The 71,388-nt window shown below is 53.1% G+C and overlaps 1 pseudogene; it reads right to left on the bottom strand.

Annotated features, from left to right (window-relative positions):
* Positions 1 to 27,077: 27,077 nt before the first annotated feature.
* On the bottom strand, positions 27,078 to 36,336 carry LOC122115093 (annotated as a pseudogene).
* Positions 36,337 to 71,388: the final 35,052 nt, after the last annotated feature.

The raw sequence follows: 71,388 nt of genomic DNA, 5'->3' as shown, positions 1-71,388 counted from the left end.
TCATCTAATTGTTACAATAGGTCAAGGATACAGTATTTTGTTATTTCCCTTCCCTTCCCCACATTAGAAAAATGTATGTACAAGATGCAGGACTCCAACATCAAATCCAGAGAAAACCGGGGTTATATCGTTGGGAAAGAGCATAGAAGAGAAACAAAAAAAATCACATAGTACATTTTAGATACATTTAAAACAATAGCAAGAAAGAAAAAAGTTGTGTAACTATATTGGGGTTCATTTCACTTAACTTCATCTTATATGGCCATATGTACCTGAATAGTATTTTTGTAAGCCATTTAAATTCCATATTTTGTCTTTACTAAGTTGTCTCTGAAACACATGTTACCTCATGTCCAAAGATGTTTTTGTGCTATTTCAATGAAGCCAGAAAACATTCATTGTACCTCGAGCAGCACCATAGATTGTTACTGGAAGTAAGTGGAAGGAACTGTGATTGCAAGTGGAAACTGAACCCAAGAGAGGAATTGAACATAGAGAAATGGCAAAGTTCAAGTTAATTTGTGCTGTCCTTTTTTACTCTACAAGAAAAAAAAAAACCGAGGCTTGAAGGAAACTCTGTCCCTGACTTGTTCTAGTGGTTTAATTACTTATATAATACTATACCATGAAGCCACATTCCTAGAGCCCTAAATGACTTTCTTAAGATGGCATTACTTTTTCATTCTGTTACTATGTATTATAATTTTGGCCAGGTGGTAGAAAAGGAAGTGGAAAACAATACTAAGTCCAGTAAGGCTGACATTCCTATCACATCACTAAGGAAATACAGTGTTAAGACCTGCAGGACTCGTAGGGCTGTTATATGTGAAATTTTTATGTAAAACACCATTAACAGTTATCTCTGACATCCATAACATTCTGCTTCAACTTTCAAGGTCAAGAGCCAAATATCTAAGCCTTTTTATTATTTGGGTATGTTTCCTAGGAAGTAAGAAGGAGGATGTGGAAGGTGATGGTGGAAATATATATATATATATATATATATATATATATATATATATATATATAGGCTCACGGTCCACATTTTCTGCATTTTTAAAATTGCTGCTGATGAATTTCCATTTTCATCTAATTGACTAAGCTATCTGCACAAGATACCGATAAATGAATATTTATTCTGGTGGATAGTCACATATATTAACAAATTCCATTTCCGAAAAAAAATACTAGGTAAGAAAGTATAAAGTATTGTCTATAAAATGGTTTCTTCTCCGAGCAGAACAAAATGTAGTATTGAAATAATTACTCCAAGTTTTGTTGAGACTTTATGCTGTATCAGTACCAAAATGTTCTCTAATTCCTTGGATTTGCCTAATTTTTTAAAAAAGGTTTTAAAATAAATAGTAATTTTTAATTTTTTAAAAAATAATTTAAAATAAATAGGTGTTCTTTGCTTATGGCAGGCATGAAACAAGACTGCATTAGCATTGTGTGTAAGTTGAGGGGCTACATTTTATCAGAATCCAAACAGAATGAAAAATAGATGATTTTAAGACAAATAGCTTATGTGTTGTTCAAATTTAATGAAAGAATTATACAGGGTATAGTAGAAAGAATGCTATACACTCAATGTGGTATGAAGCAAAATACCTTCCCAAAATATCTATCATTCCCAAATATCGAATTCCTAAAATGTAGATTTAGATTATATATATGTAAAATAATAACCTTTCAACACCTAAGGAATGCAAGTTTGAATAATTATCAGATGGAGGAACTATACTCAAATGGGTACTTAAAAAGGCTGGTTTGGTGGAGATGTATTGTTTCAATTTTTCTTTGCTATGGAAGGTTTTTATTTGGCCTTCAGTTATGAAGGAGAGTTTAGCTGGGTACAGTATTCTTGGTTGATAGTTGTTTGTTTTTAGGGCATGGCATACATCATTCCAGGCTCTTCTTGCTTTGATTGTCTCTGCTGAGAAATCTGAGGTGATTCTAATTGGTTTCCCTTTATAAGTGATTACCCTTTTCTCTCTGACAGCTTTAAGGATCTTTTCCTTGTTCTGAGTTGATCCTGTGTGGATTATAATGTGGCAATGGGATGTCCTATTCTGGTCTGGTCTATTTGGGGTTCTAAAGGCTTCTTGTATCTGGACAGGCCTATCTTTTTGCATGTTTGGGAAGTTCTCTGCTAGGATCCTGTTAAACAAATTTCCTAGACCATTAACTTCTGTTTCTAGGTGCTCCTCTACGCCCATTATCCTTAGATTAGGCCTTCTGATGGTGTCTTCCAGGTGTTGGATAGATCTATCATATTTCTTGGACTTGTCTTGGATGGTTGTATGTTCTTTCTCTATAATATCTAGGCTGTCTTCAATCCCTGAGATTCGATCTTCTGCATGGTCTAACCTGCTGTCAAGACTCTCTACTTTGTTTTTTATCTCTTTTCCTTCTAATTGGTCGGTTTTGATGGCTTCAAGATCTTTGTTGAAGCTCTGTTTTAGGTCTTGTATGAATTTCTTTACTTCCTTAATTTGGTGTTCAGTGTTTGTCCTCAAATCACTTAGTTGATTGGTTATGGTTTCTTTAGGCTCCCATTCCTTCTGTTGGGTTCCATTCAGCATTCCCTTTGTGGTCTCCCTGACTTCCTTCAGCTCTTTGTTAATGGATTCCATGAATGCCTTTAGTGATCTTTGTGTGTTCTCTACCTGGTCTCTCAATTCCTGTATTACTCTTTGGTTAGCTTCCTCCCGTTCGTGGGATTCCTGCAGATCTCTTTGAGTGTTCACAGCCTGCTCACGCCATTCCTCCCTTTCTCTTTGAGTATTCTCAAGTTATTCATGCAAATCCTGTATCAGTTTTTGAGTAGCTTCCTCACGCTTATGATATTCCTGTATAAACTTCTGGGATGCCTCCTCTCTCTCCCTAACACGCTCATACAGGGTCCTTTGTACGTTGTCAAACTTCTCATTTATCATGTTTGCCAGCAGTGTTTGTAGAGCTGTTTGGGAACTCTCCTCTGGATTATTCATTATCTGTTCTAACCCCTGATTATCAAGATTGGGAATTGAGATACCCGAATTTGCCATTTTTCTTGTGTTTTTCCGGCTTACTCTGCCCATTTGAGATGAAGATAGCAGCAGTTTTGTGCTAGAACACTATCTTAAGGCAACCATCAACCAAAGTTTGCATTTGTACAGTCAATAGTCTACAGATACAATCTAGTTCAACAGATACATGTATTCGACATCAAACAACTATATGTTAAAGGGCTTGGAACCGCAGAGAAGAATTTGGAAAATTAGAAATTATTAGGGTTAGGGAGAGATGTGGGTAAAAAATAGTAATAGATTGGTGTGGGGAGGCACAGGGAGAGTTAACTATGTCCTAATCACAATGCAGGAAATATTTTGGGTAGGTTGCAAGTAGAGAGAGAGAGAAAAATAAGAAAGGGAAAGGGGAATGAAAAGAGACCAGAAAAAAAATAGAAACGTAAAAATTAATGTCATTTTAGAGATTAAAAGACCGTCTATTTATAGAGGAATATGAATATGTTGAGAGAAAGGGAGGGACATAGAGGAGATGTGAAAAACTTTAAAAAAATGCTTAAAATATTATATAGGTATAAAGAGGTAGTACTGCTATTAATGAATTTAAGTCTCAGAGGTTTTGAATTGAGTAATAAGTTTGTGGATTAAGTGTGTACACGATGGGGGATAGGGTCTACTGGTTAACTACGGGTTTATCTGAGGATGTGCAGGACAAGAGTTAAGTCACATAAAGAAGAACAAAGAGGAAAAGATGGAAAGTATAGGAAAGTGAGAAGAAAAGATCAGAAGTTCAGTAGAGCTAGACAAAAAACAAAAAGATAATTAAGAATGAAAGAAAAGGAGAAAGAAGACAAGAAAAGAAGGGAAAACACACATTCACGCATTCCTAAAATAAAAATTATAAGAGGAGAAAAAAAAATAGTTAATGGAAAACAATTATTTTTTCAGAAGAGACAAAAATTAAAGATTAATAAAAGTTTTAGAAAAGCAAAAAATTTTTTTATATATATAAGGTAACAAAAAACGAAAAAAAAAACAAAACAAAAAAAAGAAAAAAAGAAAAGAAGAGGAAGAAAAAAAAAAGTTCTTTGATTTTTTTTTTTTGGGAGGGGTGGAAAGAGTCCTGTATCTCCCTTTTGTCTGTAACCAGAGTCTGGTTGGAGTCTCTGGTCAGCTTGAGGTCCTGTGGCTTGATTGGTTTCTTAAGTCAGTTTGTTGGAACAGGCAGAAAAATGCTCTGCTTTACCCAAGATTTTGAGATCCCCCTCCTAGGTTAGTTTACTGGGAGGGTGGTCTGCTTTGAGAATCACAAAAGAGGGGGATGCAGTGATGAGGCTAGGTTCTGGGTAGAGTTGAGGCCTTTCAACAAACAGTAGCTTTTCCCTGGAGCTATTTTGTGAAAAAAAACTCACAGCACCCAGCCTGGAGCCATTCTCAGGGTTTCTGTTTTCCAATTGATTGTGGTGGCTGCTAGAGGGAGGGGCAGCCTCTGGCTCTGGTTACCCGGTGAGGAGAGCCACTCCAATGGCCGGCGCCTGAGCTGGGTGACTTTTCCCTGGATGGAACTGAGTCTGTGAGGTCACTTCGCCGTTAAGTTCTTGTGACCTGCTAAATGACTAGTTTTATTCCAAGGCCTGAGCTGGAGCTAGCCGCTCCTCTGAGCTTTGTCGGCATCCAAGATGGAGATCACCGGTGCTGGGGGGGGGAGGGGTGGCCTTCCCTCCTCTGCTCCCTGAGAAGGAGTGAGGAAGTCGGGCTTCTACTCACGCCGAGTCTTGGATCCCGGGTCGTCTCTGGTCTGCAAAGTGCAGGATGAAGTTGTCCGCTCCTTGTCGGTTCTTGCTGGTGTTGAGTAGAATCCGCTCGTCCGCTGCGTCTGGCTCCTTCGTCCCAGACTCTGTCTCAGGTGTGCCCCCGCGGCTGTGGTGGTCGCTGCCGCGACCCTGCCGCCGCAGCAGCAGCTGCTGGCAGGCGCTCAGATGTGTCTGCTTGGCTTCCCCTCTCTTGACTAACTCTCTGTCCTGTGATGGCACACTTGGTGTGATTCTCTGGTTTGGGACTGTTCACTGGAACTCTGAAACTGTTTTCTATGCAAGAGCTTGTTCAGATTCCAGCTTCTCCTCCGCCATCTTCCCGGAGCTGCTAGATTTTCATGGAGTGCTTTCATAACACTTTGTGAAGCACCAATCAGAACCTCACTGAAGTGTAGATGGATTTCCCTCTCCTTCCTGTCATGGTTAGTCATTATCAATCAACATATAGCTAATCTTGAATAATCCTCTAATAACAAAATGTTGATGGAGTGTTTATATGCAGAAAACCTGGGAAGGCTAACTTTTTCCAATTAGGACATTCTGTATTCTATGACCCAGCAGAGAGTAAACTAAGTAAACATCCATTTACAGCCTTCTGAATAATTCTGATTATGCCCACATCAGTTATCTATCCATACCTGTGCCCGAGCGAGAGGATTTTAAAAGAATTTAGTGATTTACAATTTAAACTTAAATATGGAATGAAATTAGTTCCAATGCATTACATTAAGATATTTAGAAACAACTGGGAAACCTAAAGGTCTATTGTTGGGTCTTCGTCCGTCTTTGGACGGACGGGGTCCGAGGAGAGGTAAATGCGAAGTGAAGTGCGGCTGCTCGCCTGTTCCCCAGCCTCCCTTAGCCCAGTAGCCCAGGAGACAATCAGACTCAGCTGGGAGTCAAACCAAGCAGGAACTCGTTTATTAACAGGGAGCACCCCCTTTTTAAAGCAAAAGACTGCGTGGGAGGAGAGGAAATGGAACCAACCAATCACTGAAAGGCCACACCTTATCATGCACCTAAGCTTCCATGAGATGTTTACACACTGAACCTAAACAAATCCAGCTCTGCCCACTCAACTTCCTCTCAGGGCCATCTTTGCTATCCCCCACAGTCTATAAGATTTATTTTTATTTAAAGTGAAGGAATATTGGAATTTGGTTCTCTACAGTTTAAGAAATTTGCAGCAGACTTGATACTTATTTAATTTTGTATATTGAAAGGAACAAAAGCCTCAACAATATGTCAATACTATCCTCTTATTTATCTATAAAGGTTTATGCTTCTGGTCTCTTAATATTAAAACTTCAAAAAAATTATCTTTAGCAAATTGTGCAAAGGGGTTTCAGTTCATCATGTCAGTGTTGAATAGAGTGTATGTGCATTTCAATGTTCAGTGCATCTGGATCATTGTCAAACTTTCCATTTTTCTTCCTTCCCTTACCCCAACCCCACCTATCCCTTCAAGTTTCCTACTTATATTCTCACATATGTACATTGAGTGTTATAACTGTATTAGTCCACCATTTCCCTCTCCATCCTTCTGCCCTACTTCCTGTAAGCCTAGATCCCCTTTTAAGACTTGTTTCAACTTCATGGTATTTTATTAAATATCTCTACCTTTGGCATTTGGCTATGGGCTTGCCACATCCTCTCTTCCATGTTTGACCACATAAATGAGTATATTTCTCCACATTTCTAATCTCTGAATGGCTGACATACGTCTATTTTACTATTCACCTTCTGTCCTAAATTTAGAATTGCACCTTCAGGGCCATCCTAGAGACCTTTATTCTTCTCTACACACTGAAGATGGAAAGGAAATAATTTCCATGCTCTCAGCGTTATGCTATCCATCATGAATTTCTATCACTTATCACTTCAGCAGTCGATGTTTAGGGACAATCTTTATTTCTGATGATAGGAGCATGAGTCAGTTTTAATGATGCAGATTCCACTATGTAGTGAGCCCTGTAGTCTTCTAAATTTTCAATAAATTTCGAGTAACTTTTTATTAATAATTTAAAAAGTTTTATTTCAGTATTTGAAATGCTGCCCCAATTATTTAAAAAGTTTCACAATAAGCTAGACTGAACTTTCCCCCCATTTTACCCACTAGTTCAAGTTAAGTCTCCTTTGGCTTTATTGTTTGAGAGGCCAAAGGAAGAGGGTAAACAGAGAGATGATATTACTCAGATATCTTCTTCCTCTTCTGTTTCTGCTATTCTTGTTGAGAGGAAGACTGTAGCAGGGAACAAGAGTGATGCTTGACTTCACCATAAAAGGGACCATTCCTGGCATGTCAATTATTGTTTCTCAGAATAACTTAAACTTCTTACTCTTGCCTTCTCTGTAACAGTAACCTAACTATGGCTTCCTTGGTGCGGGAGGAAGCACACTAACAGGTTAATACCTGTAAACTGGTATTTTATATCTCAGCTTACTACCAAAAATATAAAGCTTTGGCTACATAAATGCAAAGGTACTGATTGTCCAACAATACCTTAGTGAGCAGTAGACAATTCTACCCAGCTACCCTCTCCTCTCATATCCTCCCTTTCACTCCCCTCCACTCATTTACCCATCCCTTCTTTCTTTGTCTCTCTCCTCCATATTAATCTCTATCTTCTCTCTTTTTCTTTTCCAGTAGCAAGTGATTTGGTTTATCAGACAACACATACACAATTGAACAAATATTTATTTCTCCTCTTTTTGTGATTATTTATTCTTAAGAAGTGAGTTCTAGCACAGCACCAGTGGCTTACACCTAGATACTCAGGAGGTTCAAATTTGACAATTGCAATTCCAAGCTATTTTAAGTAGGTAAACCTAAGAGATTCTTTTCTGCACTTCTGGTAAAAGGAAGACGTGAAGTTATAGCTCAGGTGGTATAGAGCAAACATTGAGAATTTAAGCCCAGATAGAGCTCAAGGCCAGGAGTTCAAACCTCAGTGCCAGCACAATATTTAAAAAAAAAAAAACTGAGTCCTTTGTCTTAGAAGGGATATTTCTCCAAAAATTCATACCCAGGGCAATTTTCAAGGTCCAAGACTATTTGTAAGGCTCTTTCACATCTTAAACCAATTCTTCTACTTGATTCACATTATGGAAAATAGGAGTCACACTTCACATTTAAAGTATGTGCATTGCTGAACAGCTCTTCGCATTTTTAATGTAAAGGAAGCATCACAGTAATTCACCTCACTTGGGTGAGTTAGGTTTGACTCACTGACAGACTTTTGCAAGTAAATGAGGGTCTGTTTACATGTAAAGAAGTCTATACAGATGGTTTTCTAGGAGAGAGAACAAGGTAGCTGTTGTCCAAGTTTGATTCAGAGTAAGTTTATTCCTATGATATGGTAAAGAGAAGCTCATCTCATAGAACACTATGCAGACAGTAATTTCAAAAGGATTAAAAACCCATGTCTATGTTGTGAACAGCCAAGTTTTCACAAACAAAAAACAGTTTCCTTAGCCATGAAAATATAAGTTAGAGCAAAGGGAACTATGTTAAATATAGTTAATGGCTAAGTGACATGTGTAAAAGAGTTTTGTAATCACAACTAAACTATAAATTTTTCATCATGTCCCTAACAAGAATCGCTAAGATAGGCCTGCCTAAATCTGTCATAGAGGACTGGGTTCATGCAATTATCAGTTTTGTTTAGGGTCCAATATCTTCTACAGTTGCTTGGGCTGCAAACCGCTCACACCACATGCAGTGTCTGGAAAAACGTGCTGTCTTGCTAGGCACCTAAGGGATTTTTGTGCCACTGTGAATATTTATCGTTTTTTAATTATACCTGTCAGTGTGAAGTCGTTTCATGATAAGAATAATAGTTTCTGTACCCTTTGTTCCACTAACAAATCTCAGATATAAATATAGCCGGGAGCCTGTAGCTCATGCCTATAATCCTAGCTACTCAGGAGGCTGACATCTGAGGGTCACAGTTCAATGCCAGCCCAGGCAGGAAATTCCAAAGATTCTTATCTCCAATAAACCACCAGAAAACTGTAAATGGCACTATGTCTCAAGTGGTAGAGCTCTTGCCTTGAGCAGAAGAGCACAGGGACAACACTCAAGCCCAGAGTTCAAGCCCCAAGACTGACCAAAAAAAAAAAGTATGCATATATATATGTATAAATGATGAGATGAATTACATTTAAATATAAGTCAATATTTATGGTATACATTTAAAATATAACTATATATGATATATTTATAATATATACATATATTTATGTATAAGATCATATTGGCTTAGGGGTGTTTGTGTGTTCGTATGTGTGTTTGTGTGTGTGTGTATGTGTGTATAAGTGTCCAGGATACCTACCCTCATCTCTGTGTTGCCTCATCCTCCCAGCAGGGAGTGCATCCAGGATCTTGACCCCAAGGAAGGTGGATGGGGGAAGGTACCTAAGGTCACATCCAGGGGGATGATCCAAATTCTGTCCTGCAACCTAAGCCTGGACAGATAAAAGAGAGGAGAGGTTTAGGGGAACATCAAGGGAAGCCCCTTACCTTTGGCTACAAGTACAGCAGAAAACTGTATCCATCTTTCTTAGTAGTCAGATAAAAGGTGTACACTGTTCATTTATTTTGATTGTGTTAGTCTTAGGACTTGGATTCAGGGTCTGGGTGTTATCTCTGAGCTTCTTTTGTTCAAGGCTGAGACTCTACCACTTGAGCCACAGCACATCTGGCTTGTGTGTGGATTTGGAGAGGGAGGTGATTTATGGGAGATAAGAATCTCCTGAACTTTCCTGCCCAGGCTGGCTCTGAGTCATGACCATCAGACCTCAGCCTCCCAAAGAGCCAGGATGATGGATGGGAGCCATGAGCCTCTGCCCGCACCATCCATTTATAATGCCTTAGGCCCAGGGCCAGGCCACCCACACTACACCTCCTTGTTGGGAGTAGGAAGCAGACATGAGTGGGTTTGATACTTCAACAGCCTACTTATCTTTGAGCATTGTTCTGGGTCACTCTGATGTGGCTTCCTCCTTATCCACAGCAATGACTTGGCTCTGTCACAAGAACAAATGTCCTCCGGGAGGTGTCAGGTCTTGGGTCTTTCCTCTGCACCCCACCCCCCCTAACCAAAACTACACTCCCCAGCAAAAGGTATTAGACATGGAGTGTTTTCATTGTCTTATAGCCAGGCCCTGACCAGATAGGTGGGGGTATGGGTCAGAGTCCCGGGATTGTGCTGGGCAGAGGGACAAGGCAACATCTCCTCATCCACTTTCCTTCAACGGTGTAGCAGAGGGATGTGAGGAAGGACTCAAGGGATGGACAAGGAATAACCATCACAGTCTAGCCGGGGCACAGAGGGGCTTACCTCATGAAGCTGGTTCAACAGCCTGAGCGAAACAGCTCCTGACCCTCAGCCCACCTCCAGAATGAGAGGGACACCTTCGGTTCCAGCCACATGGGGATGCTGGGCCACCTCCTCCAGCACCTATTCAACGAGTTCCTGAGAGAGAAAGAGAGATAGATAGAGAGAGAGGGAAAGAGTGGGGAGAGAGGGAGAGAGGAGAGGGAGAGGGGGGTGAGAGAGAGAGAGAGAAAGAGGAAGAGAGGGCCAGAATTACACTTAAGCCAGGTGCTGGTGGCTCAGGCCTATAATCCTAACTACACAGGAGGCTGAGATGTGAAGATCATGATTCACAGCTAGCCCAGGCAGGAATGTCTGTGAAACTCTTATACTCAAAGAACCAACAGAAAACCGGAAGTGATGCTGTGGCTCATGTGGTAGATCGCTAGCCTTGATCTAAGGAGCTCAGGCACAGCATCCAGGCCTCAAATTCAAGCCTTACACATGACAAAAGTGGACCTCCCACCACAAGAAGTGGGCTGAATAACATTCACTGTCCTAGGAAGTATGGCAGAGAAGTCAGGCCTAGCTTCCTGTCAGCTGGAGGTCATGAGTAGGTCACCTGGCTTCTCAATGCCTTATTTTCCCCAGCTGCAAGACTGAATACAGTGAAGGATCCCCTTCCTCATGGGGATAGGTTAATGATGAAAGACAGCCATGTTTTGTTTCATAATCCTATACCTGTTGCAGGATTAATAACAGACCCCATCTGAGCCCTTTCTAGGAAATTTCCTGTCATATGCTCACATAATTTTTGAGAACCATATCTGACAGCTGCTCGCTCTGTGCCTGGCCTAGCTCGAGAGAGCCCTCTGTATTAGTCCCTTGTTTCCTCACAACTGTCCCGTGAGGAGACTGAGGTCCAATGGTCGACATCCAACCCAGAGCTTCACCTGTGGTCAAGAATCGGCTGCCGTGGACTAAGAGATTTGGACAATCCATCTGAAATGATAACTGAGTGGGGCGCTAAATGTCTAACACCCCCACCCCACACACACACAAACACACCTCCACCGTCCTTTGCAGGCAAAGATGTTTTACTTTCTTTCTTTTCGTTGGTTGTGGGGCTTGAACTCTGGGCCTGGGTGCTATCCCTGAGCTCTTCAGCTCAAGTCCAGCACTCTACTACTTGTGCCACAGCACCACTTCCAGTTTTCTGGTGCTTTATTGGAGAGAAGAGTCTGAGGGTCTTTCCTGCCGAAGCTGGCTTTGAACCGTGATCCTAAGATTCAGCTCCTGAGTACTTAGGATGACAGCCATGAGCCATTGGCACCCAGCCAAAGATACTTTTCCATGCCTGTCATCCTATCTCCTCAGGAGACTGAGATCTGAGGACTGCAGTTGGATGCACCCTTGGCAGCAAAGTCATTGAGAACTCTTACCTCCAATTAAACACCCAAAAACGTTGCAAGTGGAGCTGTGGCTCAAATGGTAGCGTGCTAGCTTTGAGCATAAAAAAAGGGATGGGACACAGGCCCTAGTTTTAAGCTTTTTCTAGCATAGATGCACCTAAGAAAAGGAAGCAGGTGAGCACATGGGAGCTCAAAGCTCACACATAATACTCAAGACTCACAGAATAGACCCCATCCTACTCTGATTCTCTAGATTCTATGTCCTAGATCATGGCAGTCTTAGATGAGACTGACCATGCACCAAGTCAGGACATTCAAGTACAATCTCATACTGAGGATCCCATGACCTCATCAAGGACTCAAGATCTCTCACTGTCCTGCCTCGACACTGGGCAGTCAGGTGAGATCTAGTTTTACAACTACAGGATATGGGAATGAAAGGATTTCTCAGCCAAGGAATGCAGACTGGAGGGACCTAGGTCCCTCTCTCTCAGGGAGGAGAAAAGGGCCCATCCATCCCAGGAATGTTCCTGGGTTGTGAGTATTCTCAAAGAAACAACCCTGCTCCGAGCCCACTGCCTCTGGTTTTCCCACTAGCCTCGACCTTCAGTCGGCCCTCTCTGAATCCCAATCTGCCATTTAGATTAATGGCTGAGCAAGCAAAGAGACCCACCTCTACCTCTGAGGATGGCAGTCACGGGGACCTAGCGTCCCCTAAAGGAAGTCTGAGGGCAACACGGGTCTGACTCTCGCCCTCATTCCCTGGGTGTCCTGTTCCAGTGGCCCGCTTACCTCTGTCTCTGGTCGAGGAATGAACACTGGGGGTGTCATCTTCAGATTTAGCCAGCAAAAGTCCCAGTCCCCAAGGATGTACTGCACAGGCATCCTGCATCGGATGACAGCCAAATCGTCAACAGTGAACCCAGAGTGCCAGGACTTTTCATAGGCATGTGGCTGGGTCGAAGGCTCTATCACTGATCGTCTAGGTTGTCAGGTGAGGTCATGGCTCCCATGGCCTGACACACTTGATCTGGGATTGTCCTCCCTCTTCATCTTCCTGCTGATCCCTTGCCACCCCCCTCTTGACACTCCCTCACCCTATACCTCCCTAGCCATTGGACAGTTTCTTCTTATCTGACCAGAAAATAAACTTGGTGAGCCAGGGGAGATTGAAACTCTGTGACCCACCCTGAGCCCTAGGGTCTACCCGAGGCTGATTCCCTCTGCAGTCAGCGACCACTCAGATCTTGGATGTCATGAAGTTGCTGATGTCATGAACGGGGCAGTAGCTTGGTCCTACAAACTAGCTTTAGGCTCAGAAACTGTCCCCACAGATATTGTGAATGGTTGGCTCCCTTGATCCAGGAACTCCAAACCAAGGCTTACATGCTCCCTTCTTCCTTCCTTCCCTCCTTTTCTCCCTCCATCCTTCCCTCCTCTCTTTCTTTTTCCTTTCTTTGTGTCACTCCTGGGCTTGAACTCAGAGCCTTGGTGCTGTCCCTGAGCCTTTGTATTCAAGGCCAACAGTCTACAGCTTGAGCCTACTTCTGGCATTTTCTTTTTGGTAGTTAGTTGGAGATAAGAGTCTTACAGGCTTTTCTGCCTGGGCCTTAAGCTTCAATCCTACTATTTCAGCGTCCTAAGTAGCTAGGATGACAGGTGTGAGGCACCAGCATCCAGCTCAAACCAAGATTTCTTCATGTGCTGTGGAACCAGAACTGGAACCTTTCATCGTGTATGACCCCCTCCCCTTCCCCCCCTCCGCCAGGACCTGGCAAACACTGTAACGGTTTGTTGGTGAATGAGCATCTGTCTATGACAATACTACAGAAAAGTCCCATCCAATTCAGGTAAGCATCCTGGGTGGGGGTAAAGCCTGATGTAGCTCTCCAACAGTTCTTCCTCCTCCCTCTTCCCACCCTCTTGGTGCCACCGCACTTAACTGTTTTGGTTCTAAGGACATGAACCATGATGTACTCACTGGATCCCAGGGCCTCTGGGATGCCTATCTTCTCAAGGATCTCTGTCCAGCGGCTGACCAGCTCTGTGGCACTCAATTCCCCACTCAGCTGTGAACAAGGTTGCCCTTAGGTGAAAGCCTGGCTCAAAAGGCCTCCTCTCCACTCCCTGGGGCCAGACAGGATGGTCCACCATATCCGGCCCCCAAGTTTCATGTTCCAGAGATAGGACCCCTGAGGCATCCCAGGTCTCTGAATTTCCCAGAGTCGAGGACAGGTCCTGGGAATTGTCTCTACACACAGCTAGTAGGCTGCAGATGGCGAAGTCACAATCTCTGCTCCCCACAACATCCTCAACTGTGGTGGTCACCCTAGAGAGCTGGAGAAAAATCGGCAGCTGCCGGAGAAAGGCAGTCAAGGCATAACGTTCATAGCAGGAGACCATCTGGCTAGGGAACTCTGCTTGTGCTGCTTTGAACGTCATTGTTTGGTAGCTGAAATGGTCCATCTAATTTGACCCAGAATCCCAAGCATTAGTTAGAAATTGCCAGCTTCAAGGAAAAACCCTGGAAAAGCTGGCATTTCCCATGTCCCAATCAAACTTAAAGGGTTCCATAGTTAGTGGTCCCCTTTTCCTTTCAGACAGCCTACAGCAGGTTATAGAAAATGGCATTCAGAGAGCCCTAGCTAACTGTCATGTCCTGATCCCAAGTAGTCTCCTGCAGAGGGAACATACTTGCCTACCATTGCGCAGCTGGAAACAGCCCAAGAGGGACACAGCTTGGAGTCCGCAGGACTCCAGGGAGGACTGCCCACCAGTGCACTGCCCCTGGAGGGAATCCATGCCACCATTGGGGGCCTGGAGCCCCATGCCAACATGCCCATGTACACCGTCAATACCCTGGGTAAGATTCCCCTCTCATCCTCAGTCATGGTGAACCATCTGCCACGTCACACTGATCATAACTTCCCAGACCCTCTTAGCTTCACAGCCCCTGCCCTACTACCTCTCATCTCGTTCCCTATTTATGTTTGGCAGACTCCTTCCCAACCTTGAATTAGCTCCAACTATACACACCAGAGCAGACTGTCTGGCTGGAAGAGTGCGGCTGTGGTCACAGTAGCCTCATGAGCCTTCTGGCTGAAGACAGAAGAGCAGGTGTCCACACTGGTCTGTGGTTCACACAAGCCTCCTAGGGGAGACCCACGCAGGCCCAGCAGTTACTGTGGGCTGCAGGAAAGGGTGGAAAGGAACATCTACTGAAATCTTCCCTAAAGGAGCCATGAAACGGTGAAAGAGAAAACAAAAATTGTGGCTGGTCTCCTAGTGGGCATTAATGAAAAAAGAACAACAAATAAAATGCTTTTGCTCTTTTTAGACATGGTGACTTAAATATATTTTCATTGTTCTCATCCTCCTTGCTCTCCCAACACACACACACACACACACACACACACACACACAGACTCAGAGCAGTGCCTCTCCGGAGTTTGTTTCTCATCTGGGCAATGTACCAGCTTGAGTACAGGGGTTCCCTTGTCAGAACCAGGGGCAACCACCCAAGGGGAACAATGCTCTAATAATGTAGAACCACCCTGCCTCCCCGTTTCTCCAGGGCCAGACTCTTCCCCTTGGGAACAACCAGCCTTGACTTCCCATTCACCAAATCCCTAGGCCAGGACGCTGGGTGAAGGAGTCCTGAGACATGTGGCTCCTCAGAGCCTGGACAGAAAACAAAGCAGGGGGTCATGGTGCCTCCAGAGAGGTGTCTGACCTGGGGTGGGGGCATTGTTGGGGACTTTGATGGGGTTCTAAAGGCTATATACATGGATAGACTCCCTACTTTCAGCCTATATACTTCGGGGCGACTTGGCAGATCTTGGGGAGGACGAGAAGACCAGATGGACTGGGAGCACTAGCAGAAGCTGGCAGAGCTGGGAAATGTGATCACCCAGTCAGAACTGTTGACAGCTGGGGTTGGGGGTACAGGCTGGGTGTATGTCTGTCAGAAGGGTTGTGTATTTCTCCCAAATATCCACCTTCTATCTGACCCAGTGCCCTCACCTCTCTAGTGGGCTCTTCTGGGAATGTCCTCAGGTGAAAGGGTGACTGAGCACAGAAGACAAGGGCTCACACAGCAAAGGAGGGGCCTATCTTCTTTATCCAACACCTCCCTCCCCAGCAAAAATGAAAAGACCTAAAAATGCAGGTGTGGAGGTGCTGCTCCCACCTCTGACTAAAGCCACAGGTTCCCACCAGGGAGAGGAAGGGTGCAGATGCATGGCTGTGTGGCTCCCACTGCTCCAGCCAGGGGCTCTGTGGTGTCCCTGGATGGGTGCTCCTCACCCATCCTTGCAGCTCCCATTTTCATGGGACACTGGACGCTAGAGATGGGGGTGGGATCCTCAGGTCGACACCCAGCTCCAACCCCCACCCCTGGGGTGCATTTGTGGCAGAGCCAGGGCGGACTGTGGGGTGCTGGGGAGGTGCAGGCAGGACAGGAGAGGGGAGGCGAGAGGCTGAGTTCCGGGTCTGCGGGGATTGGGGGGAAGGGGTAGAGTGGTGGAGTCACAGGGTGCAGGAGTCACGTGAGGTGCTGTCCCGCAGGGCGGCCACTCACGTGTGCTGCTGGAAGAAGCTGTAAGCTGTGACTCTGGGTGCGCACCCTGAGTCTGAGGGCCCCGGGGCGGGAACCAAGTCAGGGCCACAAGCCAGACAGGGGTGCGCCATCTCCACCAGGTGACTGCAAGAGGCTCCACCAGTCCGAGCCTGCAGCACGTTTGAAATGCAGCACTGCTGGGAAGGGGCGGGGGCGTCTGCTGGCGCGTGGTGGGGCAGCTCTCAGCCTCTGCTCCTTCTCCTCAGCTGCTGCAGGCCCCTCAGTGGCCTTGTCCCCTGTGGCTGCCGCCTCTGCCTCAGCAGCTGCTGACTCTGCCTTGCTCCCTGAACCGGGACATCAGACTCAGGGGCGCCATGGCTGCTGCAGGGGCCACGCGTGGCCATGGCCTGCCATGCAGGCTCCACATGCTCTATACAACCAGCCAGGACCCACGCTGTGACCTGAGCAGCCGCCAGCCACTGAAGCCATTTCCACTGGTGCTTGTGCTCATGCTCACTCTTCTCCCAGCTCTCTTTCTGCCCCATACTCCTCTCCTGGGCCACCCCGCCCCTGCTGTGCACATGCCCCAGCCCCCTTGGGCCCCTGGAAATTGCTGCCACCAAAGTGCGCTCCTGGGCCACACCCCCTCCTCCCCTGGGCCCCGGCCCCCAGCCCTGGCCACAATTGCAGCCCTGACTGGGCCCTGAGGTTTCTAGACCATGGCAATTGCAGCCTTACCTCAGCTCAGCACTACCCCCCACCCCCAGTACTTGCCCGGGGGATTGAATCTCCCCTCAGCCCCACCGCTGGAGGAGACTCTCCTCCATCCCCCTCCACTCCACACACCAAGCAGGTGCATGGTGAAATTTGTGTGTGTATGTGTGTTTGTGCTTGTGTGTGTGTGAGTGTTGGGGATAACTATCTCTCAAGGACTCAGAACATAGCACCCTTTGGGGTGACTCAGCACACAGCACACTTCCAAAAACAGCACAAAGCACCCTGTGTAAAGGACTCAGCACACAGCACTCAAAAAACTCACCTCATCCCTCTCTTCGCAAGGGCTCAGCACATAGCAGGACCCTTTGGGATGCAGTAGCTCACCACACTTTTTGAAGGACTCAGCATACAGTACGTTGTGTAATGGACTCAGCACACAGCACCCTTTGAAAAACCCAGGACAGCCCACTCTTCTCAGGGACTCAGCATATAGAACCCTTTGGGATGACTCACCAAATCTTTTTGAGAACTCAGCACAAAACCCCCATGTGGGAAAGACCCAGCAAATAGTACCCTGTGAAGGACTCAGCACATAGCTGTATGTCACAAGTTCAGCTGTCATTAGAATTAGGGTGCTTTCTTCAGTATCACCATTCTTCAGAAACACTTCACAAATCCTACTAGTTCACAGTTAGACAACCTGTGTTTTATGGGGGAAGGTCAGCTGGGGGTCTTGAAGTCAAAGCTTGGGGGCCCTGTCCCTGAGCTCTTTGGTTCAATGCTAGAGCTCTACCACTTGGAGGCACAGCTCCAATTTTGTTTTGGGGGGTTGTTCTTTGACAGGTCTTATAGTGATAAGTAAGGCCAAGTTGGGGTATCTGTAGGCAAAGGCTCTTAGCTCAGCCTGGAGCTGACCTCTCCCTTTTTGTGTCCCTGGTAAGCCGGGCCTCCTGGAGCTCTCTTGGCCTAGGGTGGAACAGACCTGCTCTGGCATGAGCAATCAGGGTGAGCAAAAGTCAGCTTGGCCCTGGTCACTTCCTCAAATTGAACTCTAGAGAATGATGGCACGGGGCCACATGTTTCACATCTGGCCCCCAGGGTGCAGGAGTAGCCCACCATAGGGATAGTATTTGAGAGTTGTGTTTACTCTTGCTTCCTTGGGGGCCCCCATCATGATTCAAAGCCACCCTGGAAAGGAAAGTCCTTGAGACTCTTACCTACAATTAACCATCAAAAAGCAAGTGAGGCTGTGGCTCAAGTGGCAGAGCACTAGCCTTGAGCAAGAAAACTCAGGGATAGAGCCTAGGCCCTGAGTTCACACACACACACACACACACACACACACACACACACACACACACACACACACACCACGTGCATGCAAAATCAGAGATTTCTACACTACAATATTTTCCCCACTAAGCCTGGTGGCTGCTGGCCTAGGTGTTTGATGCATACACCACCCCTACTTCCTATTTATCTGAGGAATGGTCATATGGGTTTGGGAGCGGGGAGAATCATCCTAGCTGAGAATGTGGCTCAGTGGTAGAGTGGTCATCTAGCATGCCTGAAGCCCTGGGATCTATTCCACACAGAAAAAGCTGGGAAGGGAGGTGGGGCTCAACTGGTAGAGTGCCAGTCTTGATCAAAAAGAGCTCAGGACAATGGCCAGGCCCTGAGTTCAAGCCCCAGGGCTGCAAGAACAAATCTTTGTTGAAGGCTTTTTATTTTGCTTTGAAAACAATTTATTCTTTGTGATAAGCATAACATGGGCCTCTTTCCTGGCCACCAATGGGCCATTAGATATCTCTTGAGTTTGGCTCACCTCCCGGCAGCCTCTGCCTTACCCGACCCCCAGTTTAACCTTCCCATCACCCGGCTGATGGAGGCCTGAGAGAAACCCACCTGGCCACCTACTTCTGGTGGCTGCCAAGGCTTTTGAGAGTCAGTATGTCACATAGAGAGTCATCATCCGCATCAGTCTACAAGAGAAAGTGAGGGAGCACGCCTCCCCTGAGCCTGGGAGCTGTGGGCGGATCTGGATGTGCAGCATCTGGCACAGGACATGCTCCTTGAGGGAGTCCACTACGGGGTCAGGAAGCTGACCTCTCCTCTGGCAGTTTCCATGCTGTCTTCAAGTTGCAATTCTTCAAAACCTTTCTGCTCCTCCCTCATTTCACCCACCACAGGCCCTGAGGCATCTGAAGCAGTGCTGGTGTTGGGGAGTTCAGCCTGTGCTGGCATCTGGAGACTGCTGTCTGTGCCTTCCCTTGTGAGGAGTGACAGCAGCTCCTGCAGCACTCTCCTCCTCTCCATCATCTCCTGGGACAGCAAGTGCATGCACTGGGCTTTCTCCCAACACAGCTCATTCAAGACCAACATCTGCTCTTTACACACCATGAGGGACTCCTCAATGATTTGGATGTGTGCCAACAGCTGGCTGCATCAATGGGGGAGCTCACCTGCTGGACTCTGGAAGTCTACCTCATCAGGCAGGTCATGGACAAAGCAGATTTTCTTCTCAGATGCCCATGTGTCCTGCTTCCCATCCCCATGCATGCTGTGGTGGCAGCTCATGGGGCAGAGGGCCTGTGGCTCCAGCTCAGTCTGGCACTGAGCTGCTGGGTTGGCCAGGGGGTGCCTGCAGCTGGCACACACTCCTGTGGCAGGATTTTCCCCCTGTGGATCTCAGCCTCCGAGTGTTCTAACAGAGCCTAGTCCATCTACCAGGCAACATGGAATGTGGGCATGGCCACCATTCTTGTATCCCTTTGGTCAGAAAGAACCATGAACTAATGGTGTGGCCAGAATCCTGTGATGCAGGCAGAATGGGCAGAGTCAAGATGACAGTGGCACCCCCAGCCCCTTTCCCAGGGAACTCTGTCCAATTCAGCTGGGGACAAGAGGGTGACATGCTTTAGCTGGATGGCTGCATAGATTGTTGTGTATGTCTGTTTGTTGCCAGTCCCGGACCTTGAACTCAGGATCTGGGCACAGTCCATGAGCTGCTTTTGCTCAAGGCTAGCCCTCTACCACTGGAGCCACACGGCTCTACTTCTGGCTTTGTTGGCACTGAAGTTGGACAGGGGTTTCAAGGACTTTCTTGCTTAGGGTGACTTTGACTATAGCCTTGTAGGTTTCAAGGAGGACCTGCGCTGCTGCTGCTGCTGCTGGCCGCCCTGCTCTGCGGCCTGGGCCCAGGAGGCTGAGGTGAGGCCTTGGTGGTTTCTAGTCCCCCCACCCTCTTTGGTGGTTTGTAGTTCTCCCCCCTTGGTGATTTCTAGTTCTCCCCTTGGTGGTTTCTAGTTCTCTCCTCTTTGGTGGCTTCTAGTTCTCCCACCTTGGTGGTTTCTAGTTCCCCCCAGTTTGGTGGTTTCTAGTTGTCCCTCTTTGGTGGTTTCTAGTCCCCTACCTTGGTAGTTTCTAGTTCCCCCTCTTTGGTGGTTTCTAGTTGTTCCTCCTTGGTGGTTTCTAGTTCTCTCCCCCTGGTTGGTGGTTTCTAGTTCTCTCCCCCAGTTTAGTGGTTTCTAGTTCTCTCCCCGTGGTTGGTGGTTTCTAGTTCCCCCCGTTTGGTGGTTTCTAGTTCTCTCCCCCTGGTTGGTGGTTTCTAGTTCCCCCTCCTTGGTGGTTTCAAGTTCTCCTCCAGTTTGGTGGTTTCTAGTTCTCTACCCCTGGGTGGTTTCTAGTTTTCTCACCTTGGTGGTTTCTAGTTCCCCCCCAGTTTGGTCGTTACTAGTTCTCTCCCCCTGTTTGGTGGTTTCTAGTTCTCCCCCAGTTTGGTGGTTTCTAGTTCCCCCCTCCTTGGTGGTTTCTCTCCCCCTTGGTGGTTTCTAGTTCCCCCACCTTGGTGGTTCTACTTCCTCCCCAGTTTGGTGGTTTCTAGTTCTCCCCCCCTTTTTGGTGGTTTCTAGTTCTCCCCTGTTTGGTGGTTTCTAGTTCTCTCCTCAGTTTGGTGGTTTGTAGTTCTCCCCTCTTTGGTGGTTTCTAGTGTCCCCCCCCCTCCTCTCCTGGTGGTTTCGGGTTCCCCCCCATCAGGGCCCAGGGCTGGGCTGGGGTTGTGGGGTGGGGAGGTGGCAGTGGATTTTCAGATTGGGCCAGGTTGTTGGAGGCCGGGGCCTTGTCCTGTTGGCCTGTGTGTCTCTGTGTCTGTCTGTCTGTCTGTCTGTCTGTCCGTCTCCTCTCGGTCTGTCCGTCTGTCTGTCTGTTCATCTGTCCATCTGTCAGTCTGTCTGTGACCCTGTCTGTCTGTCTGTTTCTGGGTCTGTCTGTCCATCTGTCCATCTGTCCGTCAGTCAGTCTGTCTGTGTCGGTCTGTCTCTTTCTGGGTCTGTCTGTCTGTCCATCTCCTCTTGGTCTGTCTATGTCTGTCTGCCTGCCTCTCGGTCTGTCTGTCTCCTCTCTGTCCATCTGTCTTCCTTTTTGTCTGTCTGTCCGTCTGCATCTCAGTCTGTCTGTCTGTGTCTCTGTCCATCTGTTTCTGTCGGTCTGTCGATCTCCTCTCAGTCTGTCTGTCTGTCTGTCTCCTCACAGTCTGTCTGTCTTCCTCTTGGTCTGTCTGTCCACCAAATGTCCATCTGCTTCTCCTGTCTGTCTGTCCATCCGGTCTTGGTCATCCGTCCATCCCTTGTCTGTCTGTCTGTCCCTCAGTCTCTGCATCTGTCTGTCTCTATCTGTCTGCAGGTCAGTCTGTGTCTGGGCCCCTGCCTGTCCGTGTGTCTGTCCGTGTGTGTGTGTCCATGTTTCTGTCTGTCCATCTCCTCTCTGTCTGTCTCATTGTCTGTCTGTCTGTCCATCTGTCTCTGGCTCTGTCTGTCTGTCTATCTGTCCATGTGTCATCCTCTTGGTCTGTCTGTCTGTCTGTCCGTCTGCCTCTCAGTCTCTCTGTCTGGGTCTGTCTGTCCTGTGTCTGTCTGTCTGTCTCCTCTCTGTCCATCTGTCTTCCTCTCTGTCTGTCTGCCTCTTGGTCTGTCTGTCCACCTGGCTGTCCATCTGCTTCTTCTGTCTGTCCAACTGTCTGTCCTGTCTTGATCATCTGTCCATCCCTTGTCTGTCTTACTGTCCGTGTGTCATCCTCTCGGTCTGTCTGTTCGTTTCTGTGTCTATCTGTCTCCCCATCCATACTTCTGTCCCCAACAACTGTCCTCTTCCCCCCTCAGGCCAGGCTGACTTTGACCTCGCCGATGCCCTGGGTGACACCGGTGAGTCCTGACCTCTCACCTTTCCCCCCCCATGGCTTCATCCTGGCCGCTAGGCCTCACGTGGGGCCTTGATCCAGCTGTGGGCCTGAATCCCATGTGACCCTTTGCCACCCCCTGAGGCCTTGGGATCAGGGGTTGAGGGTGTCAGGGGAGGTTAGGGGTCACCACCCTCTCTCTCTTCGCCCGCAGATCCCACCCCGAAGCCCATCTCGGATGAGTGGGGTCCTCCCACACACACACCAGGCCCACCCAGGGTGGGGAAACTGAGGCACGGCCCACTCCTGACACACAGGGCTGTGCCCACAGCTGCCTGACCCGCCCAGGCCGTGACCCCCGGGTCGGGATGGAGGTGAGCGGGGTCAGGGGGTTCAGGGGGAGTCAGGAGCCAGGGGAAGGATTGGGGTAAGGGGAGGGGGGAGGCCGGCCTCCATCCTCCCTTGCTCTCTCTCTTCCTGCAGACATCTACCTACCGACGCCGGCCTCCACCCCAGCCCCAACCCCCGCCAGGCACAGGAGGTGAGGACATGGAAGGGGGAGGCCCGGATGTGGAGGCTGGGGATGGACAGGCCTGGATGTAGAAGCCTGGATGTAGGGAACCCAGTGTGGAGGCCCGGATTTACGGACCCGGATGTAGGGACCCAGACATGGGAATCTGGATGTAGGGACCCGGATGTGGAAGCCTGGATGTAGAGACCCAGATGTGGAGACCCCAGTGTGGAGACCCGGATGTAGAGACCCGGATGTGGAGACCCCAGTGTGGATTCCTGGATGTAGAGACCCGGATGTAGGGACCCAGACATGGGATCACGGATGTAGGGACATGCATGTGGGTACCCCGATATAGGGACCCGGATGTAAGGACCCGGATGTGGAGGCCGAGCTCCCAGGGCTGCGTCTCTCCTCCCCATCCACCCCAGGTGCTGGCGATGAACACGTGATCCACGGAGACCCTCCAGGGTAAGTCCCGCCCCCTCGGCCGCCCCACTTCCGGTCCCCTCCTGATCTGGGCCCAGGCGTGTATTGGGACTTCCGGTCTGCATGAGAACTTCCGCTCCTGACAGTATGTGAACTTCTGGTCCAGAGTATCGGAACTTCCGGTCCTGATTGGGAACTTCCGATCCCTAGTATATAACAACTTCCGGTCCCGACTGAGGACTTCCGGTCCCTAGTGTATATGAACTTCTGGTCCTGACTATGGGGACTTCCGGTCCCTAGTGTGTAAGAACTTCCAGTCTTCACTGTGGAGACTTCCGGTCCCTAGTATATAACAACTTCTGGTCTTGACTATGGGGACTTCCGGTCCAAGTGTACAGGAACTTCTGGTCCTGATTGGAAGGGCACTTCCGGTCCCTAGTGTATAGGAACTTCCGATCCTGATTGGAAGGGCACTTCCAGTCCCTAGTGTAGAGGAATTTCCCGTATCTAGTGTATAAGAACTTCTGGTATTGACTATGGGGACTTCCGGTTTTGACTGTGGAGATTTCTGGTCCCTAGTATATAGGAACTTCTGGTTCTGACTGGGGACTTCCGGGCCCTAGTATATAGAAACTTCTGATCCTGATGGGAAGGGCACTTCCCGTCCTGATTGGAAGGGCATTTCCGGTCCCTAGTGTGTAGGAACTTCTGGTCTTGACTGTGGAGACTTCCAGTCCCTAGTATATAACAACTTCTGGTCTTGACTATGGGGATTTCTGGTCCCTAGTATACAAGAACTTCTGGTCTTGACTATGGAGACTTCCAGTCCCTAGTACACAAGAACTTCCGGTCTTGACTAGGGGCACTTCCTGTCCCTGTTCATGGACAGTTCCTGTCATGGCTGTGATAGCACTTCCGGTCAGGCACCATTGTCCCGCCCCCTTCACCTTGGCTCGCTTCCTGTTTCCGGACACTTCCCGACCGGAAGCTGCAGGGGGACGCCCCACCCCCTTCCTGGGTGTGTTCTCCCCTCATTTCTGGTTCCGCCCCCTCCAGGCAGCGTGCTGGCCCGAGTCGTGTCCCCTGTTGTGTCCGTGGTGGTCGTGGCCCTGTTGGGCACCGCCATCACCTACTTCTAATCTGGAGGTCGCAGACGCTGCTTCCGGGCTGCGGGCCGGGATGCAGGTGGGAACTGCCCCCTCCCAGGATGAGGGGGGGCGCGGGGCAAAGCCTCCTATGATCCCCCGCGGGCGCTGTAGCCTGTGCCTCCCTTCCCCCCCAGGCCCCACCCCGGTGTAAGGCTGGATTTGAACCCAGGGCCTCCAGCAGCAGGCGGAAGCGGAAGCGTAAGAAGGAGCCTGGGGGGGGAGGGACGAATAAAATCAACGTAAAGTACACATGCGCACTGTCAGGCCTGTCTGCCCCGCCCATCTTTCCATGGCGCATGCGCAGGCTCCGCCTCTTTGGAACCACTTCCCGCACATGCGCGTTGTGTGCGCCCAGGCAGCGTTTCCCTTCCCCTCTGGTGCCTACTCAGTGTGGAGATAGGCGCAGGGTGGGACAGGATGGTGATGGACAGCTAGAGTGTCCAGTCAGTCACTTGTGGGCGGGGCTTTGGCTTGACAGGACCTAAGACGGAGTAGGAGGAGGGGCCTGGAGGTAAATGACACCCTGTGTGGCCATCTAATTGCAAGGGGGGTGGCCTGAAGTCGACAGGACACTTGATAATACAAGGGGGCGTGGCCTGAAGGTGACAGACAGGACACATGATTATACAACAAGGGGGCGTGGTCTGAAGGTGACAGACAGGACAAATGTCCACACAACAGCCAGGGGGCGGGACCTGGAGGAGACAGACAGCCCCTGTGGCCTTTCAACAGCCATTGGGCGGGGCCTGGAGGTGACAGAGAGCCTCTATGGCCTTCCAACAGCCAGAGGGTGGGACCTGGAAGAGACAGACAGCCCCTGTGGCCTTCCAACAGCCAGGAGGCGGGACCTGGAAGTGAAGGACAGCCCCTGAGCCCATACATTCACTAGTGGGCGGGACCTCTGGGTGATGGGCACCCACAGCGTTCATAGAGCTAGCCACGAAGAGGCGTGGCTTCACACATATCGACTCTCCAGCTATTGGCTTGGCAGGGGGCAGGACCCAGGGATGATGGACAGCATGCCCTGCCTTTCAATATCACCCAAGGAAGAGGCGGGACTGGACCCCCAGCTTCCCTGGGCCGAGCCAAAGGATGGAGAGACAGGCGTGTCAGCCAATCAGAGCAGGGGGAGTGGCTGGAAGAGTCCCCGGGGAAGCCAATGGGTCCCTCCCTCCAGAGAAGACCCAGATGTCGTGCAGGTGCAATGCATCCTAGGCCTAGGGAGACACAGACCTCCGACCTCGACTTATCCTACCACCATAAGGAGCTATAGGCCCATCTGGGTCAATCCCTGGAGAGGTCATTGGGGTCCCCTGGGACAGGCACAGAAGAGAAAGAGGTCGCAGGCCTGGTCATCCACCCATCCATCCACCCAACCACCGCCCCCCCTTAGAGTGGTCCAACATCCGGGTACCCCACGTCTCCAATCCCGCTGGGCCAATCTGAATCCGAGTTCAGGTAGTTAGGGGCAGGACTGTCGTGTGAGGTCCAATCAGCAGCGAGTTGGATTTGTGGGGGGGCTAAAGGGCGTGTCTTACAGCTGGACCAATGACAAGTGAATTAGGAAAGTGAGGGCGGGGCTTTCATGGAATAGGCCAATCAGGTGTGAATCTAGGTGGTGGGATGTCCTGGAGGAGGGCAAGACCAAGCCTGTATCCTAGCAACCCACCGGAAATGGTCTGAAATGGAAGGCGGGAATAGTCCAATACCCTAGCAACCACTGGAAATGGCCTGAAATGGAAGGCGGGACTAGTCCAATACCCTAGCAACCACCAGAAATGACCTGAAACTGAAATGGAAGGTGGGACTAGCCCTGTATTCTAGCAACGACCGGAAATGGTCTGAAATGGAAGGCGGGACCAGTCCTATACCCTAGCAATGACCAGAAGTGGCCTGAAATGGAAGGCGGGACCAGCCCTGTATCCTAGCATCAACCGGAAATGACCTGAAATGGAAGGCAGGGCCAGTGCCCGGCTTCTGACCCCGGTGACCCCTGACCCTGCTGTGCGGTGCGGTGCTCTAGAGGTTTTATTGTGTGAGAAGTTAGAGGACATAGGCCCGGATGTGAGAGGGCCCCAGATGGGAGGCTGGGGAAAGGCTCCAGATGGGAGGCCCAAGGTGGAGGTCCAGGATGAGAGGCTCAGGATGTGAGAGTCCCCGGATGTGGGAATCCCTGGGTCTGAGAATCCCCAGATGTGAGACTCTCTGAATGTGAAAATCCCCGGATGTAAGAGTTCCCCAGATGTGAGAATCCCCGCATGTGAGAGTCTCTGGATGTAAAAGTCCCTGGATGTGACAATCCCTGGATGTAGGAATCTCTAGATGTGGGAATCCCCGGATGTGAGAATCCCTGGCTGTGGGAATCCCCAGATATGAGAATCCCTGGATGCGAGAATCCCCAGATGTGGGAATCCCTGGATGTGAGAGTCTCTGGATGTGAGATTTCCCCAGATGTGGGAATTCCCTGGTCTGAGAATCCCCGGATGTGGGAATCCCCGGATATGAGAATACCCAGATGTGGGAATCTCTGGATGTGAGAATTTCCGGATGTGAGAATCTCTGGATGTGAGAGTCTGTATGTAGGAATCCCCGGATGTGAGAGTCTCTGGATGTGAGAATCCCCGGATGTAAAAGTCCCCAGATGTGAGAGTCTCTGGTTGTGAGAATCCCCGGGTGTAAAAGTCCCCAGATGTGGGATTCCCCGGATGTGTAAATACATCCCCGGGAATCCCCGGATGTGTCACCAGAAGTGAGAATCCCCGGATGTAGGAATCCCCAGATGTGAGAATCCCCGGATGTAGGAATCCCCGGATGTAGGAATCCCTGGATGTGAGAGTCTGTATGTGGGAATTCCCAGATGTGGGAATCTCTGTATTTGAGTATACCCGGATGTTTAATACCCTGATGTGAGTCCTCGGATGTGAGAGGCGCAAGCCAGGATCTGCCATAGCCCCGGGGAAGTTGGGGGTTGGGGGTCGGGTCGGGGTCAGAGGTCGGGGATCAGGTGGTCGCAGGCACAGAGCGGTCCAGGCGAGCAGCAGGGCTGCAGGCACGGGTTCCAGGTGTTGTGTGCAAGGGCGAGGGGCGGGGCCACGAGGGGGCTGCGCGTGCGCAGCAACCCGGCCACCGCGGCCTCCACGTGCCTGCGCGTCGCCATCGGGCCTTGCAGCGGGCGGGCCTCCCCCGGGTCTTCCGTCAGGTCAAAGAGCAGTGGCCGAAGGTGGCGGGTCATTCGCCGCCATGAGCAGGCGCAGGCAGGGAAACCGAGGCAGGCACCCGAGCATGGCGAGTCGAAGCGCGGAGTGGCGAAGTGCAGCTTCCATGCCGTGCGGCCTGCGGGGGGTGGGGGGAGAAAGGAGTAACGTCCGGGGCCTCACATCCGGGGATTCCCATCCGGGAATTCACATCCAGGACATCACATCCAGGGATTCACATCCGGGCATTCACATGCAAGACCTTACATCCGGGGATTCCCATCCAGGACTTCACATCTGGGTATTCACATCCGGGGATTCCCATCTAGGACCTCACATCTGGGAATTCACATCCGGACCTCACATCCAGAACCTTACATCCAGGGCTTCACATCTGGGTATTCACATCTGGGCTTCACATCCGGGGCCCCATATCCGGGCATTCACATGTGGGACCTCACATCCGGGGACTCACATCCATGGCCTCACATCCGGGGATTCTCATCTGGGACCTCACATCCAGGGATTCCCATTTGGGACCTCACATCCGGGGCCTCACATCCGGGGATTCCCATCCGAGGCCTCACATCCGGGATCTCACATCCGGGGCCTTACATCCAGGGATTCTCATCCAGTACCTCACATCCGGGAATTCCCATCGGGGACTTCACATCTGGGACCTTACATCCAGGGATTCCCATCTCATGCCTTCCATCCAGGTCCTCACATCCCAGGATTCCCACATCCGGGGATTCCCACATCGGGGTCTCCCACCGCTAGGCCTTGCATCCGGGTCCCTGCGCGCATGCATGCAGCTCCCTCCCCCGCCCCAGGGCCCAGCGGAGGCACTCACTTGGGTGGTCGAACCAGTGCACGGCGTACAGCCGAGCCTCGCAGTAGTGCAGCAGGAAGTCGTGGCCTGCGGCCTGCGCCGTCCCCAGCAGCGCAGGCATCAGGTCCCGGCCGTCCACCTCCCTGCGGGACCTGGATGTGCAGGCTTCTGAGCGCTCAGAGACCCGGATGTGCAGGCCAGAGCCCCCAGAGACCCGGATGTGCAGGCCAGAGATCCCAGAGACCTGGATGTCAAGGCTTGACCCTTTATAGACCCGGATGTGCAGGCTTCTGAGCCCTCAGAGACCTGGATGTGCAGGCTTCTGAGGCCTTCAAGACCCGGATGTCCAAGCTCCTGAACACTCAGAGACCCGGATGTGCAGGCTTCTGAGCGCTCAGAGGCCCAGATGTGCAGGCCAGAAATCCCAGAGACCCAGATGTCCAGGCTTCTGAGTGCTCAGAGGCCCAGATTTGCAGGCCTGAGCCCTTAGTTACCCGGATGTAAAGGCTTCTGAGTCCCCAGAGACCCAGATGTGCAGGCCTGAGCCCTGGGTCTTGGGTCTCAGAGACCAGGACGTGCAGGCTCCTGAGCCCCCAGAGACCCAGATGTGCAGGTCTGAGCCCTCAGAGACCCGGATGTGCAGGCTTCTGAGCAACCAGAGACCCGGATGTGCAGGCCTCAGCCTCCCCCCCTCGGGATCCCCGAGGCCCTGGATGACCCCCCTTCTCCTCCACCCCGTGGGGACCCAGGCCGGCGAACTCCTACCTGTCCGCCAGAACCCAGCCCCCGGCCAGGCGCACCACGGTGGGGAACAGGTCCATGAGGCTGGTGGGCTCAGGCACCAGGCGCCCTGCGGGCAGCGTTCCGGGCCAGTGCACCAGCCCAGGGACCCGGATGCCGCCCTCCCAGCCGCCCATGCCTTTGCCACCTGCAAGGGGGGGGCGAAGGGCAAAGGTCAAGAGGCGGGGTCGGGCCGCGTGGGAGGCCCCGCCCACCCTGCCTCAGTTTTCCCCTCACCTCGGTGCACGCCGTTGGAACCTCCGAGGCGGGCGCCCCCAGCCCGGGCCTCCAGCGAGGCACCGTGGTACGACATGAAGTAGACGAGGGTACAGCGCCCCAGCCCCGCGCCCTCCAGCGCTGCCAGCAGTCGCACTGCGGGGGGGGGAAATGGGTCCGTGCCTTAGTTTACCCCCAGCACCCACCGTGCCTCAGTTTACCCAACATGCATTGTGACTCAGTTTACAAATTTCCATCGTGCTTCAGTTTATCCCCAATGCCCAGTGACTCAGTTTACCCAACAGGCACCATGCCTCAGTTTACCCCCAACGCTCACTGGGCCTCAGTTTACCCCCAACATGCACTTTGCCTCAGTTTGCCCAAATGCACTTTGCCTCAGTTTACCCAAGTGCACCGTGCCTCAGTTTACCCTAAACATGCACTGTGCCTCAGTTTACCCCTATATTTGGGCCTCAGTTTACCCAAGTGAACCGTGCCTAAGTTTACCCAAATGCACCGTGCCTCAGTTTACCCCAACCCGCTGACCCCGTCCCCGTGCCTCAGTTTACCCCCATCCCGGTGCCTCAGTTTACTCAACCCACTCACCTCGTCCCCGTGCCTCAGTTTACCCAACATGCACCATGCCTCAGTTTACCCAACATGCCTAGTGACTCAGTTTACCCAACATGCACCATGCCTCAGTTTACCCAACATGCCCAGTGACTCAGTTTACCCAAATACACCGTGCCTCAGTTTACCCCAATACCCAGTGACTCAGTTTACCCAACATGCACCGTGCCTCAGTTTACCCCTATACGCGGGCCTCAGTTTACCCACATCCACCATACCTCAGTTTACCCAAATGCACTGTGCCTCAGTTCATCCTGAACATGCACCGTGCTTCAGTTTACCCAACATGCACCGTGCTTCAGTTTACCCCCAACATGCCCAGTGACTCAGTTTACCCAAATGCACCGTGCCTCAGTTTACCCAAACCCCATGCCCCAGTTTATCCCCAACACACTGACCCCGTCCCCGTGCCTCAGTTTACCCAAATGCACCGTGCCTCAGTTTACCCAAGTGCAACGTGCCTCAGTTTACCCCAACCCATTGACCCCGTTCCCATGCCTTAGTTTCCCCCATTCCGCTCACCCCATCTCTGTGCCTCAGTTTCCCCCAACCCACTCACCCCACCCCCGTGCCTCAGTTTCCCTATCCCACTCACCCCACCCCCGTGCCTCAGTTTCCCCCATCCCAAGCACCATGCCTCAGTTCCTGCCCCCCCCGCACTCACCCACCATCCAGTTGAGCTCCTCCACATTGTCGCTGTAGGCGCCGTGCGCGCTGCGGCCCCGGGAGGCAGGTGAGGTAACCAGCGGGACGTGGACGTGGAGGAAGGAGACGAGGAGGAGGAAGGGTCAGGCCTTGTGCCTGCGGACCCACGTCACACCCCGCCCCCATCATCAATAATCTCACCAATAACCGACCTGATCAGGTATTGCCAATAATCGATCAGATGATCGATAATTGATCCTGATCTGATCAGATATTACCGATAATCGATCCTGATCTGATCGATAATACCAATAATCGATGGTGATGTGATCGATAATACCAATAATCAATAGTGATCTGATCGATAATACCAATAATCAATAGTGATCTGATCAAAAATACCAATAATCGATCATGATCCGATCAGTTATTACCAATAATTGAACAGATCTGATCAGTTATTACCAATAATCAAACATCTGATTGATATGACCAATAATAGAACATGAGCTGATCAGATATTACTAATAATCGAACAGGATCTGATCAATAATACCAATATTCGATTGTCATGTGATCGATAATACCAATAATCCAACATCATCTGATCGATAATACCAATAATTGAACATGAGCTGATCAGTTATTACCAATAATCGAACATCATCTGATCAGTTATTACCAATAATCGATCATGATCTGATCAATACTACCAATAATCGATCATGGTCTGATCTGAGGTCTACCAGATGTCTCTACAGATCTACTAGATGGAACATCCGGGGACCTGAGGTCTACCAGATGTCTATAGAGATCCATTGATGGAACATCCAGGGATTTGAGGTTGACAGTTGACTATAGAGATCTACTGGGTATACATCTGGGCACCTGAGGTCTACCAGTTGACTATAGAGATCTAGTAGATGTACATCCGGGGATCTGAGGTCTACCATATGTCTATAGAGATCTACTGATGGAACATCCGGGGATTTGAGATTGACCAGTTGACTATAGAGATCTACTGGATGTACATCCGGGGATCTGAGGTCTACCAGTTGACTATAGAGATCTAGTAGATGGCATCTGTCCCCCTCCCTGACCCCAGGCTGACCTATGGATGAAGGCCTCAGCCTCCCGCAAGAAGAGCCCCGCACTGGCCTCAAACCTCAGAGGCTGCTGGACGACCTGGTGATCCCTCATCAGGAAGCAGTCGGCATGGACGATGAAGACACCCAGGAGGCGGGAGGTGCAGGCCAGGAGCAAGGCCCCACATCCGGGGCACAGCACCCAGGGCACCCAGCGCAGGCCCAGCAGGCCCGTGAGCTTCCCAGCGGTCAGGCAGAGCAGGGAAAGCAGCAGCAGCTGCGCCCCCAGGTCAAGGGGCCCTTGCAGACGTGCTCGCTTCTCCGAGGGCTCCGCTTGCAGGCAGTCCCCCATCAGGGTGAAGGGGACCCGAAGAAGGAGTCAAACCCGTGGTTCAGGGGGTGGTGGCAGTGGTCAGTGGGGGACTCACAGTTGAGGCCCAGGTGCCATTTGCCTGGAGGGGAAGAGATGGATGGATGAGTGAATGGATGAGTGGATGGGTGCATGGATGGGTGGATGGATGGGTGGATGGATGGGTGGGTGGATGGTTGGGTGGGTGGATGGATGGATGGATGGATGGGTGGATGGATGGATGGATGGATGGATGGGTGGGTGGATGGATGGATGGATGAATAGGGGAATGGATGGGTAGATGGATGGATGGATGGGTGGGTGGATGGATGGATGGGTGGGTGGATGGATGGATGGGTGGATGGATGGGTGGGTGAATGGATGAATGGATGGAGGTGGATGGATGGATGGGTGGGGGGATGGATGATGGATGGATGAATAGGTGGATGGGTGGATGGATGGATGGATGAGTGGATGGATGGATGGATGGGTGGATGGGTGGATGGATGGATGGATGGGTGGATGGATGGATGGATGGGTGGATGGATGGGGGATGGGTGGATGGATGGATGGGTGGATGGATGACTTCTCTCTTACCTATGAGGCCGGTGGCGTATCCCTGCTCCTGCAGGATCTTGGCGAAGGTGATCTCGGAGGTGGGCAGCCCGCCCAACACGGCTGCCCACTGCAGCACGCGCGCCCCGTGGGTGGTCACCATGCCTTCCAAGAGAGAGGAGAAGGACCCTAGGTCAGTGATGATGGCGTCCCTGGTCAGGAGGGGGCATCTAGCACCTTTAGGGGGAAGGACTGCTGTGTCTGGGATAGCCTGGGACCTGCGCACCCGGGGTGGAAAGGACCCCAGCCCTGGGAGCCCCCGGGGGAAACCAATATGGCATCACTTCCGGTTTCCTGGCATTTCAGGGGGGAAGTCCCAGAGTCTCAGGAATTTGAACCTGAGATCCTCAGAGTAGTCCTCCCCTCCCTCTGGTGGACATCAGTGCCCTCGGTGTTGATCCTCAGTTCCCTGGATGTTGGACCTCAGGTCCCCGGATGTTTGATGTTAGTATCCCGGATGTTGGCCCTCAGATCCCCGGATGATGGAGTTCAGTGCCCTGTATGGTGGATATCAGGACCCCAGATGTTGGACTTCAGTTACCCGGATGTTGTAGCTCAGTTCCCTGGATGTTGGGTCTTACAACCCCGGATATTGGAGCTCAGATTCAGGTATGTTGGCCCTCAGATCCCCAGATGTTGGAGCTCTGTTCCCCGGCTGTTGGGGCTCAGGTTCCCGGATGTTGGATCTTAGTACCCCGGATGGTGGATGTCAGGTCCTTGGATGTTGGAGTTCAGTTCCCAGAATGTTAGGCCTTAGATCCCGGGATGTTGGATCTTAGTACAAGGGATGTTAGAGATAAGGTCCCCGGATGTTAGAGTTCAGTGCCCCGGATGTTTGTGCTTAGATCCCCGGATGTTGGATCTTAGTAACCCGGATGTCAGAGATGAAGTCCCTGGATGTTAGAGCTCAGTGCCCCGGATGTTGGTGCTCAGTTCCCCGGATGTTGGGCTTTAGATCCCCGGATGTTGGGTCTCAGATCCCCAGATGTTGAATATCAGGTCCACGGATGTTGGATCTTAGTATCCCGGATGTTGGCTCTCAGATCCCCGGATGTCCTGCCCCCACCTTCCCCTCACCGCCCCCTCCATTCCCCAAATGTCCCACCCCCCATACCGACCCAGGCGCACAGGGTAGCGTCCCGTCAGGAAGGCCGCACGGCTCGGGCTGCAGACGGACGCTGCCACCAGGTGCTGGGTCAGCCGCACGCCGTCCCGGGCCAGGCTGTTCAGGTGCGGGATGCTGTGGGGGGAGAGGGAAACTGAGTCACAGCCAAGAACATACGGGGACCTGGGGTCTAACATCCAGGGGATCTAATGCCCAACATCCCAGGAGCTGAACTCCAACATCCGGGGCCCTGAGATCCCACATCCGGGGATCTAAGATCCAACATCTGGGGCCCTGAGATCCCACATCCAGGGTACTAAGATCTATATCTGTGGACTGGGCTCCTACATCCGGGGATCTAAGGCCCAATATCCGGGGACCTGAGGGCCTACATCCGGGCAACTAAGATCCACTCTGGGACCTGAGCTCAAACATCCGGGTACCTGGTCTCCAACATCTGGGACACTAAGATCCAACATCCAGGGATCTGATATCCAACATCCGGGTGCCTGATCTCCAACATCTGGGGTACTAACATCTAACATCCGGGAACCTGATTTCCCACATCTGGGGTATACTAAGATTTAACATCCGAGGACCTGATCTCCAACATCCGGGGCACTAACATCCCACATCCGGGGATCTGATATCCAACATCCGGGGACCTGATCTTCAACATCCAGGGAACTGAGATCTAACATCCTGGGAATTGAACTCCAACATCCGGGGACCTAACATCCAACATCCGGGGACCTGAGGTCCACTAGATGTCTATACAGTTCTCTTGGTGGAACATCCGGGGAACTGAGCTCTAACATCCGGGGTACTAACATGTAACATCCGGGGACCTGATATCCAACATCCGGGGCAGTAAGATTCAACATCCGGGGACCTGATCTCCAACATCCGGGGACCTGATCTCCAACATCCGGAGCACTAACATCTAACATCCGGGAACCTGATTTCCCACATCCGGGGCATTAAGATCTAACATCCGTGGACCTGTCCTCCAACATCCAGGGCACTAACATCCCACATCCGAGGATCTGATATCCAACATCCGGGGTACTAACATCTAACATCCGGGGACCTGATATCCAACATCCAGGACACTAAGATCTAACATCCAGGCACCTGGGCTCCTACATCCGGAGGAATAAGATCCAACATCCGGGGCACTGAGCTACAACATCCAGGGTACTAATATCTAACATCCGGGGACCTGAGCTCCCACATTCGGGGCACTAACCTCCAACATCTGGGGACCTGAGCTCCTACATCTGGGGCACTGAAGTCCAATATCTGGGGACATGATCTCCCACATCCGGGGTACTAAGATTTAACATCCAGGGACCTGATATCCAACATCCGGGGCACTAACATCCAACATCCAGGGAACTGAAGTCCAACATCCGGGAACCTGATTTCCCACATCCGGGGTATTAAGATTTAACATCCGGGGACCTGATATCCAACATCCGGGGCATTAAGATCCAACATCCGGGGACCTGGTCTCCAACATCCGGGGACCTGGTCTTCAAATCCGGGGTACTAACATGTAACATCCGGGGACCTGATATCCAACATCCGGGGCACTAAGATCCAACATCCCGGGATTTGATATCCAACATCCACGATACTAACATCCAACATCCGGGGAACTGAGTTACTAGATGTCTATACAGTTCTCCTGGTGGAACATCCTGGGATCTGAGCTCCCACATCCGGGTAACTAAGGCCCTACATCCGGGCCTCCCACTCTGCTCACCGCAGGCTGCGGTTCCCGAAGCTGCCCAGGTCGCCCAGGCCCAGGTCGTCGGCCAAGAGCAGCAGGAAGTTGGGGCGTGAGGGGGCGGGGCCTGCGCAGGGGCCAGGGGGGAGGAGGAGGAGGAGGAGGAGGAAGACGAGGGGTGGGGCTGTGCAGCTGCTGTGCGACCTGAGGAGGAGAGAGAGGAGGAGGAGGGGTGGATGGGTGGATGGATGGGTGGATGGATGGATGGATAGGTGGATGGGTGGATGGATGGATGGATGGGTGAATGGATGGGTGGATGGATGGATGGTTGGATGGATGAATGGATGGGTGGATGGATGGATGGATAGGTGGATGGGTGGATGGATGGATGGTTGGATGGATGAGTGGATGGGTGGATGGGTGGATGGGTGGATGGATGGATGGGTGGATGGGTAGATGGATGGATGGATGGATGGGTGGATGGATGGATGGGTGGATGGATGGATGGGTGGGTGGATGGATGGATGGATGGATGGGTGGGTGGATGGATGAATGGATGGATGGGTGGATGGATGGATGGGTGGGTGGATGGATGGATGGATGGATGGATGGATAGGTGGATGGGTGGATGGATGGATGGATGGATGGGTGGATGGATGGATGGGTGGATGGATGGGTGGATGGATGGATGGGTGGATGGGAGGAGGGATGGGAGGACTCCCCCTCCCTCCAGGCCCTCTCCTGACCAACATGGCGCCCAGGATCGCGTCCTTCCCATGATGCTCCCCGTTTCCTGGAAGAGAAGGCCGGAAGCAGGAAGTGGGGAAGAGCTGAGGAACATCCGGCCACCCCAGGGCCAGGCTGTTCTTGTCCCCACCAGTACATCAGCCCCTCACCTCGTCTTTCCAGGCCTGTGGCGGGGCCCTGAAGCCCCCACCCCGGGGCATGGTGGGACATCTGGGGGGGGGCTCCAAAAAGCAATCGAAGCCCCCCCAACCCGGGTCCCCACACCTCTCCCCGTGTTCCCCAGAGGACGAACTCACATCCACAGTTCTCTGCCATCAGCGCCTGGGCCTGTTGCTCTCCCTGCCAGCCAGGAAGCTCGCAGGGCTCAAATGTCCATGTCACTCCAGCAGCCAGAACTCCACAACCCCCCTCCAAAATAAAAGTCCCCTTGTTCCTTGGAAAGGAACAGGATGTGGTGCTGAAGGGGTAGGCAGGGAAGGAAGGGAAAAGCCCAGAGTTGCTGGGCTGGGCGCCAAGAAATTGCCAGGCCTGGCAGAGGCAGGAGGAAGGGGAGGAGGGAAACCTCGAGAACTACATGGAGGGCTGCAATAAGAGTCAGGACAGTCAGGGAGCGTGGCCTGTGCCCAGGGGGCGTGGCCTGTGCTCAGTAGGCCGTGGCCAGAGCTCAGGAGGGCGTGGCCTGGGCTGGGGAGGAAGTGAGGGACTCAGGAGGGCTTGGCCTGTGCTGGGGGGCGGAAGTGAGGAAGAATTCCATCCAGAAGCAGCATGGCTGCTTTATTGCCTCCGAGTCTGGGAAAGGACCCCAACGGCCAAAGCGCAGCTGGAGCCAAGGTGTGGAGTGCCCGCTCCGCCCACATCCGGGTTCTACCTCTCACATCTGGGTCTCAACCCCTCACATCTGGGTCCCAACCCTCACATCCGGGTCCAAACCCCTCACATCCGGGTCCTGGCGCCTGCCAGTGGACCTGGAGTTAAGTGACATCCTGGTACTCGCCTCCACATCTGGGTTCCCGGACCTGGAGATCCCTAACATCCGGGTACCCACCCCACATACGGGTTCACGGACCTGGAGGTCCCTAACATCTGGGTACTCACCCCACATCCAGGTTCATGGACCTGGAGGTCCCTAACATCTGGGTACTCACCCCACATCCAGGTTCATGGACCTGGAGGACCCTAACATCTGAGTACCCAGCCCACATCCGGGTTCACTGACCTGGAGGTCCCTAACATCTGGGTACTCACCCCACATCCAGGTTCATGGACCTGGAGGTCCCTAACATCCGAGTACCCAGCCCACATCCGGGTTCACGGACCTGGAAGTCCCTAACATCCGGGTAGTTCCCATTCCACATCTTGGTCCTGGACCCTCAGTGGATGTGGAGGGACCTGACATCCGGGATCTCCACGCCACATCCGGGTCCTAGACCCTGTCAGTGGAAGGAGAGGAGCGGGACATCCGGGACTCCACACGCCACAGCCAGGCCTGTGGATGTGATATCCGGGTCCTGCCCAGCACATGTCCAGGTCCCTGCCACAGTCCACATCCGGGTTAATGGACGTGGACTTACATAACATCCGGGTTCCCCACGCAACATCCATGTCCTGGCCCCTCAGTGGACCTGGAGATAGGTGATATCCGGGTCCCCCAGTCCACATCCGGGTCCTGGCCCCTCAGTGGACCTGGAGATAAGTGACATCGGGGTTCCCCAGGCCACATCTGGGTCAGTGGACACGAATGAGGGTGACATCCGGGTCCCTCCCAGTCCACATCCGTGTACTGGCCCCTCAGTGGACATGAAGGAAGGTGACATCTGTGTCCCTCCTAGTCCACATCCGGGTCCTGACCCATCAGTGCATCTGGAAGAAAGTGACATCCGGTTCCTCCATGCCACATCCGGGTCAGTGGACATGGAAGAAAGTGACATCCGGGTCCCTTCTAGTCCACATCCGGGTCCTGGCCCCTCAGTGGACCCGGAGATAGGTGACATCCGGGTTTCTCCCAGTCCACATCCGGGTCCTGGCCCCTCAGTGGACCCAGAGATAGGTGACATCTGGGTCTTTCCCAGTCCACATCCGGGTCCCTCCCAGTCCACATCCGGGTCCTAGCCTCTCCGTGGCCTCTGGTCGGACTGCAGCTTCTGTACAACACACGCAGGTTTGGAGCCCCACATGCCGGCATCTTCCGGCTGGGGCCCAGGAGTCTTGCTGGAGCCGGACATCCGGGTCTCATGCGCTTTCCCGGCAACCGAACCCAGCGGCCTAAAGGCAGGAATGAAGCCCCACATCCGGGTCTTCTCGGTCTGTTGCCTGGCAACCGAAGGCAGAGGCCTAGATGCTGTGGTGGAGCCCAACGTCCTGGTATCTTCACTTGGTTGCCCGGCAACCGAACGCCGCTGCCTAGCGGCGGGAATGAAGCCCCACATCCGGGTCTCCTCAGTCCGTTGCCCTGCCATGGCACCCAGCGGCCTAGTGGTGGGAATGAAGCTGAACATCCAGGTCTCTGGCGCACGGGGGTCGTGTCCAGGCGGCGCCCCGGGGTGGGCGTGGCAGACGTAGGCGGCGCGCACCTCCAGGCTGCCGTCGGTGCCCAATGTGAAGCAGCCATGCTTCTGCAGCCTACGCAGCACCAGCCCACCGGGCAGGCGCCAGGACACCAGAAGCGTGGAGGTGGGGCAGTGCAGCCGGAAGCTGCCACCCAGCGCCACGCCACCCAGCGCCACACGCAGTGCTGCCCCCGACGCCGCCCCAGGGGGCGGAGTCAGCGCCCAAGATGGCGGGGCAGGCACGTGATGGGGTGGAGCCGGCACAACAGGGGGCGGAGTCAATGCCTCAGAGGGCGCAGTCAGCGCCCAAGATGGCGGGGCAGGCGGGGCAGGGGGCAGAGCTGCCTCAGAGGGCGGAGCCAGCGCACCAGGGGGCGGAGCCAGCACCCAAGATGGCAGGGAAGGCGTGTGACTGGGCAGAGCTGGCGCGCCAGGGGGCGGAGTCAACGCCTCAGAGGGCGGAGCCGACGCCACAGGGTGCAGAGCCCGCGCCCACCAGGGCGGCAGCCGCACCCACATCTGGGCTTCGCCGCCGGGTTGCTCGCCACACACGCCACGGCGTAGCTGCCACCGTTGCACAGCGCAGGCACATCCGGGATTTCCAACGTCCCGCGCGCATCCACGCTGATCCCTCCCCCCGTGCGACTGTGATACGGGACTGGAAGTACCAGCCCGCCCGGAAGTTCCCACAGCAGGCCGGGCTCGGGGACGCCATCCGCCTGGCAGCGCACACGCAGATGCACCACGGGGGAGACCCGGATGTCGTCGTTCACGTCATGGACATCAGGTGTGACCCGGATGCGCGGCGCCCACAGCTGCTTGTGTAGGCGCACGGTGTCGCGCCAGCCCCGCCCCGCCATGAACGTGTAAGTGCCTGCATCGGCCCGCCGTGCCCCCTGCAGGCGCAGACGCCCGTCTGGAAGCACCCGGAAGTGGGCGTCCTCCGGGCCGGAAGTGAAGGCCACGGGCTGCGAGGCCGGCGTCAGCCAGGTCACTGCGCGACCCCTGGGTCACGGGGGCACGTGAAGGCCACGGCGGCGCTGTAGGGGACGTAGAGCTCCGGGGGTAGTGGGGCGGAAGCGGAAGTGGGAGCCGAAGAGGAAGCAGGAAGTGAAGCCGGAAGTGAAGGGGAAGCCGGAAGTGAAGCAGGAAGCGAAGGGGAAGCAGGAAGTGAAGAGGAACCAGGAAGTGAAGAGGAAGAGGAAATAGGAAATGAAGAGGAAGAAGTAAGAGACTGAGAGGAAGAGGAAGAAGAGGAAGAAGGAAAGGAAGAGGAAGAAGAGGAAACATGAGAGGAAGCAGGAAGAGATGGAGAAGAGGAAGAAGAAGGAAAAGAAGAGGAAGCAGGAAAAGAATGTGAAGAAGAGGAAGAAGGAAGAGACTGAGAAGAGGAAGAGGAAGGAAAGGAAGAAGAGGAAGAAGGAAGAGACTGAGAAGAGGAAGAGGAAGGAAAGGAAGAAGAGGAAGAAGGAAGAGATTGAGAGGAAGAGAACAGGAAGGGATGAGAGGAAGAGGAAGAAGGAAAAGAAGTAGAGGAGGAAGCAGAGGAACAGGAAGAAGATGAAGGATGGTGAGAGGAAGAGGAAGGAAGAGATGGAGAGGAAGAAGGAAAGGAAGAGGAAACAGGAAAGGAAGAGGAAGAGGGAAAGGAAGAGGAAGAAGAAGTTGAATGATGTTGAGAGGAAGAGGAAGAAGGAAGTGATTGAGAGGAAGAGGAAGAAGGAAAGGAAGAGGAAACAGGAAATGAAGAGGAAGAGGAAGAAGGAAGTGACTGAGAGGAAGAGGAAGAACCCGCCTCAGGCTCTGCCCCCCCACCCGTGGTCACACATCGGAGGTCTACACCAGGCCCCAGGTCCCAGATCCCCACACTCCCATCAGGCCTCGCGACCCGAACATCCGGATCTCCCAGGACACTGGATGGGATGTGGAGGCAGTGGTGGGCAGCACAGTCCTCCCTGGGATCGGCGTCCTGGGTCACAGGGGTCACGGGGGTCACGGGAAGCCGGTGTTGCAGATAGGAGGCGCCTGGCCCAGCCGCCAACTCCACGTGCAACCGTGCATGTGCGTCGCCCGCCGCGTTGCGCGCCACACACACGTACTCCCCCGCGTCGCGTGACGTCACTGGACGCACGGAGAGCGTGCCGTTGGGAAAGGCGCGGACCCGGATGTCAGAGCTGGGGAGGGGAGAGGGAGGGAGGGCAGGAAGGAAGGAAGGAGGGAAGGAAGGAGGGAAGGGTGAAGGAAGGATTGGAGGGAAGGAAGGAGAGAATGTAGGGAAGGAAGGAGGGAAGGAAGGATTGGAGGGAAGGATTGGAAGGAAGGATTGGAGGGTAGGAAGGATGGAAGAATCGGAGGGAAGGAAGGAAGGATTGGAGGGAAGGAAGGAAGGATTGGACGGAAGGAAAGATGGAAGGATTGGAGGGAAGTAAGGAAGGATTGGAGGAAGGAAGGAAGGAAGGATTGGAGGGAAGGAAGGATGGAAGGATTGGAGGGAAGGAAGGAAGGATTGGAGGGAGGGAAGGAAGGAAGGAAGGATTGGAGGGAAGGAAGGATTGGAGGGAGGGAAGGAAGGATTGGAGGGAAGGAAGGATGGAAGGATTAGAGGGAACAAAGGAAGGATTGGAGGGAAGGAAGGATAGAAGGATTGGAGGGAAGGAAGGAGGGAATGTAGGGAAGGGAGTTTGGAAGGAAGGAGGGAATGTAGGAAAGGAAGGATGGAAGGAAGGAAGGACTGGAGGGAAGGAAGGAAGGATTGGAGGGAAGGAAGGAAGGATCGGAGGGAAGGAAGGAAGAAGGGAAGGAGGAAGGAAGGAAGGAAGAAGGGAAGGAAGAAAGGAGGGAGGGAAGGAAGGAAGGAGGGAAGGAAGGGGGGAAGGAAGTAATAGGAGGAAAGACCATAAGGAAGGGAAGACAAATTTGAAGCCAATGTTAGTTATTCGCACATGTGACATATGCATCCAGTACTCATCTTGTATCGATCCCTGATCGATCATCTATCAATGATCGATCACTAGGGTTCTACCTTGCGATCTGGCAAGCCAGAACCTATAAACTACCTATTCACTGCTAATGGATCTACCATCCCCACCTCATCTCTATCAATATTTAATCGATAATCGATTTGTTATCTATGGTCTACTGTGTCTATGTCATCTGTCTAATCCATCCTCTATCAATTAACTATCTATCAAGGGGTATCATCTTTATCCCAACTATGGGTGGATGGATGGATGGATGCATGGATGGGTGGATGGATGAGTGGATGGATGGGTGGATGGATGGATGGGTGGATGGATGGGTAGATGGATGGGTGGATGAATGGGTAGATGGATGGGCGGATGAATGGGTAGATGGATGGATGGATGGGTGGACGGATGGGTGGGTGGATGGGTGGGGGAATGGATGAGTGCATGGTGGATGGATGGATGGATGGATGGAGGGAGGGATGGATGGATGGAAGGGTGGATGGGTGGGTGGACGGATGGATGGAAGGGTGGATGGATGGGTGGATGGATGAGTGGATGGATGGATGTGTGGATGGGTAGATGCACGGGTGGGTGGATGGATGCCCCCCACTTCCCACACTCACCTGCTCCCAGCATCCACCAGGCGCCCATCTGGCAGCCTCCAGAACATGCATGGGGCGGGGTCCCCGCGTGCGTGGCAGTGCAGTGTGAGGTCAGCACCGTGGGGCACGCATGTGGCGAGCGGGCCTCGGGATTGGACGCTGGAGGGGAGACGCGCGTGCGCGGGCGTGACTTCGACGTGCACAGTGCGTCTCGCGCTGCTCAGCGCGTTGGTGGCTACGCACTCGTACTCACCGGCATGGCGCGGGGCCTGCAGGCGGCGCAGCACCAGCGTGCCATTGGGGAGGACGTAGACGTTGCTGAGTCGAGGGTGCGTGTTCGCATGCACGGGTCTCACGTGAATCCCGTCAGGCAGACGCCAGTGCAGGGCCGCAGGGGAACAGGCCTAGGCTGTGCAGGGCAGGTGCAGGGTGAGGCCCGCGTGGGCCGACACGAACTCCGTGGGAGCCTCGCGCAGCACGGGGGGAGCGGGGGAGGCGTGCATGACATTTCCACGTGTGTCAGAGCCACGCATGCGTGCTTCATGTGTATCAGGTGAGTGTGGAAGGGACGTGATCGTGTCCCTTTCACGAGTGATATTTCCACGTGTGACCATTGTGTGTGTGTCAGATTCACGCGTGACATTTACGTGTGTCAGATCCATGCATGTGCGGTCCAAGAGGATCAGGGCCATGCAGAAGGGACCTGATCGCGTCCATTCCACGCATGACATTTTCACGCGAGACGTTTTCACGCGTGTCAGGTCTATGAATAATGGACCTGATCGTGTCCATTCCACGCCTGTCATATCCAAGCGTGACATTTGCATGCGTGTCCGATCCACATATGTGCATTCTAAGAGTTTCAAGTCCACGCAGAAGGGGTCTGATTGTGTCCCTTTCACGCGTGACACTTCCACTTGTGACCATCATCTGTGAGTCAGATCCACGCGTGACATTTCCACTGGGGTTAAGCCTATGAATAACGGACATGATCGTGTCCCTTTCACGCGTGACATTTACACATGTGACATTTACACGCATGTCAGATGCAGTTATGTGAGTTTCACGCGTGTCCAGTGAGTGTGGAAGGGATCTGATCGTGTCCATGTCACGTGTGACATTTTCACACGTGATCATCAAGTCAGTGGCAGGCCTACGCGTGTCCAGTTTGCTCCTGTGAGGTCCACGCCTGTCCTTTCCATGCGTGACCATCGTGTGAGTTTTAGATCCACACGTGACATTTCCATGCGTGTCCATCGTGCCAGCGTCAGATCCACTCGTGTCCGTCCCACGCCTGTCGGGCGCCGCTGGGGTCAGCTCCATGCCTGGGGATGGACAGACGGACGGAGGGAGGGACAGAGGGACAGGGTGTTGGATAAGGGCCCCTGTGCTGGTCGGAGACAGTGCTCTGTCCCTTTGTCTGTCCGTCCGGCTGTCCATCTCTCTGTCTGTCTGTCTATCCATCTGTCTGTCAGTCTGTCTATGTCTGTCTGTCTGTCCCTCTGTCTGTCTCTGTCAATCTGTCTGTTCATCTGTCTACTTGTCCGTCCGTCTGTCCATCTGTCTGTCCGTCCGTTTCTCTGTCCATCTGTCCGTCCCTCTGTCTCTCTGTCCCTCTGTCTGTCCATCTGTCTGTCCCTCTGTCTCTCTGTCCATCTGTCTATCCATCCATCAGTCCATCCGTCTATCTGTCCATGTGTCTGTGTCGCTCCGTCCACCGGTGTATCTGTCTGTCCATTCATCTGTCCATCCATCTATCTACTGTCTGTCTACCTACCTGTGTATCCTTCCTTCCGTCCATCTCTCTCTCTCTCTCTCTCTCTCTCTCTCTCTCTCTCTCTCTCTCTCTCTGTCTATGGCTCTGTTTGTCTATCTGTCCATTGCTCTGTCTGTCTATCTATGATTCTGTCTATTTGTCCACTGGTCCATCCATCTAGCTATCTGTCCATCTGTCTGTCCACCTGTCTCTCTATGTATCTGTCTGCCTGTCTGTCTGGTGTCTGTCTACCTATCTGTCTACCCACCTGTCCATGTTATCTCTTTCAATCCATCCATCCATCCATCCACCCGTCTGTCTATCCATCCATCTGTCCATCTGTCTCTCTGACTGTGTATGCCTCTGTCTGTCTATCTGTCCATTGGTCCATCTATCCATCTGTTCGTCTCTCTGTCCATTCTTCTGTCTATCTGTCTCTATGGCTCTGTCTATCCGTCCATTGGTCTGTCTGTCTATCTATCTGTCTGTCTGTCTGTCTGTCTACCTATCCATCCATCCAACCATGTATGTTTCTATCTGTCTTTCTGTCTATCCATCCAGTTGTCCATGTATCTCTCTGTCTGTCTGTCTCTCTATGGCTCTGTCTGTCCATCCTTCCATTGGTCGGTCTGTCTGTCTGTCTCTTTCTATCTATCTGTCCATGTCTCTGGTGTCTGTCTGTCTATGGCTCTGTCTATCCGTCCATCAGTCTATCTGTCTGTTTATCCGTCCATCAGTCCATGTATCTCTCTGTCTGTCTGTCTGTCTCTCTATGGCCCTGTCTATCTGTCCATTGGTTTATCTGTCTGTCTGTCTACCTATCTGTCCATCTGTCCTTCTATCTATCTACTATCTGTCTACCTGTCTATCCGTCCTTCTGTCCGTCCATCTGTCCACCTGTCTCTGTATCCATCTGTCTGTCTGGTGTCTGTCTACCTATCTGTCTATACATCCATCAGTCTGTCTGTCTGTCTACCCATCCATCTGTCCATCTGTCTCTTTGTCTATGGCTCTGTCTGTCTATCTGTCCATTGGTCTGTCTATCTATCCATCCAGCTGTCTGTCTGTCTACCTATCTATCCATCCATCCAATCATGTATGTTTCCATGTCTGTCTGTCTCTCCATCCATCTGTCCATGTATCTCTCTGTCTGTCTGTCTATGGCTCTGTCTATCCGTCCATTTGTTTATCTATCTATCTATCAGTCTATCTGTCTGTCTATCTATCTGTCCATCTGTCTGTCTACTGTCTGTTTACCTGTCTATCCGTCCTTCTGTCCATCTGTCTGTCTGTCTCTCTATGGCTCTGTCTATCTGTCCATTCATCCATCTATCCACCTATCTCTCTGTCTGTCTGTCTATCCATCCGCCCCTCTATCTATCTGTCTGCTCTATGTCTGTCTGTCTGTCTGTCTGTCCGTGCGTGTGTGTTTGTCTCCCCAGTCATCCTGTGCCCACACGGCCAGGAACACAGACAACAGACAGACAGACAGAGTAAAGGACTTCGCCCCTCCCCTTCCCGTGCCCTCTGACCTGTCCATGCCCTCTGCCCTCCCAGTGACCCCTGACCTCCCTGTGACCTCTCCATGACCTCTGACTACTCTGTGACCTCTGACCTCCTGTGACTCCTGGCTTCCCCATGACCTCTGACCCCCAGTGACCCTCCCGAGACCTCCCCGTGACTTCTCCATGACCCCTGAGTCCCCATGACCTTTGACCTCCCATCCACTTCTCACCTGCCCATGGCCTTTCACCTCCCCGTGACCCCTCCATGACCTCTGACCTCTCTGCAACCGCTGACCCTACTGTGACCCCTGACTTCCCTGTGACCTCTGACCCCCTCTGACCCCTAACCTCCCCGTGACCTCTGACCATCTTGTATCTTCCCTGTGACCTCTAACCTCCACCTCCTATTTGGCTCCCCTCAGTCCCCCGCCCCCACACCAAGAGCCTGCAGGAGACAGATGGGTAAACTGAGGCTCACCCGTTTCTAGCTCATTCCAGGTGCCACAGGGTGGGGTCACGGCGGGCGGGGCCAGGGGTCGCGGGTCAAAGGTCCAGGGGTCGGCGTTGTGGGAAGCCGCAGGACCGGAAAGGAGGGCATCCGGGGCACGGCCATGCAGGGTCGTGACCACGGGGTCACGGGGGTTCGCGGTGGGTCCCGGCAGGGCGCGGTGGGCTTTGTGCTGTCGCTCCCACCTGCGGCCGCCACCAGGCCTCCTAGAGGCCGGAAGTAAGGAGGCTGGAAGTGAGGAGGCCGGAAGTGAGGAGGACGGAAGCGCAGAGGTCGGAGCAGTGGATGGTCGAGGGGTGGAGGCCGGAAGTGGGGATGTCCGTGTCAAAACCGGAAGTGGAGAGGTCCGTGGGGAGACTGGAAGTGTGGAAGTCAGAAGTGGGGATCTCCGAGTGGTAACAGGAAGTAGGGTGGTCTGACTGGAGACCGGAAGTGGGGAGGTCTGTGGGGAAACCGGAGGTGTGGAAGCCGGAAGTGGGAATCTCTCAGTCGAAAACGGCAGTGGGTAGGCCGAAGTAGTGGAGGCCGGAAGTGGGGATTTCTGAGTGGAAACCAGAAGTGGGGAAACAGGAACTGGGGTGGTCCGAATGGAGACCGGAAGTGGGGATCTCCGCGTGGAGACCGGAAGTGTAGATCTGCGAGTGGAGCCCAGAAGTGGGGATGTTCGAGACAAAACCGGAAGTGTGGAAGCCGGAAGTGGGGTGGTCCGAGTGGAGACCGGAAGTAGGAATTTTTGAGTGGAAACTGGAAGTGTGGAAGCAGGAAGTGCGGGGGTCTGAGTGGAAACTGGAAGTGGGGAGGTCTGCGGGGAGAGCGGAATTGGGTAGGTGGAAGTAGTGAAGACAGGAAGTGGTGATGTTCGAGTGGAAACCGGCAGTGTGGAGACCAGAAGTGGGGTCTGAGTGGAGACCGGAAGTGGTGAGGTCCGAGTGGAGACCGGAAGTGGGTCGGCGGAAGACACAGAGACCGGAAGTGGGGATATTTGTGTGGAAACCGGAAGTGTGGAAACCGGAAGTGTGAACGCCGGAAGCGGGGAGGTCTCCGTGGAGACCAGAAGCAGGGAGGGCGGGCCCGGAAGTCGCCCGTGCTGTGGCCCTGCACGCGCGCCAGGATGCGCGCCCAGTGCTCAGGCTGGATGTGCTCGGCAGCCAATGGTGGGCGCGGGCGGCGCGGCAAGGCGGGCTCGAACCCGCGGCCGGCGGGGGCAGCACGCGGGAAGGGAGGGAGATGCGGATGCGGCGGACGCCGCTGCTGCCCACGCTCGGGGCAGCAAGCAGGACGCCGATGCCACAGCCACGCTTCCCCGGTGCCCGGGCCCGAGCTTGCGCATCAACAATGATGTCAGTGCCGTGCGACGCCCCCGCAGCCGCTTCCGCACCGGTGCCCACCATCTTGGAATCTGCCATTTTTGAATGCGCCATCTTGGCCTCCACCATCTTGGAATCCGCCATCTTAATTCCCTCCATCTTGAATTCCTCCATCTTTGATTCCACCACCTTGTTTTCGGCCATCTTTATTCCTTCCATCTTGTTTTCCGCCATCTTGATTCCTTCCATCTTGGATTCCGCCATGTTGCTTTCCCTGATCTTGTTTCCCTCCATTTTGGATTCCGCCATCTTGGCGTCCACCATCTTGGAATCCGCCATGTTGGTGTGGGCCATGTTGGATTCCACCATGTTTTCAGCCATCTTGGTTCCCTTCATCTTGGATTCCTCCATCTTGTTTCTCTCCATGTTTGATTCCGCCATCTTGGCATCTGCCATCTTTGTTAAGTCCATCTTGGCTTCCGCCATCTTAGTTCCCTCCATCTTGGATTCTGCAATCTTGGCTTCCGCCATTTTGTTTCCTTCCATCTTGGATTCCACCATCTTGGTTCCCTCCATCTTGGTGTCCACCATCTTGTTTTTGGCCATCTTGGAATCCGCCATGTTGGCGTCGGGCATGTTAGATTCCGTCATGTTTTCGGCCATCTTGCTTCCCTCCATTTTGGATTCCGCCATCTTGGTGTCCACTATCTTGGAATCCACCATCTTAATTCCCTCCATCTTGTTTTCCGCCATCTTGTTGCCTTTCGTTTTTGGCCATCTTGCTTTCTGCCATCTTGGATTCTTCCATCTTTGATTCCGCCATCTTGTCTCCCGCCATCTTGCCCCCCGCCGCCGCACCCACGCTGATGTCGGCGTCCCAGCGCGCCAGCCCCAGCGCGTTGATGGACACGCACACAAAGGGCCCGGCGTGCTGTGGGCCCAGTGTGGGAAGCGTCAGCGTCCCGTCCGCCCTGACCCCGACCCCGTCCGTCCCCAGCTCCGTTCACGCCCAGGCCCAGTGCCCACCCGGCAGCAGCCAGCCCACGCGCGCGACCGGCTCCGCCTCCGCCCGGCAGCCCAGCCGCAGCACGACGCCCGCAGGCAACGCCAGATCCATGGCACTGGTGCCCGCAACTCCACCATGAACACGCGCTGCACCAGGCCCATCATGGCGGCCTCAAAGCAGCCATAGGCCGCAGGGCCTGGGGCTGCAGACGGGGTGTAGGCCGCGGGGGCTGTGGCTTCAGAATGGGTGGAGGCTGTGGGGGCTGTGGCTTCAAAGCTGGTGTAGGCCGTGGGGCCTGTGGCTTCAGACAGGGTGTAGGCTGCGGGGCTTGTGGCTTTCTCCTCAGTGTAGGCCTCAGATCCTATGGCTTTTTCCTCAGCGAAGGCCTCGGATTCTATGGCTTTATTTGCACCATAGGCCTCAGATTCTATGGATTCATTCACAGCGTAGGCTTTTTCTTCACCATAGGTCTCAGATTTCGTGGCTTTTTCCTCAGTGTAGGCCTCGGATCTCATGGCTTCATTTGAGCCATAGGCACTGGATCCTTTGGCTTTCTCCTCAGTGTAGGCCTCAGATCCTATGGCTTAATTCACAGCGTAGGCCTCAGATCCTGTGGCTTCATTCACACCATAGGCCTCGGATTCCATGGCTTCCTCCTCCGCGTAGGCCCCAGACCCCATGGCTCCATCCCCGCCGTGCCCACGGCCACGCGCCGTGCCTTGGTTTCCCCGCGGCGCCCCATGCGGGCCTCGCAGCGGTACCAGTCAGCGTCGGCCTGGCGCATCCTGTGGATCTCCAGCGTTGTCCCCCCATCATGGCCGCCGTCCTCATCGCCCCACATGATGGAGCCGTCTGGCCGCGTCCAGGCCATGCGTGGTGTTTCTGAGCCCTGCGCCGCACAGCACAGCCGCAGTGTCTGCCCCGGGGTCACCACGTGCACATCATCAGGGTCATCATGGGGGTTGAGGGTCACCCAGGGTGAGTCCTCTGGGTCTTCGGGGCCACGCACGCACGCCGTCCACGTCAGACGCATGTGTGGCCCACGCAGCCCGGCCCAGCGCAGCATCAGCTCGGGCTGCAGCAGCCAGGCAGGCCGCGCCCACAGCCGGGCCACCACGCCCGGAAGTGACGTTGGCAACGATGACGAGACGCCAGGGCCGCGCACCAGGAGGTAGGCCTTGCCCACATCCGGGTCATGGACATCCGGGAAACTGGCCTCAGGGTGGGCATGGCCTCCATCCTGGTCATACCCAGGGCCTACATCCGGGTGTCTGTCCTCAGAGTGGGCGGGGCCCTGATCTGGGTCATTGACATCAGGGTCTCTGTCCTCAGGGTGGGCAGAGCCCTCATCCATGTCATGGACATCCGGGTCTCTAGCCTCAGGGTGGGCATGGCCTCCATCCTGGTCTCTGTCCTCAGGGTGGGTGGGGCCCTCATCCGGGTCATTGACATCAGGGTCTCTGTCCTGAGGGTGGGCGGGGCCTATGTCCTGATTATACTCATGGCCTACATCCGGGTGTCTGGCATGCTTGTAGGCGGGGCCTACATCCGGGTGTCTGTCCTGCTGGTGGGAGGGGCCTACATCCGGGGCTCAGGCTTGATACATATAGCCTACATCCAGGTATTTGTCCTGCAGATGGGTGTGGCCTGCAACCGGGTCTCTGTCCTGAGCGTGGGCAGGGCCTACATCAGAGTCTCTGCCTCCCTGGAGGACGTGGCCTATATCAGGGTTCCTGGTTCGATGGTGGGCATGGCCTACATCTGAGTCTGCGGCCTGATACATATGGTCCACATCCGGGTCTCCGCCCTGACGGTGGGTGTGGCCTACATCCGGGTCCCTGTCCTGATACAGCTTGTCCCCATCAACATCTCCGCCTCAGGGTTGGGGGTGGCCTTCCCCGGATCCATCTCCCGGGTCCCTATCTGGGTGGGCATGGCCTGGCGCCTCCGGGTCCCAGCGCAGCATCAGCGCGACATCATCAGTGTCGTCATCGCCTCCCAGCAGGCGGCGGGCATGTGCGAGGTCAGCGTAGCAGGCGAGGGCAGCGCTGAGCATCAGGCGCATGCGCACAGGGACATTGGGGGCAGGGCCGGGCTGCACGTCGAGGTCACGCACGCTGGGCGCGCGCCACAGGCGGCAGGCAAGGCCGGTGGCACGGCCACGGGCGTCTGTCAGCCTCAGCCGCACCTTGCCCACCTCCTCCCTGTCCTCCACTTCCTCTTCTTCTGCCTCCACTTCCGCTTCTGGTGGCTCCTCGCCGTCCGCCGGGCCAGTGAGGATGCGCGGCGGGTGACAGCGCATGCGTGGAGGCAGGTGACACAGGTCCACGCAGGCCACGCACGCCTGTTCCTTCCCACAGCGCAGCACGCCTGCAGGGGGCCATGGGAGAAGGGCAGGGCTGAAATGGGACATGCCCCACTGGGGAACCTCGGCCACGCTCCCACCGCGCCTGACTGGCTGGAGCTTGGCCACGCCCCTCCTGGGGGTTCTCAGCCAAGCCTCCACCATGCCTGACTGGCTGGAGATTGGCAACGCCCCCTGCTGAGCCTCAGCCACACCCGTGCCCTGCCTGACTGGCTGGAGCTCAGCCACACCCCCATGTGTCACTTCAGCTATGTCCTCATCTCACCTGACTGGCAGGATATAGGCCGTGTCCCTTGCAGCTCCTCACTAGTGCTTAGCCACGCCCAGCCACGCGCCCGCCTCGCCTGACTCCCTGGACCTCGGCCACGCCCCCCGTAGAGCCTTAGCCATACCCTCACCCTGCCTGAGTGGCTAAAGCTGGGCCACACCCTCCCTGTGGAGCCTCAGCAATGTCCCCGACCCACCTAAGTGGCTAGACCTTGTCCACGCCCCCTGTAGCTCCTCACTAATGCCCAGCCACTCCCAGCCACGCTACTGCCGTTTTTTACTGGCTGGAGCTCGGCCACGCCCCCCTGGGCGCCTCGGCCACGCCTCCGCCCCGCGTGACTGGGGGAGCTTGGCTACTCACTTACGCCCAGCCACGCCCCTGTCCTTTCTCACTGGCTGTAGTTCGGCCACGCCCCCTCTCTGCATCGCCTCAGCCCCGCCCGGCCCTCTCATTGGCCTGCGCTTGACCACGCCCCCTCTGCTCACATCGGCCCCGCCCCTCCAGGTCCTCCATCCAGCGCGCACGGCAAACGCAGGCCCAGGGGTTACCCTGCATGTGAAGCGTGCGCAGCGAGGGTGCGCAGGCCAGGGTGCCGGCGGGCAGCGCAGCCAGCCGGTTCCCGGCCGGGTGCAGCACGCGCAGCGTGCAGGCCGGGACCCGGCGCACGCACAGCGTGCCCAGCGCCTCGGGCACCAGCGCCGCCAGCCGGTTCCCGTCCAGACGCAGCAGCCGCAGCGACACCAGCCCCAGCAGCGCCCACGGGGGCACCAACTCCAGCCGGTTGTGGTCCAGATACAGCTGGGACAGGCGCCGCAGGCCCCCCAGGGAGCCCGTGTGCAGTGCCCGAAGCTGGTTGTAGCTCAGCTTCAGCACCTGCAGGAGTGAAAGGGGGCGTTCCCGGGATCTGAAGGGCCACTTCGGGGTCACTTCCGCCCCACTTCCGGTCTCACTTCCACCCTACTTCCATACCAATTCCTGTCACACTTCTGCTCCACGTCCGGCTTACTTCTGCCGATTTCCGCCTCTACTTCCTCCCACTTCTGAGTACATTTCCTCACTTCTGGTCCCACTTCTGCCCCATTCTCACTTCCTCCCTACTTCCGACTCACTTCCGCCCCAGTTCCGGGTCACTTCCTCTCCACTTCCGGCTGACTTACGCCTCTACTTCCTCCAAGTTCCTCCGCACTTCCGGCCACATTTACGGCCCTACTTCCTGTCACTTCCAGATCCATATCCTCACCACTTCTGCCCCACTTCCAGCTCACTTCTGCCTCACTTCAGCCTCGACTTCCTCCCACTTCCTGCCCATTTCCTTCCTTATTTCTGCCCCACTTCACGTCCTACCCATGGTCCTATTTCCATTTTCTCCCCCACTTCCGGCTATATGTCATTCCCCACTTCTGGGTCACTTCCGCCCCCACTTCCTCCCCACTTCCTTCCCTATTTTCACTCCACTTCCAGATCCATATCCTCACCACTTCCGCCCCACTTCCGCCTTACTTCCGCCCCTACTTCATCCTGCTTCCTCCCCACTTCCTTCCCTATTTCCACCCCACTTCTCACTTCTGGAACCATATCCTAACCACTTCTGCCCCACTTCCGCCCCTAGTTCCTCCCACTTCCTCCCCACTTCCGGCTTATTTTCGCCCCTACTTCCTCACACTTCCTCCCTACTTCCTGATTTCCACCCCACTTCCGGCCCTACTTCCACTTCCAGATCCATATCCTCACTACTTCCGACCCACTTCCGCTCCACTTCCTTCCCTATTTCCACTCAACATCCGGCTACACTTCCGGTCCTACTTCTTCCCAGGTCCTTATCCATTTCTGTCTCACTTCCGCCTCCCTTCTGCCCCTGACTTCCTCCCATGTCCGTCTCTACTTCCTCCATTGATTCCCTACTTCCTCCCCACTTCCTTTGCTATTTGATCCTCATTTCTCCCTGTCTTCCTCCGCATTTCCCCCCTCCTTCCTCCCTACTCTTTTCCCACTTCCTTCTTCCTCCAACTTCCTTCCCACTTCCGGCCCTACTTCCTCCCACTTCTGTATCTATTTCCTCAAACTTCCGCCCCACTTTCTCCCCTACTTTGTCCCACTTCACTGTGTATTTCTGCCCCACTTCCTGCCAAACTTCCTTCCACTTCCTTCCAATTCCGCCCCACTTCCACTCGCTCCCTGCACACCTGCAGTGCGCCCAGGTCGCTCAGGGCGCCCTCGGCGATGTCCGCGATCTCGTTTCCATGCAGCAGCAGCAACTGAAGTCTTGTGAGACCGGGGAAGGAAGCGTGGGTCAGGACCCGGATGTGGTTGAAGCTAATTCAACAGGCGAGAGGACAGGAAGAGGAAATCAGGAAAACAGCCTGAAAACCAGTGCTGGGAGGGCAGAACTTTTGTTTCTGGGTCAGGGTCAAGAATAATGAATCATTACTCATTATCATCTTCCTTCCTTCCTTCCTTTCCTCCCTTGCTTCCTTCCTTCCTTCCCTCCCTCCTTCCTTCCTTCCCTCCCTCCTTCCCTCCTTCCTTCCTTCCTTCCTTCCCTCCTTCCTTCCTTCTTTCCTTCCCTCCTTCCTTCCTTCCTTCCTTCCATCCTTCCTTCCTTCCCTCCATCCTCCTTCCTTCCCTCCTTCCTTCCCTTCTTCCTTCCTTCCTTCCTTCCTTCTTTCCTTCCTTCCTCTTCCTTCCCTTCCTTCCCCCCTTTCCCCTCCCCAGGCCTCACCCCAGGTTCACGCGCTCCATCTTGGGGTCCAGCACGTGGGGCATGGCCCTGAGGCTGTGGAAGGTGCAGTGGAGTTTGGTGGGGACGTAGCAGGCGCAGGTCCTGGGGCAGCGGGTGGCGGGGGCTGGGTGAGGGCCGCACAGGAGCAGCAGCAGCAGCAGCAGCAGCAGCAGCAGCGAGGCCCAGCGGTGGGGGCCCCCCATCCTGGGGCTGGGATGGAGGGGGGGAGGCTGGGGATGGAGGCCCAAGGAAATGGAGGCTGGAAGTTGGAGGCCCAGGGAAGGAGGCCTAGGGATTAGAAGCCAGGGTGGAGGCTGGGGATGGAGGTCCAACGGGGTGGAGGCCAGGGGTGGAGGCTGAGGAAGGAGACTGGAAGTTGGAGGCCCAGGGGGTGGAGGCCCAGGGATGGAGGCCTAGGGGAAGTGGAGGCCCAGGGACGGGGGCCTAGGGGTTAGAGGCCAGGTATGGAGGCTGGGGATGGAGGTCCAGGAAGGTGGAGGCCAGAGGTAGAGGCTGAGGATGGAGATTGGAAGTTGGAGGCCAGAGAAGGAGGCCCAGAGGTATTGGAGGCTGGGGATGGAGGCCCAGGGATGGAGGCCTAATTGGGTGGAGGCTAGGGATGGGGGCCCAGGGGGGTAGAGGAAAGTAGGCCAAATGGGGTGGAGGCTGGGGATGGAGGCCAGGATTGGAGGCTGGAGATGGAGGTCCAAGGGGGTGGAGGCCCAAGGATGGAGGCCAGGGATGGAGGCTGGAAGTTGGAGGCCCGGGGATGGAGGTTCAAGGATGTGAGGCGACCTGTGGGGGTCAGGGAGACAACGGGGAGGAAGAGGAAGGAGAATGGGAAGAGGAAGGAGATGTATCAGAAGAACAGGAAGAGGAAGAAGGACATGGACATGAGGAAGAGGAGATGGAAGAGGAAGAGGAGATGGAAGAGGAAGAGGAGATGGAAGAGGAAGAGGAGATGGAAGAGGAAGAGGAGATGGAAGAGGAGACAGAAGAGGAGATGGAAGAGGAAAAGGAGATGGAAGAGGAAGAGGTGATGGAAGAGGAGACGGAAGAGGAGATGGAAGAGGAGACAGAAGAGGAAGAGGAGATGGAAGAGGAAGAGGAGATGGAAGAGAAGATGGAAGAGGAGATGGAAGAGGAAGAGAAGAGGGAAGAGGAGACGGAAGAGGAGATGGAAGAGGAGATGGAAGAGGAAGAGGAAATGGAAGAAGAAGAGGAGATGGAAGAGAAGATGGAAGAGGAGATGGAAGAGGAAGAGGAGATGGAAGATGAAGAAGAGACAGAAGAGGAAGAAGGAAAACACCAACCAACAGGAATACGATCAGGAAGTCGAGAGACACAAGGAAAAAGAGACCGGGAAGGTCTACTACTCTGTCTGTCTGTCTCTGTCCATCTGTCTCTCCCTGTCTATCTCTCTGTCTTTAGCTTTCTGTCTGTCTTTGTCTGTCTCCCTGTCTGTCTGTCTCTGTGTTGACATCTGTCTGTCTGTCTCTTATCTGTCTGTCTGTCTGCCTCTCTGTCTCTGTCTGTTATCTGTCCATTGGTCTCATGTCTGTCTGGTCTGTCTCTCCCTGTCTGTCTCTGTGTCTGTCTGCCTGTATCTGTCTCTTATGTCTGTCTCCCTCTGTCTGTCTCTTATCTCTGTCTGTATCTGTCTGTCTGTGTCCCTGTCTGTCTGTCTGTGTCTCTGTCTCTGTGTCTGTCTGTCTGTCTCTCTTATCTCTCTGTCTGTCTGTTCTGTCTGTGTTGACATCTGCCTGTCTCTGTCTGTCCGTCTACCTCTGTCAGTCTCTCCCTGTCTCTGTGTCTCTGTCTGTCTGTCTGTCTCTGTCTGTGTCTCTCTGTCTCTGTCTGTTATCTGTCCATTGGTCTCATGTCTCTCTGTCTGTCTGTTCTGTCTCTCCCTGTCTGTCTCTGTGTCTCCATCTGTCTGTACATCTCCGTCTGTCTGTCTGGGTCTCTCTATCTCTGTCTCTTGTCTGTCCAACGATCTTGTCTGTCTGTCTGTTCCATCACTGTCTGTGTTGACATCTGTCTGTCTCCACATCTCTGTTTGTCTCTGTCTTTTGTCTCTGTCTGTGTTGACGTTTATCTGTCTGTTATCTCTGTCTCTCCCTGTGTCTGTCTACCAGTCTCATGTCTGTCTGACTCTGTCCATCTGTCTCTTGTCTTTGTCTCTGTCCGACTCTCTTCCTGTCCGTCTGTGTGTGTACATCTGTCTGTCTGAATCTCTTCTGTCTCAGTCTGTTTCTGTGTGTCTTTTGTTTCTGTCTGTCCGTCTGTCTCTGTTTGTCTGTCTTGGTGTCTCTTCTGTCTCAGTCTGTCTGTCCCTGTCTGTCTCTTGTCTCTGTCTGTCTGTCTCTCTGTGCCTGTGTCTATCTCTGTTGGTCTGTTCTGTCTGTCTGTTTGTCTTCCTGTCTCTGTCCATCTGTCTGTGTCTCTTCCTGTCTGTCTCTGTCTGTCTGTTTCTCCGTGTCTGTCCATCTCCCTTCCTGCCTGTCTCTGTGTCTGTCTGTCTGTCCATCTGTCTACTCTGTCTGCCCATCTGTCTGTCTGTGCCTGCGTTTGTCTGTCTGAGTCTGTTTCTTCTCTGTCTCTGTGTCTACATGTCTGTCTCTTCTGTCTGTCTGTCTGTCCCTGTCTCTGTCTGTCTGTCCCTGTGTCCGTCTGTCTCTCCCTGTCACTGTCTCTACATCTGTCTGTGTCCTCTGTCTGTCTGTCTCTGTCTTCCTGGCTCCATCTGTCTGTCTCGTCTGTCTCTCTCCATCTGTCACTTGTCTTTGTCTGTGTCTGTCTGTCTGTCTCTTGTCTTTGTCTATCTGTCTCTGTGCATCTGTCTCTCCCTGTCTGTCTCTGTGTGTACATCTGTCTGTCTGTCCCTGTCTGTCTCTTCTGTCTCTTCTCTTTGTCTGTCTGTCTCTCTGTGTCTGTCTGTGCCGGTTTCTCTCACGTCCATCTCTGTCTGTCTGTCTGTCTGTTCTGTCTCTGTCTGTCTGTGCCTGTGTCCGTCCTTCTCTTCCTGTCTCTGTGTCTATGTCTGTCTATCTGTCCTGGCTGAGTTTGTCTGTCTGTGACTGTGTCTGTCTGTCTGTCTTTGTCTCTTCTGTCTCTGTCCATCTGTCTCTTGTCTCTATGTCTGTCTGTCTATGCCTGTGTCTGTCTCTATCTGTTTCCCTTCCTTCTCTTCTGTTTCCCTTCCCTTCTGACTCTGTCCATCTGTCTCTTGTCTTTGTCTCTGTCCGACTCTCTTCCTGTCCGTCTGTGTGTGTACATCTGTCTGTCTGAATCTCTTCTGTCTCAGTCTGTTTCTGTGTGTCTTTTGTTTCTGTCTGTCCGTCTGTGTGTACATCTGTGTGTGTACATCTGTCTGTCTGTCTGTGTGTACATCTGTGTGTGTACATCTGTCTGTCCGTCCGTCTGTGTGTACATCTCTGTGTGTACATCTGTCTGTCTGTCTGTCTGGGTCTCTTCTGTCTCAGTCTGTGTCTGTCTGTCTGTCTCTGTGTCTACATCTGTGTCCTCTGTCTGTCGGTCTGTCTGTCTGTCTGTCTGTTTCTGTCTGTCACTGTCTTCCTGGCTCGTCTGTCTGTCTCTTCTGCCTCTCTCCATCTGTCACTTGTGTCTGTCTGTCTCTGTCTCATGTCTGTCTCTGTGTTGACAGCTGTCTGTCTGTCTGTCTGTATCTGACTCTTCTCTCTGTCAGTCTGTCTGCCCCTGCGTCTATCTGTTCTGTGTCTGTCCATCTGTCTCTCTGTCTCTTTGTCTGCCTCTGTCTGTCTGTCTCCCTGTCTGTCTGTCTCTTATCTCTGTCTGTCTGTTTCTGTTCTGTCTCTGTCTCTTGTGTCTGTCTGTCTATTCTGTCTCTGTCTCTTCCTGTCTGTCTCAGTCTGTCTGTCTGTCCGTCTACCTCTGTCGGTCTCTCCCTGTCTCCATCTGTCTGTCTGTTCTGTCTGTCCGTCTATCTCTCCCTGTCTGTGTCTGTGTCTCCGTCTGGCTCTGTCTCTCATCTCTGTGTCTGTCTCTTGTCTGTCCATCAGTCTCATGTTTGTCAGTCTGTGTCTGTTCTCTCTGTCCGTCTGTCTCCGTGTCTCCATCTGTCTGTCTGTCTCATGTCTTTATCTCTGTGTATATGTCTGTCTGTCTGTGTCTCTTCTGTCTCTTGTCTGTCCATTGGCCCTCATGTCTCTGTCTCTCTGTGTCTGTCTGTCTCTTCTCAGTCTGTCTCTCTGTGCCTGTGTTGGTTTCTTCTGTCTCAGTCTGTCTGTCTGTCCCCGTCTGTCTTCCTGTCTGTTGTCTGTTTGTCTCTTTTCTCTTCTGTCTGTACCTGTCTGTCTTTTGTCTCTGTCTGTCTGTGTGACTCTTGTCTCTGTCCATCTGTCACTTGTCTCTGTCTGTGTCTGTTTGTCCATCTGTCTCCTCTGTGTCTGCCCATCTGTCTGTCTGTGCCTGCGTCTGTCTGTCTGAGTCTGTTTCTTCTCTATCTCTGTGTCTACATGTCTGTCTCTGACTGTCTATCTCTTCCTGTCTGTCTCTGTGTCTACATCTGTCTGTGTCCTCTGTCTGTCTGTCTGTCTGTCTGTCTGTCTGAGTCTGTTTCTTCTCTATCTCTGTGTCTACATGTCTGTCTCTGTCTGTCTGTCTCTTCCTGTCTGTCTCTGTGTCTACATCTGTCTGTGTCCTCTGTCTGTCTGTCTGCCTCATCTGTCTCTCTCCATCTGTCACTTGTCTCTCTCTGTCTGTCTGTCTGTCCGTCTCTCTGTGCCTGTGTCTGTCTGTCTGTTCTCTTTGTCTGATTGTCTCGGTGCATCTGTCTCTCCCTGTATGTCTCTTTGTGTACATCTGTTTGTCTGTCTGTCTGTCTGTCTTTTGTCTCTTCTCTTTGTCTGTCTGTCTCTCTGTCTGTCTGTACCTGTGTCTGTCTGTCTCTTCCTGTCTCTGTGTCTCTGTCTGTCTATCTGTCCTGGCTCAGTTTGTCTGTCTGTGCCTGTCTGTCTCTTCTGATTTTAACTGTCTCCGTCTGTCTGTCAGTCCTGTTTGTGTCTCTGACTCATGTCTGTCTGTGTCTCTCTGTCTGTGTCTCTTCTGTCTCTGTCCATCTGTCTGTCTCTGTGTCTGTCTGTGTGTGTTCTGTGTCTCCGTCTGTCTGTCTGTACATCTTCGTCTGTCTGTGTGTCTCTCTGTCTCATTCTGTGTCTGTCTATCCGTCTCTGTAACTACATCTGTCTGTCTCTTCTGTTGTCTGTCTGTCTGTTCTATCTCTGTCTCTTCCTGTATGTCTCTGTATTCACATGTCTGTCTCTTGTGTCTGTCTGTCCGTCTGTGCCTGTTTCTGTCACATCTCCGCCTCTGTCTGTCTGTTCTGTCTGTGTCTGTCTTCCTGTCTCTGTCCATCTGTCTTTTCTCTGTCTCTGTCTCTCTGTCTCTCTGTCTGTGTCTGTCTATCTCTATCCATCTGTCTTCCTATCTGTCTGTCTGTCTGTCCGTCTATCTCTGTTGGTCTCCACCTGTCTCCATGTCTCCCTCTGTCTGTCTCTGTCTGTCTGCCTCTCTGTCTCTGTCTGTTATCTGTCCATTGGTCTCTCTGTCTGTCTGTCTGTCTCTGTCTTCTTGGTTCTGTCTCTTCTGCCTCTCTCCATCTGTCACTTGTCTCTGTCTGTGTCTGTGTCTGTCTGTGTGATTCTGTCTCATGTCTGTCTGTATGCTGACGTCTGTCTGTCTGTCTCAGTCTGTGTCTGACTCTTCTGTCAGTCAATCTGCCCTGTGTCTATCTGTTCTGTGTCTGTCCATCTGTCTCTCTCTGTCTCTTAGTCTGTCTGTCTCTTATCTCTGTCTGTCTGTCTGTGTCTGTTCTGTCTCTTGTGTCTGTCTGTCTGTCCTGTCTCTGTCTCTTCCTGTCAGTCTCTGTGTTCACATCTGTGTCTCAGTCTGTCTGTCTGTCTACCTCTGTCAGTCTCTCCCTGTCTCCATCTGTCTGTCTGTCGGTCTGTTCTGTCTCTGTCCGTTTATCTCTGTCTGTGTCTGTGTCTCCGTCTGCCTCTGTCTCTTATCTCTGTGTCTGTCTCTTGTCTCTGTCTGTCTGTCTCTCTGTGCTTGTGTCTATCTCTGTCTGTTGCTGTCTCTCCATGTCTGTCCATCTCCCTTCCTGTCTGTCTCTGTGTCTACAGCTGTCTGTCTGTTTCTCGTCTCTGTCTGTCTGTCTCTTCTACCTCTCTCCATCTGTCACTTCTCTCTGTCTTTTCTGTCTGTCTGTCTCTCTGTGTCTGTCTGTGCCGGTTTCTCTCATGTCCATCTCTGTCTGTCTGTCTGTTCTGTCTCTGTCTGTGCCTGTGTCTGTCTGTCTCTTCCTGTTTCTGTGTCTCTGTCTATCTGTCCTGGCTCAGTTTGTCTATCTGTGCCTGTCTGTCTCTTCTGTTTCTGTCCATCTGTCTTTCCCTGTCTGTCTGTCTGTGTCTCTGTTTGTGTGTCTCCGTCTGTCTGTCTGTCCTGTCTCTGTCTGTCTCTCCCTGTCTGTCTGCACATCTTCTTCTGTCTGTGTGTGTCTCTCTCGGTCTGTCCGTCTCTGTGTCTACATCTGTCTGTGTGTCTCTTCTGTCTGTCTGTTCTGTCTCTGTGTCTTCCTGTCTGTCTCTGTTCACATCTGTCTGTCTCTTGTGTCTGTCCGTTTACCTCTGTCGGTCTCTCCCTGTCTCCATGTCTACATCTGTCTGTCTCATATTTGTCTGTCTGTGTCTGTCTGTCTGTCTGTCTCTATCTTCCTGTCTCTGTCTGTCTCTTCTGCCTCTCTCCATCTGTCACTTGTCTCTGTCTGTCTGTGTCTGTCTGCCCGTCTCTCTGTGCCTCTGTATGTCTGTCTCTATGTCTATCTGTCTCGGTGCATCTGTCTCTCCCTGTCTGTCCCTGTCTGTCTGTCTCTTCTGTCTCCTCTTCTCTTTGTCTGTCTGTCTGTCTGCCTCTATGTGTCTGTCTGCGCCAGTTTCTCTCACATCCATCTCTGTCTGTCTGTCTCTGTCTGTGCCTGTGTCCATTTGTCTCTTCCTGTCTCTGTGTGTCTGTCTATCTGTCCTGGCTCAGTTTGACTGTCTGTGCCTGTCTGTCTCTTCTGTCTCTGTCTCTCTCTGTCTCTGTGTCTCTGTCTGTCTGTCTGTGTGTCTGTCTGTCCTGTCTCTGTCTCTCCCTGTCTGTCTGCACATCTTGGTCTGTCTGTCTGTCTGTCTGTGTCTCTCTCTCTCTCTGTCATGTCTGTGTCTGTCTGTCCATCTGTGTGCATCTGTCTGTGTGTCTCTTCTGTCTGTCTGTCTGTCTGTCTCTGTCATTGTCCATCCCCTCTCCCCCCTCCCCAGGACTAAGTACTAAGTACTCAGCACCCCATTTTCCCCTGGCTTCCTATCACCCATCCTCCTCCTCCTCCTCTTCCTCCCTCCTCCACCGGCCCCCCCCCACCCTGGGATGCAAACCCGGGGCCAGAGCTCCTCACCTACCTTTCCGGGTTGGGGGGCTCACTGGAGATCCGGGTCTCTCGGTTGGTCCTGGGGGGGTGGGCGGGGAGAGGGGGTGGAAGTGGCTTTGAACCACGATCCTCCGGATCTCAGCCTCCTGAGCAACAAGGAAGGCTGGGCGAAGAATACGCCAACGACCGTCACCACCACAGTAACAAGAACAAGAACAACAATAACCATTGTGACAATAATAATAACTATAATAACAATAACAATGACAATAATAACCATAATACCCATAATAGTAATAACCATGACAACAATAACAACTATAATAACAATAACAATGACAATAATAACAAAAATAACAATAATAACCATAGTACCCATAATAGTAATAACCATGGCAACAATAATAACTATAATAATAACAATGACAACAACAATAACAATAATAACCATCATGACAACAATAGCAGTAACCATAATAATAACCATCACCATAGTAACAATAACAACAATAACAATCATAACAATAACCCAAACATCATGACAACAATAACAATAATAATAACCACAATACCCATAATAGTAATAACCATGACAATAATGATGATCATAACCATAATTAACAATAACAGTAACAACCATGATAGTAAAAACAACAATGTCAATAACAGTAATAATAATAACTATGATGAGAATAATAGTAATAACAATGAGGAGGAAGAAAAGGAGGAGGAGGAGGAAGAAGAGGAGGAAAAGCAGGAGGAAGAGAATGGGTTGGACCAGCCACAGGGGGCGTGGCTTCATGGATGGATGGATGGGTGGATGGATGGGTGGGTGGATGAATGGATGGATGGGTGGATGGATGGATGGGTGAATGGATGGGTGGATGGATGGATGGGTGGATGGATAGTAGATGGGTGGATGGATGGTTGGGAGATGGATGGATGGATGGGTGGATGGGCAGATGGATGGATGGATGGATGGGTGGGTGGATGGATGGGTGGATGGATGGATGGGTAGATGGATGGGTGGATGGATGGATGGGTAGATGGATGGATGGATGGGTGGGTGGGTGGATGGATGGATGGATGGATGGATGGATGGATGGATGGATGGATGGATGGATGGGTGGATGGGTGGGTGGATGGATGGATGGATGGGTGGATGGGTGGATGGATGGGTGGGGTGGGTGGATGGGTGGATGGATGGGTGGATGGGTGGATGGGTGGATGGGTGGATGGATGGATGGGTGGGTGGATGGGTGGGTGGATGGATGGGTGGATGGATGGGTGGATGGGTGGGTGGATGGATGGATGGATGGATGGGTGGATGGGTGGATGGATGGGTGGATGGGTGGATGGGTGGGTTGATGGGTGGATGGGTGGTTGGATGGGTGGGTGGATGGATGGGTGGATGAGTGGGTGGATGGATGGATGGGTGGATGGATGGATGGATGGATGGGTGGATGGGTGGATGGATGGGTAGATGGATGGATGGGTGGATGGATGGATGGATGGGGAGGAAGAAGAGGAGGAGGAAGAGGAGGAGGAAGAGAGGAAGAGGAGAAGGAAGAAGAGAAAGAGGAGGAGGGGGAAGAGGAGGACCCTGACACCCTGCACCCCTAAGGTGGGTTTTCCGTTACCTCTGGGACCTGGGACCCTGGTACCCCAGATTCCTGTGACCTGTGACCCCTGCACCCCCTGAACTCTGCACCCCAGGACCTTTGCTCCCTGGGCTTTTCCCCTCTGAACTTGGGGGAACCTAGGACCCAGAACCCCTGTGACAGATGCCCTCCCTCACCCCCCAGATTGGTGACCTCTGATCCCTGCACCCCTGAACTTCCCATTCCCCCTCTTCCTGAGCCCCTCACCCCTGAACTTTGCACCCCAGGACCTTGGCTCCCTGATCTTGGCCATGTCCCAGGTGTCCCCCCTCCCCTGACCTCTGTCTCCCCCCTCCTTGACCTTTGAACTCCTTTGCTGGCTGCACCCCAGGACCTTTGATCTCTGGGCCTTTGACCCCCACTTCCCAGGATTCCTTGTGCTTTACCCCCAATGAACTTTGGGGTCCTGGGAACCCCAGGATTGACCATGTTTCCCCCTGCATCTCACTGACCCCTGACCTCTCCTCCTTGACCCCCCCAGAACCCCCAAATCCCTCCACCTCCCCCTTTCCCCCCTCCCAGGATCCCCTGTACCCCAAGATCCCCTCACCCCCCTCCACTCCTCGTCCAGGCCCCCTCACCTGGTCTGTCTGTCTGTCTGTCTGTCTGTCTGTCTGTCTCTCTGTCCTGTGTCTCCAGACAGCACAGCACAGCTTGCGGGCTCCTCTTTTATCTGCCCAGGCCCAGATGTCCCCGCCCCGCCACACTGCGGCCTGAGCCTCAGCTCCGCCCCACACAGCCTGGGCTGAGGGGGGGGTCAGTGGGAAAAGGAGGGAGGGGAAGCAGGGAAGAAAAAGAGGGGGTGGGGGTCGGGGAGAGGGGGATGGGGAGACCTGAATCCCCCCCACCAGGCCAGGCGGGGAAGGGGGGGATGCTGGGGAGGGGGAGGGAGAAACGGCCGAAGAGAAAGTTCTGGAAGAAAAGAGAGAGGAGGAGGAGGAGGAGGAGGAGGAGGAGGAGGAGGAAGAGGAGGAGGAGGAGCAAGGGAGAGGAAGGGGAAAAGGCCGGACCTGTGGGGTGGGGGGCACAGAGCTGAGAAAGAGGGAATGTGGGGGGGCGGGGGGAGGGGGGGACAGACAGACAGACAGAGAGGAAACGCAGCCAGAAAGACAGAGGAATGGAGTCAGAGACAGACACAGAGAGACAGAGAGACACAAACAGACCGACAGACACACAGACAGACACACAGATAGACAGAGAGGGACAGAGACAGACAGACACACAGACAGGCAGATAAACAGGGACAGACACACAGACAGACAGAGAGGGAAAAATAGACAGACACAGAGAGACAGACAGAGAGATACAGACATACAAATATAGACAGACAGACAGAGACAGAGAGACAGACAGAGACAGAGAGACAGACAGGCAGACACAGAGAGAGATGAACAGAGACAGACAGACTCAGAGAGACAGAGACAGACAGACAGAGAGAATGACAGATGGACAGACAGAGACAGAGAGACAAAACACAGACAGAAACAGATAAACAGAGAGAGACAGAGACACAGAGACAGAGAGACACACAGACAGAGAGAGATGGAGAGACAGACACAAATACAGAGAAACACAAGAGACAGACAGACACACAGAGAGGCCGATGAACAGGGACAGACACAGACAGAGAGAGAAAAATAGACAGACACAGACAGACAGACAGAGAGATACAGACAGATAAATATAGAGACAGACAGACAGAGACACACAGACAGAGAGATACAGACAGATAAATATAGAGACAGACAGACAGAGACAGAGAGAAAGACAGACAGACACAGAGACAGAGAGAGAGAGATGAACAGAGACAGACATAGACAGAGAGACAGACAGACACAGATAGACAGAGACAAACAGATACAGAGACAGACAGACACAGAGAATGACAGATGGACAGACAGAGACAGAGACAAACAGACAGAGAGAGACAGATGAACACAGACAGACAGACTCACAGACATAGACAGATGGACGGACACAGAGAGACAGAGACAAATACAGAGAAACACAAGAGACAGACAGACACACAGAGAGGTAGATGAACATGGACAGACACACAGACAGAAACAGAAAAATAGACATAGAGCGATAGGCAGAGAGATACAGACAAACAGACACAGAGAGACAGATGAACAGAGACAGACAGACAGAGACAGACATGGACATAGAGATAGACACAGAGACAAATAGAGACCGAGAGACACACAGACAAGAACAGACAGACAAAGAGACAGAGACAAATATATAGAGAGAAACACTGACAGACAGACACAGAGAGACAGATGAACAGAGACAGTCAGACACAGAGAGAGACAGACACACAGATAGACAGAGAAAGAGAGACAGACAGACAAACACACAGATACAGAGACAGACAGACAGAGACAGACACAAACACAGAAAAATGGAGTCAGAGACAGACAGACAGACCCAGAGAGAGACAGAGAGATAGACACAGACAGATAACCAGAGACAGACAGACAGACACAGACAAAGACACAAATGGACATAGAGACAGACAGACAGACACAGAGATAAACAGACAGACTGAGAAACAGATAGACAGAAAGTCACAAAGAGAAACAGAGACAGACAGAAATAGAGATAGACAGACAGACAGACACAGAGAGACAGATGTACAGAGACAGACAGAGAAATAGACAGAGAAACAGTCAGAGACAGATGGACAGACAAATGGACAGACAGAGACAGACAGAGAGACAGACAAATGGACAGACACAGAGACACAGAGTCAGACAGGGACAGACAGACGTACAGACAGAACCATAGAGACAGAGAAACGGTAAAAGAGAAAAAAGGAGTCAGAGACAGACAGACGGATGGACAGACAGACAGAGACAAATACAGAGTGAGACATAGACAGAGAGACAAATGGACAGAGACAGATAGAGATTGAGACACATAGACAGACAGACAGATGAAGACAGACAGACAGACACACAGAGAGACCGACAGACGAACAGACAGAGACAGACACAGAAAAATACAGAGAAACACAGAGACAGACAGACAGACACACAGAGAGACAGATGAACAGACACAAACAGAAACAGACAGAAAAATGGAGTCAGAGACGGACAGACAGACAGACAGAGACAAAAAGAGGCAGACACAGACATAGATAGCCAGACAGACAGATGAACAGAGGCAGAGATAGACAGACAGAGACAGACAGACAGATACAGAGACAGACACACAGAGACATAGACAAATGGACAGAGACAGAGTGACAGACAAACAGACTGCGAAACAGAAAGAGACACAGAGACAGAAATACAGAGACTCACAGAGACAGACAGAAAGACATAAGAAGGAAGGAAGGAAGGAGAGAAGGAGGGAAGGAAGGAAGGAAGGAGAGAAGGAGGGAAGGAAGGAAGGAAGGAGGGAAGAAGTGGAGGGAACGAAGGAAGGAAGGAAGGAATGGAGGGAGGAAGGAAGGAAGGAGTGGAGGGAACGAAGGAAGGAAGGAAGGAGGGAAGGAACGAAGAAAGGAAGGAGGGAAGGAAGGAAGGAAGGAGGGAGGGAAGGAAGGAAGGAGGGAAGGAAGGAAGGAAGGAAGGAAGGAAGGAGGGAGGGAAGGAAGGAAGGAGGGAAGGAAGGAAGGAAGGAAGGAAGGAAGGAAGGAAGGAAGGAAGGAAGGAAGGAATGAAGGAAGGAAGAGGAGGAAGAGGAGGAGGTGCCGCAGCAGCAGCCACAGTGGGGAGGAGGAGGCGCAGGCTTTTCCCACATCTTGGTCTCATTTCCTGCTAATTCCTTCCAGATGTTTCCAGCTTCCTCCAGGCCATGATTCATGTGGGGCCTGCAGGAGAAAAAAAAGCCACAGCAGCAGAGGCTTCCAGTTTCCCTGCGCCCCTCCTCCCCCCACCCAGCTGCTGTTCCACGTTGCACACAGGAAGGACTCAGCCATCAGCAACCAGCATGGGTGCTGTGGGCCTCGAGCTCGCTGCTTCTCCTAGGCCCTGGGTTGGATCAGTGAGGAAGGAAGGAAGGAAGGAAGGAAGGAAGGAAGGAAGGAAGGAAGGAAGGAAAGAAGGAAGGAAGGAAGGAAGGAAGGAAGGAAGGAAGGAAGGAAGGAAGGAAGGAAGGAAGGAAGGAAAGAAGGAAGGAAGGAAGGAAGGAGGGAAGGATTGGAGGGAAGGAATGAGGGAAGGATTGGAGGGAAGGAAGGAGGGAAAAATTGGAGGGAAGGAAGGAAGGAGGGAAGGAGGAAAGGAAAGAAGGAGGGAAGGAAGGAGTGAAGGAGGGAAGGAAGGAGGGAGGAAAGGAGGGAGGGAAGGAGGGAAGGAGGGAAGGAAGGAATGAAGGAGGGAAGGATTTGAGGGAAGGAAGGAAGGAGGGAAGGATTGGAGGGAAGGAAGGAAGGAGGGAAGAAAGGAGGGAAGGAGGGAAGGAAGGAGGGAAGGAGGGAAGGAAGGAGGGAAGGAAGGAAGGAAGGAGGGAAGGAAGGAGGGAAGGAAGGAAGGAGGGAAGGAAGTAAGGAAGGAAGGAAGGAGGGAAGGAAGGAAAGAAGGAAGGAGGGGAGGGAAGGAAGGAAGGAAGGAGGACAGGAGAGAAGGAAGGAGGGAAGGAAGGAGGGAAGGAAGGAAGGAAGGAAGGAAGGAAGGAAGGAGGGGAGGAGGGAAGGATTGGAGACAAGGAAAGAAGGAAGAAGGGAAGGATTGGACGCAGGAAAGGAATGAGGAAAGGAAGGAAGGAAGGAGGGAAGGAAGGAAGGAAGGAAGAAGGGAAAGAGGGAAGGATTGGAAAGAAGGAAGGAGGGAAGGAAGGAAGGAGGGAAGGATTAGAGGGAAGGAAGGAAGGATAGGAGGGAAGGAAGAAGGAAGGAAGAAAGGAAGGAAGGAAAGAAGGAAGGAAGGAAGGGAGGAAGGAAGGAAGGAAGGAAGGAGGGAGGAAGGGAGGGAAAGAAGGAAGGAAGGAAGGAAGGAAGGAGGGAGGGAGGGAGGGAAGGAAGGAAGGATTGGAGGGAAGGAAGGAAGGAAGGAGGGAAGGAAGGAAGGAGGGAAGGAAGGAAGGATTGGAGGGAAGGAAGGAGGAATGAAGGAAGGAAGGAGGGAAGGAAGGAAGGAAGAAGGGAAGGAAGGGGGAAGGAAGGAAGGAAGGAAGAAGGGAAGGAAGGAGGAAGGAAGGAGGAAGGAAGGAAGGGAAGGAAGGAAGGAGGGGAGGAGGGAAGGAAGCAAGGAAGGAAAGAAGGAAGGAAGGAGGGAAGGAAGGACGGAAGGAAGGAAGAAAGGATGGCAGGAAGGAAGGAAGGGTTGGAAGGAGGGAAGGATTGGAGGGAAGGAAGGAAGGAGGGAAGGAAGGAGGGAATTCATTCATTCATTAGTCATTTCTTCCATTACCCCTCCCGCTCCCCCCTTCCAGGAAGTGTTGTGGGGGTTTCCAGGCGTTGAGAAGAGGAAACCATTCGCTGGGTTCTGGTTGAATCTGACACACACACAGGAAATCCATCAGCAATTTGTTCCAGAAGCTTCTAGAAGCTTGGTTGGGGCGGGGGGAAGGGAAAGACAAGACCATGCACATGAGCTAATCATCATAATAAATCAACAACAACAACAACAACAAGAATAGTCAAGGGACCCTGGACCAGTCACCGCAAAGGATCATGGGAAGGGGTGATGTCATTATCCATCCTCAACTTCTCCCATGGAGGAGAATCCCAAGGGATGAACGCAACTGGGTCCCAGATGTTGGGGAGAAAGGGGGGGAAGGAAATAGAAACCAGCCCCAGCCCTGGCTTCTTTCTAGAACCTTCCATGGGTTGTCCTGGAAGCGTCTCAAGTCCTAAGATCAAACAGATCCCCTGGGAAAACCTATCATCAATAGACCATGAGAGGATCAGTATCAATACCAATACCAATACCAATATCATCAATACCCTCCTTCCCTCTCCCCCTCCCCCCCAAAATCATTCCTGGGCCAAGGATGGGGGGTGGGAGGGTTGGGGTGTGTCTGGGTGGAGGGAATGCCTGCCTGGGGAATGTGCTGAGTTATTCTGAAACCTTCTGGAGCTTTCTGGGACTTTCTGGAATCTTGGGGGAACTTTCCGGATGGATGGATGGTGGATGGATGGGTGGATGGATGGGTGGGTGGATGGATGGATGGGTGGATGGGTGGATGGATGGATGGATGGATGGATGAGTGGATGGATGGATGGGTGGATGGATGGATAGGTGGATGGGTGGATGGATGGGTGGCTGGATGAGTGGATGGGTGGATGGATGGGTGGATGGGTGGATGGATGGATGAGTGGATGGATGGATGGGTGGGTGGATGGATGGAGGATCGATGGGTGGATGGATGGATGGGTGGATGGATGGAGGATGGATGGGTGGATGGATGGATAGGTGGATGGATGGAGGATGGATGTGTGGGTGGATGGATAGGTGGATGGATGGATAGGTGGGTGGATGGATGAGTGGATGGATGGATGGCTGGATGGATGGGTAAATGGATGGATGGATGGGTGGATGGATGGATGGATGGATGGATGGATGGGCGGCCCCCATCATTGCTGGTCCGCTCACCTGCAGGTAGGCCAGTGCGCACAGGATCTTGGCGGGCGCGCAGGTAGCTGAGGAGTTTGCCACCAGGCACGCAGTCCATCATCCTGTACAACCAGCGGTCATCGCGCCACGTGGAGAACCTGGGATGGGGTCAGGGGGAGGGAAAGGACACACACGTGAGACGCTAGGTGCTTGGTGATTATCCAGAGTCCCTGTGGGGAAGTGCTGGGTGCTTGGTACCTGTCCTGAGTTAGTGATAGGCAGGTGCTGGGTGCTTGGTACATGACTCATGTAAACAGTAGGGAGGTGCTGGGTGTGAAGTCCCGTTCCTGGGTCACCATGGGGAGGTGCTGGGTGCTTAGTTCCTATCCTCGGTCTCCATGGAGAGGTGCTGAATGCTTAGGCTCGGTCCTTGTTCCCCAGGTGGTGGTGCTGGGTGCTTAGTTCCAGTTCTGGGTTACTCTGAGGAGGTGCTGGTTGCTTAGTCCCTGTCCTGGGTCATCATGGGATGGTGCTGGGTGCTTAGTCCTGGTCCTGGGTTACTCTGAGGAGGTGCTGGTTGCTTAGTCCCAGCCCTGGGTCATCATGGGATGGTGCTGGGTGCTTGGGAATCATCCTGGGTCACCATGATGAGGTGTTGGGTGCTTAGTCCCAGCCCTGGGTTACTATGGGGTGGTGCTGGGTGCTTGGGGATCATCCTGGGGAGGTGCTGGGTGCTTAGTTCCTGTCTTGGGTCATTATGGGATGCTGCTGGGTGCTTGGGGGATACTGTGAGTCACTATGGGAAGGTGCTGGGTGCTTAGTCCCCACTCTGGGTCACCATGGGGAGGTGCTGGGTGCTTAGTCCTGCCCCTGGGTCACCCTGGGATAGTGCTAGGTGCTTAGTCCCGGCCCTGGGTCATCATGGGATAGTGCTGGGTGCTTAGTCCAGGCCCTGGGTCACCATGTGGAGGTGATGGGTGCTTAGTCCTGGTCCTGGGTCACCATGGGGAGGTGCTGGGTGCTTAGTCCCTGCCCTTGGTCACCATGGGGAGGTTGCTGGGTACTTACTCCTGGATCTGGGGCACCATAGAGAGGTGCTAGGTGCTCAGTCCCCATCCTGAGTCACTATGGGGAGGTGCTGGGTGCTCAGTCCCCATCCTGAGTCACTATGGGGAGGTGCTGGGTGCTTAGTCCCCACTTTGGGTCACCATGGGGAGGTGCTGGGTGCTTAGTCCCTGCCATGGGTCATCATGGGGAGGTGCTGGGTGCTCAGTCCCTCCCCTGGGTCATCATGGGGAGGTGCTGGGTGCTTAGTCCTGGGCCTGGGTCACCATGGGGAGGTGCTGGGTGCTTAGACCTGGCCCTGGGTCACCATGGGGAGGTTCTGGGTGCTTAGTCCCCATCCTGGGTCACCATGGGGAGGTTCTGGGTGCTTAGTCCCCATCCTGAGTTACCATGGGGTGGTGCTGGGTGCTTAGTACTGGCCCTAGGTCACCATGGGGAGGTGCTGAGTGCTTAGTCTTGGTCCTGGGTCACCATGGGTAGGTACTGGGGGCTTATTCCCCATCCTGGGTCACCATGGGGAGGTGCTGGGTGCTCAGTCCCCAAAGCCATGGCACCCAATGCCTGGTTCCTGCCAGGCCATGCCCCCCAGGCCCAGCTTCGCAATGGCCTTACTTCCAAGCCACGCCCACCAGCCCAGCCGACCAATGGCATTACCTCCAGCCACCCAATTGTGTCTTTCCAGAACACACCCCCAAGCCCCAGCGGCCCAATAGCCTCTGTTCCAGGCCACGCCCCCCACTGACTCTCCAGTCAGCTCCACGCCCTGCAGGCCACGCCCACCGCGACACCACGCCCCTCCCCAAAACCACGCCCTCCCCGCGGCCCCGCCTCTTAAAGGCGCCGAATCCCGGAGGCCTCCACGCACCAAGGGTGATCCTGGGGCCGCCCGGGTCGGCGTCCTCGTGGGTCCTGCGCGCTTCCGCTTCCGCTTCCAGATCCGGACGGCTTAGCGGTGGCCATGGCGGCGGCGGCGGCGGCGGCGGCGACGCTCCGCGGCCCCGCCACGGCTGCATTTCCGGGCACGGCCTCCATCGCTGTCGTGTCGATGTCATCAGCCGGCGCCAAGACGCGGGCGTGCATGCACGCGCTCTCGGCGGAGCGGCACTGCGCATGCACATAGGGTTAGCGAGGAAG

The sequence above is a fragment of the Dipodomys spectabilis genome, unplaced genomic scaffold (assembly GCF_019054845.1).
Source record: "Dipodomys spectabilis isolate Male_0828 unplaced genomic scaffold, ASM1905484v1 ptg000116l, whole genome shotgun sequence".
Taxonomy (NCBI): domain Eukaryota; kingdom Metazoa; phylum Chordata; class Mammalia; order Rodentia; family Heteromyidae; genus Dipodomys; species Dipodomys spectabilis.
This window is presented reverse-complemented; position numbering and strand designations above follow the sequence as displayed.